Raw genomic sequence first — 54,978 nt, forward strand, 5'->3', positions numbered from 1 at the left:
CACTCCAACTTCAGACGGTCGCAAGAAAATTCTCCAACTCGCCACTACTCCAAGAGCCCAGACCGCAAAGTGACAGAATCTCCGCCAGCATCCCAACGAAGGAGTTCACACTCTAGGAGTCGTCCCATGTCTCAAGCCCCATCCCACGGTCCATCGCATGCTCCATCTCGGCATACATCGGGCAGGTCCAGTCCATCACACCGGAGGGGATCCATTCTGTCTCGGCCTGCCTCACCCTCTCGTGCCAGCCCGTATCACAAGCGTACAGACTCCTTGCACTTAGAGAACGGCACTTTGAATGGACGCAGCCGAGAGTCGAGGCGTCCATCCCAAGCTTCAAACGGTCACAGCTTAGACTCTGAGAAGCTATACAAGAATCTAGAATCAATTTCTCGCCGTGGATCCTCCTCAGCCATTCAACTCAACTCATATCAGGGATCGCAAGCATCTCCTCGAACACGCAATAGCCATCATGTTTCCCCGTCCAGGAGTGGACACGGCACACACAACCACTCTCCACAGAGGGAGCCCCGTTCCAGGGACAGCAGGCCTGACACAACACAAACCTACTCAGATAGAAACAGTGAGAGGGAGCCCCGTTCCAGGGACAGCAGACCTGACACAACACAAACCTACTCAGATAGAAACAGTGAGAGGGAGCCCCGTTCCAGGGACAGCAGGCCTGACACAACACAAACCTACTCAGATAGAAACAGTGAGAGGGAGCCCCGTTCCAGGGACAGCAGACCTGACACAACACAAACCTACTCAGATAGAAACAGTGAGAGGGAGCCCCGTTCCAGGGACAGCAGGCCTGACACAACACAAACCTACTCAGATAGAAACAGTGAGAGGGAGCCCCGTTCCAGGGACAGCAGGCCTGACACAACACAAACCTACTCAGATAGAAACAGTGAGAGGGAGCCCCGTTCCAGGGACAGCAGACCTGACACAACACAAACCTACTCAGATAGAAACAGTGAGAGGGAGCCCCGTTCCAGGGACAGCAGGCCTGACACAACACGAACCTACTCTCGGGAGGAGAGAATCAGCCCAGCTCAAGGTTCTTGGCATGGCTCCTCACATTCCTTACTCAGCCCCACCCACTCTCATCATGGCTCCTCTCCAGAACGTCTCGCCCACTCGCTGCACTCCCATGCAGCACCGGGAGCAACGGATCAGCTTAATAACAGCAATAATAAAGCTAGCAGTGACAGGAGTAGGAGCAACATGGCGCGCGGCTTGGGCGCCTTGCTGACCTCAGAACCTGAGGTAGCAGTTGAAGAGGTATATATATACCTGCTGTTATTTGTTTGCTTTGCATTTTGTTTTGTTCAAAGGCATACAGTATTCTGTATTTTATACAACATACATTATTATTAACATGATATTATAATGGCCATGATAACAACAACAAAATTCTGAATGTAAATCTGACCTAAATCTGAGGTGGGAATGACCATTGATGACTATATCGAGATTGCTGACATTCCAAAAGTCAACATGGATGAGGAGGAGTTACAAGGGATGAGGAGGAGGACCCAGAGTCCTAGCCCACGAAGGGCCCAGGGGCCAAGAACACCTAGGTGGGCAGTACGCTCTTTCACAGTATGAAGTTATTTAATATTAGCTTATAAGCTTTTATTTTTTATTTCGTTTTGACTTTTTGTTTTCAATGTCAGTTTGCTTTCAAATTAGTTTCAAAGCAGGTTTGCTAGTTTAGCTAAAAATGAAATAAATTGCCCTCTGGTCACATAAAAAGAGTATAAAAAGTATAATGAAGTATATCCTTGAGTTATAGAGTTTCTACAGAGGAATGTGAAGGTTCATTTTAGCAGGAAAGATGCATAGAACAATGCTGCTGCCATTTTTGTCTGCATTTTAAGCTTATATGCTCCTACATTCATTCTTTCTCTTTCTTTTAAGATGTCAAGATGAAACATATATTTCCAGTTCAAGAGTTGAGCCAGACGAGCGAGGGAGAGGCAGAGAGAGAGGGAGAGACAGGCGGGAGAAATATCGTGACTCAGATGATGGAATGTCTCGAAGGCAGTCAACAACATCTCTTCACTCACAGGTACTGTAAAAAGAAAGGATATATGAAACATATGGCTACAATTTGGCAAAGTAAAAATAAACACAATCTGCCTCATATTCCATACTAGGGTTCAGATAAAAGTGGAAAGCACAGATCAACAAGAGGAAAGGAGCGGGGTCTACCAGAAGATAGCCAAACGGTGAGAGTTCTCCCCTTCATAAAACAATTAAGAAAGAAATGACTTATTCATATATGAATACTTTATAAGCTCCCTGACATTTAGTTCAGTTCTCTCACCTCAGGCGGGGCCCACCTGTATAGAAGCACCTTGAAGGAAAAGCTATTAGTTAGCACTATAGTTTTCAGGGCAGAATGTTCACGTTGATGCATCATGCTTATTAATAGATTCTAGGAATCTAGGATGTATCACACACACTATAATCAACGCTGCAAGCTCAGCATTTTAATGTCAAGAAGAGAACTTGTGGGATGGTCTAAAAAGTTCACCGGATGATGATGTAATCTAATGATCACATAACAAACATAAACCCACTTTTTAGTAAATAGAAACTTCACATGATGGAACACAGCCACCAGATGCTTGAGACGTATTAGGTTATAGGGTAGGTCACTGTCTCAAATGTAGACCTACTTCTGTGTGAGATAAATAGTAATATTTTTTATGGGCTTGCTACAGCATCAGCAAACGCACTCAAGATATCCTACACTATTTCTATACTATATTCTCCTCAAAGGTTTGGCGTCTAACTACTCCTACATATGTTCAATTAGAAAATCCATTCAAATTGTAAAACAAAATCCAGCTTACTGTGGACACGTATGTTTGTACTTTTCACTTATAGTTTTTTTAATATTTTAACTTTGAAAACTTAAGTGATACAACTTTGGAACCTCCCTATTTTCTTCTGTTATTTACATACAATGTCATACTGGGCAGTGGGCACCACATTTTCCGTTATCTTTTGTTCATATATTCCGACTTGTCTTGCATGCTTTGAGATGCATAAGTCCAACCATATTTACTACAAAATGAGGGGGTGGTGTAGGACAAAAATATGCCTATTTCTATTTCACTTCTCTTCTTCTTTTGAGTGATGTCTCAGTTCCTCTTTATTATGCTTCCTGTTGTGGGGTCAGTGCTAGTTTTAAGAATGAGAATGCGTTTTCATGTTTAATTACGCATTACATTTGTATTGCTTATGGTCAGAAACCTGGTATCTACATAATTCAATTATTTATGTTTTATATGCCCCATACACTTCTACCATCTACAAGCTTACAATGCATCGCAGTGTGACATTGTGAGCTTGTAGATGACATAAACAGTTAACAAATGAAAAGTCTTAAAAAAGACTAAGAGCTTGTAATAAATAATAACTACATTGGATCGATTGGAACATAGACTCTATTTCCTGGTTTCCCATCACTCATTGCGACCGTATAGTCGCAGATTACAATGGAAACCTGCAAAACCTGTCAGTCTCCATCACGCCATCATATATGGTCGTCAGACTGTCACGCCTCGTGATACGTCACACCACCATATATGGTCGTTGGTCTGTCACACCTCGTGACACGTTCCATATATGGCCGTCTCCATATATGAAGATCACGACACTGACTTCATCAAACCCTGGATAGCCATACATGGAGAAGACTGGATCATCACCCAGATCTGCATTAATCTGCATCTGCCCGAAAATTAAGGCCTCTGCCCTACCTGGACCCTCATCAAACCCTATACTCAAGACACTTCCCCTTATACCCTTAGATCTCCTTATAAGGAGCTGACCTGTTCTGACATTCCATATGTTGATCTGACCTCATCAAACCCTGTACAAAGTCCGGAATTCAAAATCTACTTTAGTAAAAGTATTGGCATAACAATGTACATAAAGTTACAAAAGTAAAAGTACTCACTATGCAGAATGTTCCATTTCAAGTTTTCAAATGTATGAAAATCTCTTGAAAATAGCAGATCTACAAGCTCACAGTGAGTCACGATGCAACACAGTGTGAGTTTTTAGATCTGCTATTTTCAAATGGCCGAAATAGTGCTGAAGTGGATATTATAATGTATGTTTTGTAAAAAAATATATACAAAGTAACTAGTAACTAATGTTTTCAAATAATTGTAGTGGAGTACCATAAGTACCATATTTGCCTCTGAGATGTAGTGGAGTAAAAGTAAAAGTAATGAAATTTGGAAATACTCCAGTAAAGTAAAAGTACCTGAAAATTGTTCTTAAGTACAGTACTTGAGTACATGTTACTTTCCACCACTGGTGGTTATTGAGTGCATGTATGATGCCTCTGTCTCAGAAGAAGGACATTCAACATCAGTTAGGACACTTGTAACGGAAACAGTTCGGTTCAGTTTTCTGTACAGTTCACAGCTGTGACTACTGTTTTGTTCTGTCTCGCTTGAATCTGGATCTTTTTCATCTTAAGGGATGGATGTCCAGACTCGATGGAAATGGCAAGGTAAGAAGATGTTTGTGTTTACAACAAGTGAATAACTCTTAACGAATACTATTGAGCTTTAAATGAAAGTGGTCAAAATGGCTCCTCTGTGTGTTTAACAGTGGAGGAAACACTGGTTTGTCTTGGGTGATACTTCATTGAGGTTTTACAGAGACTCTGAGGCAGAGGTAAGATTCTAAAAACAAAGCAAGAAATGTTTGTGTTTGTTGTGTTTGTATGTATAACATTTAAACAATTTTGAGGCTCATTTTAATGTTCGGGTCATGACCTAAACCCCTTGAAATACACCACCCAATAAACTATTGCAGCATTATACACTATGGGAGATTCATGCCAAGTGTTCAATTTATTTGCAGTGCCTTTTCAAGGATGTTCATCTTAGTTGTGTAATCTTTTATTCCTTTCATTGTGTTGCAGTCAGATGACCTGGATGGAGAGATTGATCTAACATTCTGTGTTAATGTGTCCGAATGTGATATCGAGAAGAACTATGGCTTGCAAATACATGTATTTATGCAAATTTACACACACACACACACACACACACACACACACACACACACACACACACACACACACACACACACACACACACACACACACACACACACACAGAGTAGATCACACAGGCTGCAGGTAGACCACAGTGACATGACATGCCCCCTAAACATATATCATTTATATGAATCAAAAACTATTTTTGGCATCTCCCACTTGAATTAAGGTGACTTCACTTGATTGACATAAGAAAGGCCTGCCAGCTTAAAACCAAAATGCAATACTTTGTTTTCAAGAGTGTTTTGCACCATCGTCATTATTACAAAGTTTTATATAAAAGAAAACCCTACCAATTCCATTTCTTCCCTCTATTTTCCATTCCAAGTGCGTTTGTCTAATATGTATTTTCAGCAATGGGATAATATATATATTATTATTTTTAGATCTGGTTGAGCTGGTCATTTTGAAAGTAGCTCTAAAGTCTAAAAAGTGTGCAGGGCACCCCTGCTCTACACACAATACACAGCAGACTGTAACAGACAGTAAGCAGCCAAACACAGCAGTCACATGCTTTGCCTATTCACTTCCTTCCTTAATTATGGTCACATTTCTGCTCTGGCAAATAAGTGTTGTGTCTCGACAAAAATACCCCACATTTGTTCAGTTGAACGCTCTGAAGACAGACACTGATCACAGTAAAAAAACAATATATATATATATCTCTCAATTGACATTTTTCACCGAAGCCCATAAATTCGACTTAATTGTGCACATTCTTTTCTTTCCTCTTATCGTTTCATCTCCTCCAGACAAAGAGAACAGTGTTCAGTCTCTCTGCCACTACCTCTAAACTGCGACGGAACTGGGTGAAGCTACTGAAGCAGGTCATTCAGACGAACACACAGTGAGTCTGAAGACAGTGTGCTGTGCTTGCCGCGTGTACTTTGTTTGCACTACTGTTACAGTACATGCTCATGTGTTTAAACCAGTGATTCTCAAACTTTTGAATTTCAAGGACCCCCGGCTTGATATAGTCTTTTTCTGAGAGGCGCTAGGCTCTCCACCGTATGCCGTTTGAAATTACATCATATGGCAGCCAAAGTCTATGGACTTTTAATGTTAAAGCAGTGAAAGTAATGTGACGCCATGTGCGGCGACATAAATATTGTGATTGGTTTTGTTTTACACACTGCAGCATTCATGTCTTGTAATGTATATTGTTGTGGCAGTAAATCTGCAATGAATGAAAGTGACCCTGCCATATAATATATGTGCAGGCTTCTATAAGTCAGGCGCCCCTCACTTCACACAAGTGTGATTTATTTTTATCTCTGGGACACCAATCTACACTGTAAAATCATCAGCGTTAATTTAACTATCTGATTGAACCAAATGGACCCGTAGCGGTCCACTTGGAGGTGGTCCTCTGAACCGATGTTGAGAACAGTGGTTTAAATGACAGCAATTCAATACAGCAACAAAACTGTGAGTCTGCCTTTACTTCCAAGGAGCACATCCTGCTGGAAAAGGGTGCCGAGTTTCACTCTTCCAAGAAGCACTTTGGAGAAAATGAGATTGTTGAAGTAGAGGTCTTACTAATATAGCCTACAGAGTAAAGTCCTCAGTGTTGTTTTAACTTTGAAAGTGAAAAGGAAAAAATGGCTTTGTAAATGAGCCTATACAAAGCAAATTATATCAAATGCTGTCAGTATTGCCAACACTTACAGAATATATCATGTGTGATGTATATATAATATCATATGCTTGCTATAATTTCATAGACATGTGAGGGAATGTTAGATGTAGCATCAGTAATTGACGCTTTTGTATGTCTTTTTGGATAATGGAATGTACTCAAAATCCACTGGCCAAATGTGGAGAACAGATGTTGCAAAGATCTTTTTCTGAATTCCAGAACATAGTGAAGAAATGCAGACAATATGATCTGTGGTCCACTGTGTACTGGACACAGTCTATTATTACGGCTACGATGGGTAACATTATCCTCTTGTCTCTCCCCTGATTCCAACCCCAGCCAATCAGATACCGGCCGTGAGAAAGAGAACCCCGTGTCGCCATGCCAACCTCCCTCTCGGCTCACCCGCAAAGACTCCAGCTATAAACCTACTCGTTCTGCTAACTCTCGTGATCATGCTGACCACTACCAAGATGGCTCTGTAGACCTCGACCTGGACAGAACACCATCTGGCTTATATCCAGCCAGTCAGAGAGAAGCTGGGGAGGGCTGGGACAGAGAGCAAGTAAAGCGATTGGAACAGAGGAATAAGTGGTTTGAAGAGGGCGTCCCATACAGTGAGATGGGCAGCAGGTGGGACTCGGTTGAGCTGAAGAAGGGAAGTGTCCCTGTGCCTGTAATTGACACCATAGACTCAGAGGTCAACGAGAAGTGGGCAGAACTGGAGAGGATATCTCATGATAGGGACATCCCTGTGCCGTCTCTCATTGGAGCTCAGACGCATCAATCAAGCAATCAAGACGCATTCCAGCCTCCCATTGGCTGCCAATCTGCTATTCAATCAAGAGCAAGCCCAGAGCTGGACATCTCTTGTGTGATTGGTTTCCAAGCTAATGAATCTATCTCCAAAGAGGCTCTTCCATTTGTAAATGGTGCCCAAACCAATAAATCAAGCACAGCCGAAGCCCTTCAAAGGGAGGTAGGAAACGCCGAAATGGAGAACATTTACATCAACAATGTACTCCATCTAAATGTATAAGACCACAAAAATTGTTTGTATATTGTATATATATTAGGGATGCACCGAAATTCTTGGCAGATACCGATGTGTGAAATATGAATTTAGCCGATACGGATACCGATATTTGTTTATTTAGTTTTTGGTGTTATTGTTTCAGGCTTTTGTGCCTGAAATAAGAAATAACTGTTCAGAATCTACAGCTTGGTATGCTGCACATACATAACCAACACACCAACATAGCCAGAGCAAAATGTATGCTTAACAACAGATAAATATCGGCTACTGCCGATTGGAACAGGTGTGTTAATGTTTATGTTAATGTTTTTTTCCGCAGATACCGATATTGACCGATAATGGCAAAAAACTGCCGATACCAATATGTGGCGATACATCAGTGCATATACATACACATCTGGAGCAATAACAAATCTCTAGACAGCCTCCTTTCCCTTTCTTCTTACTCCTCTTCCTCACTCTTCATCTATACTCTTTCTCTTCTTCCCCCATCAGATGCTTTCCCTCCTTATTGTTTTCTGTGTGTCCGGCTGCAGGCCCTGTCCCTGAGACTGCAGGTGGAGAGCATCAAAAAGGACCGGGTTGCCATGGGGATTGAGGTGGACAGTCCATGCGGCCCTGGGGCTCCTTGTAGGGCCAAACTGGAAGCCATGGTGTCGGCTCATCACAAAACACTGGAGGAGCTGCAGGAGAAACACGGCAGGGAGATCCGGGAGCTGGAGAGAGAGAAGGACCGGCTGCTACAGGAGGAGAGCGAGGCTGCTTCCAAAGGTAATATGCCTGGCGCGTGATTTGGAATCCCACCCTCGCTCCAGAAAACCCTGCTGTGATTGGCCAGTAGTTGCTGCAGTTCTCGTTTTTTGCAACTATGCTTAAACCTAACCCTAACCTCAGTAAAACTATGCCTAAACCTAACCCTAAACCTAACCTCAGTAAATCTATGCCTAAACCTAACCTCAGTAAAACTATGCCTGCCCGGGAGCCAATCAGACACACACGGTAAGGCGGGTCCTGGATCCTGGAACGGCGGTGGGATCCTGGAGTGTTGGTGGGATTCCAAATCACGCATACCTGACAGTAATAACAGAGTGCAGTGAGGTTCTGAAAATGCAGCTCCATGGGTCAGAACATGCAGTACCTAGACTAGAAGGCTGTCATGACATACACACTAAAGGCATCATTTAGTGTACTGTGTATGTGTGTTGTGTCTAAAGCTGACCTTTGGACCTGAATTAATTTTAGTGATGTGGTACTAATTTAAATATATATACTGAGTACAGCTAAATTAATGTAGCCACAAATAATTTACATAGAAAAACTGACCTTATACATGTAACTTTGACAAAAGTGGCAATGGTTCTGGTTTAGGTGGTGTAAATGTATACTACACACATACACCTACAGAACCAGAAGATTTTCTACAACAACCCTATTAGCTGGCAATGGCTAGCATGAAGGTCCCTTTACCATTAACATGCTGTACAGCTTCACTTTCTATACAATACCCATATGCCACCTTGTTTTTGTTTTTCTTCATACCATTTTAATTCACTGCACTATAGCTATGGAGGCACTAAAACAGCTTCACAGAGAAGAGATGACCAGTAAGACGGCAGTAGGGGGTTCACACATGGACAAAACATACAGAGGACAACGGTAAGATTATTCAAAGAGTTTGTAACTCTGAATGTAGAAATCTAACAATGAGGGTCCATTTAGGATTGTACTGTGTATTCTCCATCTTGCCGAAGGCTTTAGATGTTCCATGACCTCTTGACTTGTGTGACATCACATGATAAGACAGCCCATAATGTCTGTGTGTCAGGCCCCTGCAGGCTGACTCCTTACACAGTGAGCTGGATGTTCTGTCTGAACACTACTCTCAGAAGTGCCTGGAGCTGAATGTGAGAGACCAGAGTGGCAGACGCAAAGAGATAGAACTGGGTTCCAAGCAGAGGGAGATGGACCAGCTCCACAAAGAGAACCAGGTTGGAGAGAGAGAGAGAGAGAGAGCATCAGCATCAGTAAACTCCAATGTTTCTATATAATATTATATAATTTTCATCTTCTTTTAGGATCTCAGGGCCAAACTCGCTGAGGAAATCAGTCGAATGCGTCTCCTGGTCACAGGACAGAAGTCAGATTTACCTGCCCTCGGAAGCACCGAGCGTAGTGCACCAGACACCGAGGTATTTTAAAAACAAATGAGTGACCTGAAATAGTTGTGTGGTACATTGTCAACTTCATGTCAGGATCTGTGATTCTCATAAATACCAAATTGATGCAGAAGAGCTTTAAAACAATTTGGGAGGAAATTTACAAGATCCGGAATATTCCACTAATATTCAGAATGACAGCTCAATCAGAATACAAATGCCTCGTGTAAACGTGTCATTAAGAGAACATTATGATCCGCTCTAATATTCTCTTACAATTAACTCCAACTCATCGAGGAATACTTTTATTTAGCGTCCAAGTAAACAGTTCTCTAATAATTGCATGGTCGGAGCCTCATGCACCCTAACACAAATAAATTAACCAGGTCATTCATATTGCAGGTCATGCCCACATTACACTCCCTATGGCAATAACGGTTATTTTTTATTTTATCTTTTGGCAATGTCTCCTTCTTCATTCCCAGGGACCACATTTGCGTCATCAACCAACCTCTGATTGGACACATTCTGGGGCAGAACATACTGCCATCTACTGCCGGAAATACATTTACGAATTTAAGCTTTTGTGACAGGATATGATCCCTGTGCAATGTGACTTAATCCTCTTTACCCCGTTGAGTGGCAGGCAGTCACCAGAGCTCTCCATCTCACACTCTTCTGTTCTGGGCCTGGGCTTTTGCTTCCTGCCAGCTCACTCCAATGTTCTTTGGGTCTTGCTTGTGCAATCATGCAATGGTAGCAGAAACCATCAATTTAACTACATGAATGATGAAACCTATTCAGGGGCGAAGTCAGCAAAAATAGCATATCTAAAAGCTCACACGTCACCTTGCTCTGACACGTTGCAAGAGTGTTTATCGGCTATTTGCGGCAAAGAGGTTTGGCATAGAGAGGGGGGAAAAAAGGAGGGCACAGAGTCCTGGGGGACCCCCGTCAACTAAATAAATAGCATTTCATGTACCCTGTTGTACTCCCCATAGACAAAAACCCTCCATCTCTGCAAGTGCATGTGTGAAATAATAGTAAGAAGGTATATTTCTGTTTCAGGTTCAGTTAAGAGCAAAAGAAAAGGAGGTGGAATATCTTCAAAAGGAAATTAGCTGTCTACGGTCTGAGGTTCAATCCCTCATTAAGGTACTTACTGTCTGATGCTTCGGTCTTTTTCTATTTGGGCCATTTGTAAGGACAATAATGTAAAACATACAAACAATGATCACAAATGTGTATAACTACTGTATTATACAACAGTCTAGTTAGCATGTCTCCCGTACTTTTGACGTTTGCCATGTGCTATTAATCTCTACTAGGAGAAGGAAGCAGCGTATGAGCGCTATAAAACAGCATATGTGGAACTAAACGAGGTGAAGGGCCGCAGCCAATTGGAAACAAGCTCCCTCAAAGAACATCTGAGACTGGCCAATGCTGCACTGCAGGAAGGGACAAGAGACACCTGATTGGTGGGGACACCTGCTATGACTGTTAGCCTGTTACAATAACAATAACTTACATGACTTGTCATGGCTCTGGCAGAATATGACTGGCACTACATTTACTCTTGGACATTTGCTTCAGCACACCACTGCAATTGCTGCCTCAATGAAGATTCAACACGAGAACAGGACTACCAAAGAATGAAAATGCTTACGATTTTCTTTAATATTTATAGACTTTATTAACCTTGACAGGCACATGCAAACAAGAGTGAAGGCCTGACTGATAGCCATGATAGCCTCACATAAACATGATATGGAATCTATTTAAAAAAGGTGTGAATGAGGGACGGACGAGCTGGATGGACACAGTGGTCACAGTGATGTTGCATTCAATCATCATTCGATCTCCTTCACTCCTTCCTGGCACTACCATCCATGCCCCAAGTCATGATTGAACAGACCCTACATAGGCAAATAGATTTCAGTTAACATCTGTCGAATTGTCATCATTGCAATTTTCATTTTTATCCATTTCTATAATGAAGTTCACAGTCACACACGCTTTACAAATAGGTTAAAATTACAAATAAAAAAATGTTGTATAAGAGCTTATGTTTGAATGTTAGAATTGTGCATCTGTAATGACATTCACGCTGTCCTTTCTCCTCATTTACTAACGTTAATTCAGTCGTCGTCGTCATCATCCTCTGGAACAAAGATGTCGTGCTCTTCCAGTAGGGCAGCAAAGTTCTTGCTGATAAGTGTTCCAACGTAAAGGAAAGGCACGACCACTGCTGTCATTCGGATGAGGCCAAAGGATATCTGAAAAACAAGGGGGGAAATGGCTATATTAAGATGGAATGGGATATAAACTGGGGGAGACAAGGAGCTGTTTAGTTACAATCTATACAATACATTTTCATAGGAAAATCCACTGATCGATCATTCAGCAAACTAGAATCATTTGTACTTGTACAAAGATTTACATGTGTGTGAACATCGACTTTGCCTCTGAACCAGACAGTGGACTTAGTGTCCGCCTTGAAACTGGGAGGTCGGGGTTTGATCACTGGCCGGGTCATCCCAAACCAAAGACTGTACAAATGGGAAAAATGCCTGCCTGCCTGGCACTCAGCATCAAGGGTTGGATTGGGAGGGTCAGACTCAGATCAACTACAAATTATTTCTGAACGCGGCATGGCTGCGGCTCACCGCTCCAAGAGATGGGTAAATGCGGAGAACAAATTTCACTGTGGTAACATAACATGTGTGACAAATAGTAGGACTGACTTTTGACGTCTTGCGTTTCCCAAATAAAACATTGAATAGCTCTCTTCATATAGAGGGGACAACTCACAACTCCATATAAAACTGTAAATAATTAGCATTATCAGGGGAGTTTTAACTTAACATTGATATAATTAATTGGAAATGCATGAGCTATTCATACATTTGATGTAATGTAACTCAAGTTTTAATAGTCGGTGTTCCTCTTAAGAATTAAGAACCATCGACTGGTATGATACTGTATTACCACCACACGGGCTCACAGAAACGCAGTCAAATCTCGATAGATAGGCCTACAACGTCCTCTTCTCTTGTCATTATAAAATAATTACTTGGCTTTGAGGGGGACATACTGGTGTTGGCTTTAATGAATTGTCTAAGACGTAGATTCTAATTTAAGGACAGGGTTTCACATTACAACATCAGAGCGATTTCAAGTCTCAGTACAGTTTGTTGCCAATCGTTATCTTTGCTAATAGTAAATAGTTTATGGCTATAGTATCTAGATTAGATTGTTTACTAAATTACTGGCATCACGGGCAGACAATGAATGCCGTGTACATTTGATTTAGTACATGAAATTTCAACATTTTTCTCGAACACGTACAGTAGCCTACTACTTCCTTGAGGTTGCCTTTGCGTAAAAACAAACACACGTTGATTGGCTACCGAATCATTTTCTAGAACGTATCATCAACCCCGATTGGTTACTGCTCGTGTCAATCATAAAACAGAAATGAACAGCTTTAAACTGGGTCCGATCGTCAACAGAACGAAAAACACTTACTTTATCCGGTTTCGGTAGGATTGCGCCCGAGGTCGTTGACACCGCAGTCCGACATGGAACTCCACTGCTTAAATTCGACGTTTTGGAGCCACCGCTACGGCTCAATCCCACGTTTTTCGTGGCAAGTCGGCGTGAGAGCCGCAATATCGCTGTCGCCATTTTTCCAGTAGGGGCGGGACACAGAGTGTGTTTGGGTTGGGTTGGGGGCATAGGTTGGGGGTGGCTCTACTTTGTGGATGACTGTCTGACTGTATGGGCGTGCCCTAAACAACAAAACAAAATAATAAAATATATGGCTGAATGGTCGTATTAGCATGACTCATCTATACTACCGATGAAATGTATAATTCATCAAAACAGCAGTTCAGTCAGTCAATACCACCAGCGAAATAAATAACCGGGTTATTACTTTCAAACAAAATAATAATAATTGGGATTGATGATGGCTACACTTCCTCGCCTGCCAATCATGCGAAGAACATGCGGTAATTTTTTGCCCTGAAGCATATAGTCATAGTTATGATGCTACTTCGTCCTGTTTTGCGCACCTTGCTACGTTACACGTTAATGTCAACATAAACGTTCATATTTCTGATATAAAGTACTCACCCCCGGAGCCACGCATGTTAGAATTTTGCTCGGGCAGATATTATGAGCCGTTAAATTCCGTATTGTTCAATAAAAAGCATTTGTGTCCGACCGCCGGCCAATTTCTCAGTTATTTTCGCCATATGCGTCCACTGCGCACCCCTCGCGGTTGGGACGTGTATTGCACTCTGATACGTAGGCCTATGTCTGATTCATTACAACGGTTTTAGAAAATGGCCATCGATAGGATTAAATTTGTTTTATTGAAGAATACGGAATGCACGGGTGCTAATACCAGCCCGTGCAAAATTGGCTCCTGGCCGTCCTGGGTGAGCACTTTATATTTCAGATTTGAACATTTATTATGGAGACATTAACGTTGCAATTGTATCAAGTTGCCCAAAACAGGGACGTTCCGCCATGACGAGCGTACATGTGAACCATATGGCTGGCTAGTAATATGATATGATTAATATGATAATACCTTTTATATATGATATAATCACCAACATGAATTATGTTTGTTATTTACAGCTAGATAGAGTAGTGGGGCGAGATGGAAAAGGGGCGACCGTACCTTTATGGAGGCTTTGTTGTTTATGGACTGGTCTGGTGACATCACAATTTACAGCCACACATTTTTTCAATGTAAAATGTATTATAGATAGTGGGTCAGGGTAGGGCATTCGAGTTAAGTATATCTCGATGAGCAAAGATGTAAGATGTTAACGTGTTAACCTTACACCAGTGGTTTTCAACCAGTGGTCCGGGGACCACCAGTTTGTCCTTGAGAGGATTCCAGGGGGTCCCCAGCTAAATGATGGAGAGTTGGTAACCAAATGGACCCTTATAGATCTTTATTGTTAAACATCTGAATTACTTAATTTGCAAGAAGTCTACACAATTAGAAAATGTAGAATTGTTATTTTTGCTCACGGTTATCTCTTCTAAATTATAACAATATCAAAGCATGGAATTGTGGACAAAAACAAATAATTATTTCGTTTTTGGTCTGCAGAGACTAAACCTCATCAAATGGTCCGTGGCTCAAATGCAGAATAAATAATGGACCCTCAGTGGTATCAAAATGGTTGATGAAAACCATTGCCTTAAACAAATATAAGCAGGCAAAAAAAGGTACCCCGTGCGCGAGAAAAACTGCCGCACTTCCTCCAGGCGCAGAAGCGCGGCTAGCTTTACGACGCGTACCAAAAAGATAGGAAGTCGAGAGAGAAGAAAGAAAGGGAATATTAAAACTTGCCAACTTCTAGGTCAAACCGCCAGAAGTATAGAATATGCTGTGCTCAACATTTTCACCCACAGTACAACCGACTTATTTATTTTAATACAAAAACTATTTTCCAACCAATGTCTGTCTCTGTGTGTCTCAACTCGCAGTCTCGCCACACGAGCAGTTTGTAACTGAGACCGAAGACGAGGTGGATCCACATCATCCAGCCACACTTTTGGAAAACAACGTTAGACCCGTTTAGATACTAAACGTGCCTCTATTCATCACATACATCTACACATAAAACACTTAGAGGGATAATAAACCAAGCAGAACATTTTCTCGAGTGGATACTGGCTGGTGTTTTCGAGGGAACTTAATTGGGGGCTCCTCTCGGTTAAAAGTTGTCCGCGGTGGAGGAGGAGGACCAGAGAGGCCTGCGTGTGTTGCCGAGGAGCATCGTGGATAAACACCGGGGAGAACATGTCGGCCCAGGCCCAGATGAGAGCGATGCTGGACCAGCTCATGGGGACGGGGAGAGACGGTAAGCCCCGGGGCTGGCTGGCTGGCGCTGTTGATGACAACCGCGATTATGATCCTTCTCCAACCGCCGCGTTGGTATTTGAAGGCTAGCCTTATTAGCAGCTAGCGTTAGCTTGCCAGACCGACTAATGATGAGGCATGCTTTGCTAACCTAGCCTCTGTGTGAACCTAGCCCCATGGCTAACTTAGCCACTCGGCTAGCTACCTGTTGTCTGTTATGATGAGCGACGTCAACTAACTAAACTCATTTACCAGACAGTAAACATTGTCTGTCTGCATGGCTGGAATGCCCGAGAAGAACATTAAGATGTTTTGCATATTTTACTCTCATGACTTACCTGCGGCCCCTTGTTTGTTTCCAGCTGCTGTCGTTTTGTGTTGATATGTCAGGACAGGAACATCACTTTGCACTTTTATCTGTTACAGAATGTGTTATTTGTTGGTGGTAACTTTAAGTCTGCATCGAAATCGCGTGCACCTCCTTTTATATTTGGTTTGTCATGGATAGTACATTTTTTCCTGTGTTATTTTTTTATAGGAGACACCATGCGACAGAGAATCAAATTCTCAGATGAGCGGGTCTGCAAGAGTCACCTTTTGGATTCATGTCCTCATGACATTCTGTCAGGCACTGTGAGTATCACTTCGAGACCCACAGCTTGTACCCACTTCTCCCAGCTTATATGACAGCAACTCTGTTTTGAGTTTGACTCACAACTTTTTGAGTAATGGACCACAAACGGTTAAAGTAGGTTCATCATTCTATAGGGTGGCCACCTGCAAGACCTCAGAAAAGAGGACACTTTTGCGGGGCTCGCTCCCCAGCCCTCGCCCCCCCCCCCCAAACAGACAGACACAGTGTTTAGAAAAGCGCTATAAAAATCCCAGATATTATTATTATTATTATTACTACTACTACTATTGCACACACCTGATTTTCACCACCATCTCCAGCATTATGTCCACAGAGAACATATATTTGCTAATTAAATTAACCCTTTTAAATAGGGTACCACAAAGGTCATTCCTTTTATAATCAATTTATTTTATTTCATGTTTAGATATGTTTTATGTTTAATCTCTTTCTTGTGGGTTTTTTATACAGTCTTATGGTCATCAGTGTGGGACATAGAATGAAGCCAGTAGCCTATATGTTCACAGTGCTTTAGCCTCCCTTTCTTTATGATGTCGAGTTCCTTGCTCAATTGGTCATTGAATGTAGTTTTTCATTTCGGCATATTTGGTTTATTTATCTCTACATTAACTATACTAAAGTGATTGTGAGAGCACACATTCCACAACAAACAAACCGACCATCCCACTGGCAGTGTTGCCAGGTTTTGGAAGAGAAACAAGCAACCATGTCTATGAAAACAAGCCCAAAAGAAGCCTGACTAGGCTTAGTAGGCTATTTTATAAAACAAGGCCAAAGTCGCTTATTATTAAGCAGACATAGCAACACTCCGAACGTCTCCTCTCTCTCTTTTTAAGACAGTGGGAGTGTGGCTGACTCGCTGCGGAGCTGAGCAGCGCTGCAGAGATTTTAATACAGAGACGACGTAAATGACAGTTATGACACAAGCACTGTATATCTAAAAAAACTGACAATTATGTGTCTGGCCAGAGGTTGAGGTGGGAGGAGGACAGGTGGGTCTAAAACCGGACTGTCCGGCGTGAAACCGGACGTCTGGCCACCCTATTATCATCAACCGTTATGACCAACACAGGGGTGTTGTTCAAGGTTGTGTCTCAGTCCTTTCCTCTACACACTATACACAAATGACAGTATTAGCCCCTCACCCCACTAACATCACATACTTTAAATACTAAAATAACTATTACGGACTATCCAAACACCATTTCTCATTTTACACAGTGGTGCACTGACAACTATCTAGAGTTGAATGTGGACAAAACAAAATAACTGGTCATTGAAACAACCCGCACTGGACACTCCTCAGTAAAACAGTAGAAAAGGTTGTCACTTTCACACATCTTGGACTCACTTTTAACATAGTTATTAAAGTTAAAATCATTATCTGTTGCCGGGGCCCTCATCTTCTGTTATTATTGTACAAAAGCATTATTCAACCTGTAGCTGTTGTGCTGTTCCACATGTTTCTACACCATACTGTCAGTGTCCATGCCCAAGTTCCCAACAGAAACAAACTTTTCAGTATTGCTTAAGATCATCAGACTCCCTAACGCCACACTTTCTGATATGAACATTAAGGTCATCCCACGGTTAGCATAGCACTTTATATATTAAATTACACTGATCATCCCCTGTATCGCTTTTTTAATGCATTACATTTTGACAAAGATACAGAATCTTTCTATGGAAAAAAGGTCTGTTTTAGTAAGAGTTTTGTCCCCTCAGCCATCACGGCATTAAACAAACTGCCCCACCGATAGGATGGTTCTGTATACAGTGGGGGGGGACCTCATGTTTTTGTATTGTCTTGGTGTTATGTGCTATGTGTTTTGATGTGGGTGTTTGAACATTTGACATGTGAAGATGAATATCCTTTGGGACAATAAAGATTATTATTATTATTACAAACACATAGAAACTGCAATCACTTGACACCTATCTTTAATGGATATTTCAGTTTCACCCCATATTGATGTATTGATCTTTGTTGTTTTGTTTCCTACAGAGAATGGACTTGGGGGAATGTGTGAAAGTACATGACCTGGCCCTTAGAGCTGACTTTGAGATTGCCTCCAAGCAACAAGAGTACTTCTTTGAGCTGGATGTGAGTTATGTTTCTGTCATTCTCACACAGAATCTGTGTATTGGTGCACTGTTTTTTTTTCTTTTTCTTGTTTGACAGGTATGACACTAGGTATGACATAATGTTGACTCTTTCGTAATGGAAACACGAGTGTGTACAATTTCACGTGTACAGTTTGAACATTTCCTGGCTTTGATGTTTTTGCACAGGCTGCAGAGCATCTTCAGTCTTTCATTGCTGACTGTGACCGTAGGACTGAGTTGGCCAAGAAGAGACTTGCTGAAACACAGGATGAGATCAGTGCTGAAGTCGCAGCAAAGGTGAGCTATGGGGTGTTAAAAGGTCTTTATGTATCTTTTTAGTTTTTAGTTTTTCAGTAGTAATAAAGTACATTTTCAAATCAAGTCGACTTGTCACATCACAGGTGTGCATGTGTAAAGAAATGGGTGCCAAAGAGAAACGTGTCGAGGATAGGCAACGGTATCTATATCACAATCAAAGCCTTTTAGATTTCTAGAAAAGTAAATGACCAAGCCAGTGATGCTAAAAAATAACATTAGCAACACATTAGCAACACATTTCCAAACTAATTTAGCCACCTCCATTTTACCAAATCACACAGACCTGAGACCAGATTCTACAAAGGTCTTCTAAATCATAAGTTTTTTTTTAAAAAACTATGTTTTTGTCACTGTCAGTGGTGCTCAAGGACCCCAAAAACTATATGTAATTGGCCACCGACCCCCATCTGAAAATATGTTGTTCAAAGGGGTACAGGCTTTAGTGCCGATACTATTTTTGTTCCGACAGTCATTAGACCGACAACCTACCTCAAACCCTAACCATCACCACAAGCACGGGAGCAGCGCATGTTCGAGCGCTAGTCCGACCGTTGTTCCCCCATGTCAGACTAATGCTCTGTCGAAAGTTAAAAAAAAAAAAAGTTTGCTGTGAAAGAATATATATATATATTCAAAGATTTGCACACGTTTTCACAATCTTTCATAGCAGCAGATCTACAAGCTTGTAGACAACTCTGTGTAGATGTGTTCCAAGTATTAATGGCTTAACTTAATCTTAATCTAAGTAAGACAAATGAGAAAATATCAATCAGACTGATATTTTCTCATTTGTTTTAGACTGACCATATACGCTTACGGTATATAGGAATGTCCTAAAATACAATGGTGACCATGTTCAGGTGACAGGCCTATTTGTTGAACACCTGCCCCATAGTGGAAAACTCGCCTGGAACCGAGGCATTTGCAGCTGTGGCCAGTTACTGCTTGGCAAGAACACTGAGCCTCTTGTATGCGTTTTACTTTTCATCAGGTGAAATGAATTGCTTTTAAGAAAAGGTTATTTCTCTTTGCTTTCTCTTGTTGCGCTGTAATCCTCCAAAGGTGGAATGCTGATTGCCAAAGGGCTAGCAGACTCATGATCAGAATTTCTAACACCAATAAGACCATTTATTGTAAACTGGTAGTCGACACCTGTTCCACACCGGCTGTTCAGCTAGTCGAACCTTTCATGCCCATCCCTAGACAGTAACCAATACAGGAGGATACAGCTACCGGTAAATCAAATTGGCATAATAACACACAGAAAAGCGAACATTTAAAATTACTACCTCTGTTGCTTTATTTTCTTTAACCTTTTTGTCTTTCTTTTCTTTTTTGCTCCATATCACAATCAGGCTGAGCGTGTCCACGAGTTGAACGAGGAGATTGGTAAGCTGTTGGCGCGGGCAGAACAGCTTGGTGGTGAGGGTAATGTGGATGAGGCCCAGCTAGTTCTGGAGCAGGTCGAGAAGACCCGTGCCATGAAGAAAGAGGCAGAGGTGAGAGACCCATGTTCTAAAGAAAAGTCTTAATAAAAATCTGTCAACCAAATCTCTGGAAATGTTTATGTATGTACTGTGGTCTGGTTTGATTTCAGCTAGAGATGTCTCTCTGTCGCTGTCTCCTCTGAGAATAAAGCAAAAAGGTTTTACAAAACAGAAACAAGGAAATTATGTTAAGTTTAGTAATGATGAATTTAATTCACAATAATACATCATTTTCACGTGCCATTGGTAAAAGGTTCGGTACGATGCTCTTACCTTCAGCAGGGAACCAAGGACAGTTCAAAATGCAAATGTGTAAAATAAAATAGAAAACAAATGTTTTCCATTACTATAGGATGTGTACAGGAATTCCATGCCAGCCTCCAGCTTCCAGCAACAGAAGCTGAGGGTGTGTGAGGTATGCTCAGCCTACCTGGGTCTCCACGACAACGACCGCCGTCTGGCCGACCACTTTGGAGGCAAACTGCACCTGGGCTTCATCGAAATCCGTGAAAAGCTTGACAGGCTACGGGTAAACCATATGTTTATACCTACACGTGACTGTCCGTATGCAAAATAACGTGCCTGAGAGGCTAAATGTGTTTCTAAATATTGTCTACTTAACCCATTCTGGGCGGGAACCCCTTTGGTTTTCTAACCCTTCTGGATGGGAACCCCTCTTGTATAGTATTAAAAAAAAAGATTTCAGAAGGCATAATTTAATTTAGCTCAACTAAAGCTACATGTCACAATGTTTAATTAGGTTTGTTATTTTCATTTAACAGAAAGCAGTTGTTGAGAAACAAGAAAGAATGCGAATGAGAAGAAGGGAGGAACGTGACAAGGAAGAAGAGCGAGAAAAGGAATGGGAGTTGGAGCGTGAACGAGAGAGGGAGAGCGAGAGGGAACGAGAGCGTGAAAGAGAGCGAGAGTGGGAGAGGGAGAGAGAAACAAGGGAGAGTCAGAGAGAACGAAGGAGGTGAGTAACTGTTATGACGACAACCATATTCACACCAAAAAGTATCTTGTGTCATCAAAATGCTGTAAATGAAACTTACTCTATCTGTCTGTTTGCTTCTCAGGTCAAGATCAAGAAGTGGAGAGCGATATAGGTATGCCTACTTCCTTTGAATGTTTTGATCTTTACGTAACAGTAATAAAACAAAGAATCTCATGGCTATAGCCTACATATTAAGACTGAACAATATGCAAAGACCCAACATGAAACCTAAAAAAGCAGATCACTTGCCTGTCCCGACTACTTTGTTATTTTTGGCATGTGATAGCCTTTCATGATGATGTAGATATGCTTTAGGAAACTAAACGCAAGAACAGCACAGCATCTTTGGTAAGTGGAAAGAAACACTGTTTACGTTACTGCACAGTAACGAGGTGTAACATGTCTGCTGGATGATTCACTGCACAGGCACTTGATGTTTATTACATTATGGCAGTATAATGTATCATTTGGCCGTAGAAATACAATCTTACTGGTCAGGTTGGCTGGCCCAGAAAATGCCTAGCAGAAACCCTGATTACAATTACCTTGATTCTACGATTTTTTTCAATTATTTTTTATATTACTGCCCATGGCTATACTTGTATCAGTTAATACAAGAAGTCAGATACATATTATGAACTCATTTTTAATTTTTTGAAGTGCTTTAATGTTACATCAAATATTATATAAATTGTATATTATAAATAATCACTCAAATATTAAAGTCTTAACATTTTAATAAATTGTAAACTAACATGAATTAATTATATTGGCCTTGCATTAATATTCTTCAGTTCATTCCAATGTTATAAGTGTTATAAGCCTTTACATAGCAGCTCTAAGACAAACTGTGACTGGCCAGGAAAAACAATGTAACCAAATTAACTGTGAAGACTTGTACAACAGTGTAGATTCGTATTGTACAATGTCGTTAAAATTTGACCATTTAGTGAAACTGAGATGCATCATCGTGCCAAAACAAATCACGGATGACAGTTGACTGGCCCTTAACACAATCAGCGCCGGGATTTCTTTAAAAATAGGAACTCGGTGTGCCGGGCAGATATGCAATGTTTGAGGCATGCAAGTCTGCCTCTGAGCCTCTTGAGTTTGGATGTACGTTCACCTAAATCTATGCACAAAAAAATACATAAATACAAATTATGTGGGAACCAAAGTTTAGTCAATGGGGACCATACTCCTTGTCATCTAATGTGTTCCTGTCATTCCATGTACCTATCCCAGGGATGGAGGCAGCTCGTCTTCCCATCATTCAAGGCGCCACCACTCCTCTCGCTCCAGAGAAGAGGGGGGTGAGCGTGACCGGGACAGGGAGAGGAAGCACCGACACAAAGACAGTCATCGCTCACGCTCTCACTCTCACAGGAATAGTAGTAAGAGGACTAAGAGGTGAGGCTGTCTCACTGGTGGCTGTTGTGTCTGAAAATCCCCTGGCTGTTATGTAGAATTCATCTTGACTTAGATTATGAATTGATCTGAGATCAATTCTTCTCCTTTATGTTGCTGAAGTTCATGCTTTACCAGTCGCCTGTACAGAGATCAGTGCCACATTCTAATTATAGTGCCACATTCTAGTTATATTCGGTATATAAGGTTTGGGTATCTCTATTGTTTTGGAAGGGTGTATTTTCCATTATGCATAATCAGGCAATCAAACCCTAAGATTTCTCAATTGATTATCTGTGGTGTTGGCTAATTTTCTGCGTAATGACTACTGTTAAAAGAATAGTATTGCGAGTGCTTGGGGCTGTCTTTACTAGGAACGCATCATTGTCAATATGCTGGAGTGATTGTCTCCCATGTATATGTGATCTTCTTTTGTGTGTGTGTGTGTGTGTGTGTTCATTCTTTTGCACAGGTCCTCCAGAGACAGATCATCTAACACCCGTGACGGAGAACGCTCCCTTTCCCAGGAGAGATGGAGAGAGAGCGGAGGGAGGGAGAGCGGAGGAGAAGGACGGCGAGAGGAGACAGGGAGAGTGGAGTTTGGAGACAGGGAGAGGTCCACCTCCCCGGACATGGCCAAGGGCAGGGAACGAGAGAGATCCCTCTCACTCGAGAGAGATAGACACTCCAGCTCTGAAGAGAGAGAGTCTGGGGAGATATGAGCGAGAGAAACGATCGAAAGATTGGATTTGGATATATTGTTTAGTTGAAGGAGCAGGATGTGTGTGTGTGTGTGTGTGTGGGCGTGCATGCGTGCGTGTCAGTACTGTATGTGGTCGCGTTCAAAATGGGGCATATACGTATGTATACATATACATTATGGGGATAGGGTAGGATCTGGAACCGGGGACTGATGAGCTCATTGTCGGAAAAAGGTCACATGCAAAGAAAAGATTTATGTATGGCAATGAATATGAACCGAGGTGACTTAAGATCTTGTAATGCTGTTATGACCAGGAAGCAGTTCTTTTATTCTCTAAACCATCTTGTGTACACTTCATTGAATTATGGCAGTGGTTCTCAGACTTTTTCCCCCCCTTTATTTCTCGAGTATAACTCGTACAAATGGAGCCAAATGGGTCCATTTGGTTCAATTAGTACGCGAGTTGTGGCCCTGTAAGGGTCCATTTGGAACCCCCTCAAGGAATCCTGAGTGTCCCTGGACCCCACTTTGAGAACCACTGGGTTATTGGTAAGGATGGGGTGTGAAGAAACACAAGACCTACTTTTAAGTTTGTGTTTTATTTTACTTATGAATTTTCTTTTTTTATCATTAGTGAGACCTTCATTGTTAATACTGTTTTTCCTCTGTGTTCCATTTGGGAATATGATGTCAGTTTCTAATAAAGGGTTGACTAGCTGTGGATAATAATTTACATACATTATTAGACTCATTGATGTGAAAACACCCTGAACAAGGCATTTGTACTTAGAAATCTGCCTTCAGGCCTTACCATTCTCATCTTCTAGGGGAAGTCTGCCCTCCTTATTGAAAATATGGCACCCAGCATTGATTATGTCTATAAATTATGATTAAGAGTGATGCGACATACTTGACCTGGGCTGAAATCCAAGTTTCTCCAATACTCTACTTGTTAAAGTATTTGACGTGCACATGCATTTTATGTACCGGTATTTTTTTAGTTAAAGCCCAATAAACTGACTTGTTTTCCTCTTTTGCTGTGATACATGTTGGATGTTTTGGGGGGATCTGTATTTTGCTGTGCCATCTAATATGAAGTGAATAAAAGCTTCTGCTTCCATTTATATGAATGGGTGTCTTTATTGGGATCTATATAGATCTGGACCCGGATCCATAATGCTTTGCTTTTAGTTGACTTTCTACACAAACCGTTGAAAACATTTTTAGAAATCCAATGTTCTAGTGCAGTGGTTTTCCACCAGCTAAATGACATGGACCCTTATAGATTTTTAACTATTGAGAGAGTAAGATGAAACCAAATGGGTCCATTTGGTTTTATGCATTTTTCACAAGAGTTATTAGAAAAATGCAAATCAAAAGTTTGGTGCTGGCCAAAAGGGTGTCTTTGAAAAGATACCCTTTTATAGTATTATTTAAATTATTGTTAAACATCTGCATTACTTGATTTGGAAGAATTGTTATTTTGATCAAAACATTTGCCCGTTATATCTCCTATGGTACATCAATACAGCATGGAATTGAGGACAAAATCCTATCCAACGATAACAAAATATACATTTTGGTCTCAAAATGTGGGTTGGTGGTGGCTTAAATGCCGAGTCTTTGATATGAAAGAGGTTGAAAACCACTGTCCTAGTGTTCTGCAGTACATCGCTCAGGCCAGCCACTAGATGGCAGTAGCTTACCACTTGTAGATGCTTGCAAAGTGGCAAATGTAGAGAAAAAACTGTCACGTCTTGACCAGTGTTGCCATGTCCGCTCATTATAAGCGACTTTGGGCTCGTTTTTCTGCTTGTTCATGGACTTGCTGGTTGCGTATTTCGCTCACACAATCTGGCAACACTGGTAGTACTGGTCTTGACGTCAGAGGTACGTTTGAAAATGAGCGCAGGAATAGTGTAGCTTCTCATGCTAACGTTTAACTTTTCTTTGGCTGTTTTTAATAAGACAAAAATCATTAGTTTACATTTTATTTTCATCTTATTATCTACGTCTGACAACATGTCAGTTCTGACACCATTCAGGACATTACCCGGACTAAATGAGGCCACCGCTATGGTTTGTATTTTTCTGGTTTGGTTTTGCATTTTGCATTGGCACCTAGCCTAAGATTTAGACACTCGTAGACGTATTTATCGATTCTGACGTAGAGATATGACGTCAGAATCGATAAATACGTCTACCAGGCTCTGACGTCTACGAGAGTCTAAATCTTGGGCTAATATAAACCAGTGGTTTTTCAACCCTTTTCATATCAAGGTCCATTATTCAGCATTTGAGCCACGGACCACCATGAGATTTAGCCTCTCTGTATCTATTAATTTACTAAGCCACCTGGCTGTTAGGAGATACATTGTAACATGTAATTCTGTATACTTCAAATTAAGTAATGCAGATGTTTTAACAATAATTTATTTTTAACTCTTGATCACAAATGATTTTTTTTTACACTCTCAACTAGACTTAAAGATCTTTAAGGGTCCATTTGGTTGCCAACTCTCCATTTAGCTGGGGACCACCTGGAACCCCCTCCAGGGCCAGATTAACCCCCATGAGTGCCCCTGTGCAGATCATTTTTAATGCCCCCCCCCCCCATAGCGCGGGCACGACCAACCCCGAACACAATAAGGTATAGGCAAATAGTACAACTTCACTGGAATACAACTGGCAACCATTGCAATAAATTACATTGGTTTTCTTTTTTTTTACCAGTAAAATGCATTTCAGAAATGCGACTCTCGCGCCAGAGCAAAGCGAGGGCGCAGATTTTTTTTTTTTTAATGGCATTTTCTGGCCATTTCTTCGGCATTTTCCGGGCACCAAAACCATCTGGGCACTAGGGACATGTGGGCACCAGGACAACTGGGCACTAGGGACATATGGGCACTAGGGACCTGTGGGCACCGGGACATGTGGGCACCAGGACAACTGGGCACTAGGGACATGTTGGCACCTGGACAATTGGGCAGTTGTCCATGTGCCCACATGTCCCTAGTGCCCGTTTCCAGTTTGGGAAACACTGACTGTTCTATCTGCAAAAGTTTTTCAGAGGCAGATCTCACCAAGTCGCGCGCCAAAATTTTGGGGGCCCTTGGGGGACATTTTGGGGGCCTTTACAGCAATTTCACATGAGAAATGTACCATCTGATGTTATTTATATTATGAACTTCTTCCCTCCATTAACAGTGTTTATAAACTTTTTATAAAGGGCAGTTTAGTGCGCTGCACTGTGCTGCAGCAACACTGCCTGAATTGAATTGAAATTGACTGTGGCTGGCCTGGCCTGAGCTTAGGAGAGATTGTTTTTGCTGCGCTGGTTGTGGCTGGCTGGCCTGACCTGATAAAAAAATATTTTTTTAAATATGCCCCCCTTGCCACATGCCCCTGTTCAGCTGCACATAGCGGCGGATGGTTAATCCGGCCCTGACCCCCTCAAGGACCACTGGTGGTCCCCAGACTACTGGTTGAAAACCACTGCCAGCCACTGCTGAATGAATGAATGCATGCTAATATTTATTTTATTGATGTGTTTTAGTTTTTATATCTTCATATTAATAATTAATTGGTCCTAACTAATGTTCAAGATAAAATGCCACCATTTTTTCCTATTCTGTGTCTCAGGAGGGTTGTGGGCAGTTCAGAAACCCATCCACCAGTGACATCATCGCTAGAGTTTTTATTGTATTGTGAGAAGATGGCTTCCATTTTCGCATTGCATCTTTTCAGGAATAGAAAGCCTGCAGTTTCTATAGCTTGCATTCCCCATCGATGATGTCACTGGTGGTGGAAGGGTTTCTGAACTGCCCACAGCCCTCCTATGAGACACAGAGTAGAAAAACATTGTGTCATTTTATCATGATCATTAATGACTGACGACCAATTATATGAAGATAGGTTGAAAAGTGGTGAATTACGGTCCTTTAAATGCACTCATAGACAGTATCAGATCTACAAGCTCATTTAGAAAGAAATTCAAAAAGAATGTTCATTTAATATTTTGACATTATTGCTTATAATTTTGATGTATTTTTATTTTACTGGAGCATTTCCATTTTCTGTATTTTTACTCTACTATAACTGTAATTAGTTACTTTGTAGATTTTGATTATTATTACAAAACATTAACCACTTCAAGTTCACCCCTATATACCGTATACAAGCTCACATTGAATGCGTCACATGATCGACGCATTGTGAGCTTGTAGAGCTTCAAAAGATGTTTAGTTTACAGGTATACTTTTTATACATTTGAAAACTTGTGAAATGGGACATTCTGCACAATTAGTACTTTTGTACTATTACTAAGTAAATTGTGAATTCTGGCCTTTTAGCTGGTAGAGTGTGAAGAGGAGTTTCAGCAGGACCTGGCTGTCATCATGGTGGAGAGGGCGCCGCATCTCTGCGTCAACGTGTGGGTATTGGTAATATGTAACTAAGTACATTTACTTAAATACTGTACTTAACCCATTTAGACCTGATTCTACAAATGCCTTCTAAATCCTGACAGTTTTCTCAAACCCCATGTTTCTGTCAGTCGATCTCAAACATTTTCATGTCAAGGACCCCCAAAAATATATTGGTCACGACCACCATTTGAAAATATGCTGTTCCAGGGACCCCCCAGAAGCAAAGATTTGAGTTAAAAACGTTTTCAATATTTTTCAAAAATAGCAGAAGTTCATAGTGCTATGGTTCATACTAGTGCTATGAGCTTGTAGATCTGCTATTTTTCAATAGCTAAAGTGTAACATATTAAATGCTTGAAACACCAAAAAGGGTTCCCGCCCAAAATGGGTTAAGTACAGTTTTTAGGTATTTGTACTTTACTTGAGTATTTCCAATTTCCAATACTTTTACTTCTACTGTCGTCTTCTGTCTACATCTCAGATCCAAATATTGTACTTTTACTCCATTATAATTATTTGAAAACATTTCTACTTTGTAGATTTTGATTATAATTACAAAACATACATTAAGCACTTCAGCACTATATTTCATCCGTTTGAAAAGAGAAGATCTACACGCTCACAATGCAATTTGGACTTTTTCTTGTAATAGAGTACATTGTTTACGTAAGTAAAACATTTGAGCACTTTTTCCACCACTGAGTAATAATAGAGCGATGATGCATCTGTTATTTTCAGGTCAGGATAACAATGTTATCCAATCAGGAGACAGAATGCGCATCAGATAATATTAAACAAGTGAAAGTTGTAGTGGTGACACAGAGAAATGAGCAGACAATTTGGAAGTGGAACATTACGAAATCGAAGCGGATAAATGTCTGATAATCTTTCTCCTGATTGGCTAAAGATTGGCTACCTGCCTGAAAATGTACCTCTGTTTATTAAAGAGCTGGAGAGATGCAGAGATGACTCCTACTGTACTGAAGAAACACTCTATAGCAATGACCACTGTTACAATATAGTGCTTTAACCTTTTGACCAATAACTTTGTTTTAACCCTAAAATATAATATTAATCATGATGACGGTATGTCAATTAACCAGGGTTGACACTACTAAGGTCTCGGAGGCACTTGCCCATAACGTTTCTTGTTTGTTGTGAGTCACAAACCCGATATAAGTTATGACCTGATGAAGATGTTCTAGATAAATTAGAAATGTCTCTTTTCTTTTACTTGCACCATTTAGACCTCAGGTCTAAATGGGATGATTACAGGCTGCTGCTGCTAATAATCCTCATGTCTGTTATGCCAACCAGGAGACTGGTAAAGAAGCTGCCATTAAACATTAAGCACGAATCTGACAGCACACCAAGGATTGACCTGGTGGTCTTCATCATCAACCTGACCTCGGAGCTCAGGTAAGAGCTGTTGTCAGGGTATTGTCCCCATCAAAAAGTTTGATCTGTCCTCCACATGCTATTCATACCTGTGTTGTCTGTTGCCAATCAGCATCTGTCATTTTAGATCTATTAGCGTTGGCTATTCAAAAATGGCAAATATTATAAGGTCACTATGAGCTTGTACATCTGCTATATATATGGCGAGTGACACGCAGCAAAGGCCTTCGGGATTAAGAACCTGCAACACACTGTCAGGCTACGAGCCTACATCTGCTATTTTTGAACATTTCTGAAAAATCTTTGAAAGTGTGAGAAGAACTACCCATTTAGAAGACATTTGTAGAGAATTGGCCTCAGGTCTTAATGGGTTCAGGCAGGTCTAAATGTCTCAATAATATACATAATACATTGAAACAACGTTTTATCAATTAAACTTTGATTGTATGGTAGCCTTTAAAGTTTATTTTGTAATATGTTGATTGAACTTGAGAAGCTCTCCCTCAGTGTGATCCTGAGGTTTAAACAAATTGAGTCCAGTGTGGGTTGACAAAAGTGGTGGTGCATGGGTGCTGGGTGTTTTCAGGCTATTCCACTATGACTCACGTCCGGTTTTGGCTTCCATCTTGAATACTAGTACTAGCGTTAATGCTACCAAGCTAAACTAAGGCCAATCCTCGCTCATCAGAAAAGACCTCGAACATCGCCGTTTTGGTCAACACCACGGACAGCGCATTAGTTCCAGAGAAAAAAGCCTGCAAAGGCGCGGCCTAAAACAAAGGCTAATGGCTATTGAGAAAAAACACCAGTGCGGGCGGGGCCCTGGCAACCGTGCATAGCAACCGGAGCGGTTAAAAAAATGAAACACGGCGAGGCAACGCTATAGTGATATCAAACGCCTTAAGACGAGCCTGCTCGTCATCTGTACCCAGCGTCAGGTACGTCTTGGACAGGTATACTCGTCATACGGATTCAACGTGTTAATAAATCTTATTTCACTCTCTTACGGAAAAGGGACGTGTTTGTCCATGTTCAAATATCTGTCTTTCCTGCACATATTTATACTCAGTAATTTTACAGATCAGGGTACTCTTGGTGTTTGATGCTTATGCCGTACAGTTTTTGTTTTTTTACATAGTTGCCTGTCAGCAGAAGGTTCCCTTAAGTACTTGGATCCTGGATATTTCCTTGGGAAAGTCTGTTTCATGGTTACTAACGGTAAGTAATGTATTTACTTGCTGACTTTCTCTCCTAGTTTTGCTGGTGGGCAGCAAAAGTAGTTGGTGATTGATTGGGATAAAATGGCAAGCAATTGATTTAATCCTTGCCTGATAATGTGCCTTCCACTCACTTTCCACTAGCTCGAAATGGTTCAGTCCCTCCAGAGCGCCTGGAGAAGGTCAGAAACATGGCTGCTTCACACCATTGTCCCCTACTGTATGCAGAGGTACTAGATGTGATCAAAACACAAGCAATGTAGTCAACACTGTCCAAAAGCACGAGTGCAGTCCACACATTATTTTTATATGGACAGTGTTGTTTTATGTTTTATCCACTGAATGACAGAGCAGAGCAGATAACTCAAATTAGTTTTCCTTTCCAGACGACACCAGGCGGTATCAGCAATGCAGCGGATAGGCTGCTCACTATTCTGAAAGTGGCAGCCGGTCTGGTTCCAATGACAACTGCACTCTACCTCTCTCACTTGTCCTGCTGCAAAGTGCCCTCAGACATCGACCCAGAAGAATTGGTTTCACATACATGTATATAGATGTGGTTTCTTGTCAAAGTAGACCATACATTTTTAATATGTGCATCTCGGACCAGTCCAACATTGCCCTTTCCAGTCACCAGTCCAAATAACAACCAGTGGAAAATGCTTTTTGACAGGTCTGAACTTGGGTATTGTTTAATTGGTTTTTGTGTCAATCTTTGACAGCATGGAGGTTTGTTTGCTGCCATCATGATCCCTAATCATGATGGTTATTGTCCACAGGATCATTGAGAAGGTTTTCTTGAGCTTAGTTTTCAGCTGAGTGCACAAATCTGTTAAATATTAAATACAATATGTTTGCCTATATGTCCTCCTCTGTTATACTTGAACAATGCCTACAGTAATATATATGTTATCAGTTAGCATTCACTGCCAGTGCTTTGCTTGAGGGAGAAGGAAAATGAAGCTAGAGGGTTATAAATGCTGTCATGCTCTGCCCAGAGGGTGACTAATCCTAGAACGGCTGGCATCATTTCAGGCACAGCGAGGGACACAGCAACACCCTAATAATAGTTCTGTTATCGTCGGAACAATCACTGGTATCGACCCTTTTCAAGTACCACTTTTTATTTGGATGTTCCAACTTTTGATATGAGCTCAAGGAGCTTGTGTAAGTTGTAACGGGTGGGAATTCCCCAGCAAGGACTGTTCTGGCTAAGGAATATGGAAAATGTATTATCCAAAGGGCCTTATTGACCAAATAGGCTCTTGTTATACTGTTGTCTTATAGTGATTCAATAAGCGAAATAAAGTAATAATCCAACTCTGAGAACACCATGGAGGCTATTTACTGTACACAGTGATTTATCAAGACTTAAATTAACATGCATTTAACTGTGATTTGAATGTGGGAAGGACCAGTGACTGCCCTGCCAAAAGATGCTTAGTGCAGCTGCAGAGGGTCACGTCCACAGTCAAATTTAGAATGGAGGAAAGAAGGGACAGCGCCAGAGAATTGTCCCATATGAAAATGTCATAGCTAGTTATGAGAATACGCCTGGCTTCATCACAGAGTCAGATAACGGACATGGCAAGGAACTTTTTTTTTTAATGAAGACAGGGTTGTAAAAGTGGGTGTATCATATGTACTGTATGTATTTGAGAGTTTGAGAATGCTTGGACTTATAGCTGGAGATGTACTATACTATATAATGATCCAAGCCTACACACATTTTTCTGCAAGATTCCTTTGTTTTGTCTTTTATTAATTTCCAATTATCATCAGTCTGCCCAGCAGCACTGATTTATAACCCTATAAGACCAATTAGAAAAATACCAAAACAGACTTTCTTTGTGTGTTTATGAATGTGCTTGTGTGCATAATATAAACAAAGACGCACAAGCACTGACTCAATGACGCAATCATATTGAGTCAAACATGACTAAATAATATAATTAAATTAAATAATAATTAAATCATGTGGGCAAATTATTATGGATCATATAGTGCTTTTAAGTTATGCAAACTCAACTTGGATAGATCATGATTTAAAATTGAATGAATACTCGGCAGAGCACTGCGACAGATGGAAATGTTAATTGGTTATATAACTTGTACACATTGATTACATCATATGCCCTTTTGATTAGACTGAAGAACAAGGCAAGGTATGGCGTTTATTGTAATAATTACTTTAAATTCAACACTACCAAGACAATGTGTTAGATCTCCCCTTTATAACCTTTACAATTCTCATATAGCAGCACTTGTGGATGATATCTCTTCCAGCTTTTGTCTTTCCTCATCAACCTCTTTGGCTATCAAGGCCAGAGGTTTAGCCGGCAAAGCCCAGCTCTTTGTAGGTAACGTCCATGTCAGCAATGACTATACCCATCACATTTCTGAGGGCCGTCTGCCCAGCTGCATCCAGTCCTGCCTTCTCACCCATCACCTTAGCAATGATCTCAGTGATCAACTGAAAAGAGAAAGCAGGGAATCAGTTTAACTTAAACTGATGTTACACCATGTTGAATAATATACTATATATTTACATACATACTACATACATACATGTATATACTATAATTATGTGTATATGCCTACTGTGTGTGTGTGTGTGTGTGTGTGTGTGTGTGTGTGTATAGGTAATTATATATGGTCTGATTCGTCTCTGTTGGGTGTCCAAAACTGTTACTTTTCAGGATTCAAATTCAAAAGCGGCAAAAGAGCTCAAAACGTGTTGCTTCGTGACGCGTTGGTTAATTATTAATCACTGAGGCAACATCTACTCAGGTTCATTAAGCAAGAAGTAAACTCACCTTGAAGTTATCTAGCGGAATCTTGTGGGTATTGGCATGGGTGGTGGCAAGGGGTTTGAGGATATCAGCATGGCTGCCTTTGGCCTTGAGCAGATCCCCAAGCTTCTTCAGCACAGTGGCACCATGGGCAGAAACAGCTGCATTGCCTGCTAGGTCAGCCTGGGCGATGCCTGCGAACTTGTGGAAATATTTCAGGGTGTCTGGGTGCTCTGCGAACAGACTAAGGAACGGAGAAAACATTAATGAGAGACAAAGATTAGGTCTGTTTAGATTTGGCCAACATCTATCCATGGGTAGACCTCATTCAACAAATGTGTTTCATAGTAAGGTTGGCCCATTTCACTGTGTCTATATTGTTTTCCAGATTTGTTAATTAGTGTCATCATCTCATATTTACTAACCCTGTCAGCACTAGGCCTCCATATGTGTTGTAGTCTGCCTCCACAGCGCCCCAGCACTTCAGAACCGCATCAAAGTCAGCCATATATGAGCTGAGGAGAGGATAAATAGTGATACATATAGATTCACACACACACACACACACACACACAGATTGTGAGAAAAATAAACAACCAGGTCTATGAAAGAAGAAGCCCAAAGCTGTGTATAATAAGCAGACATGGCAACACTGCATTTATAACCCCTAACTGCTCCCTGGGTGCTCCTAATATTTAGGCTGGGTAAATGCAGAGGACAAAATGTCACATTATATGCAAATGTACAGTGACAAAAATAATGAGCACATTGAGCAGGGACTAAACTAATTACCTTTACCATTTGAATGACTGAAATAATAATAATTTTGCTTTTGCGAGGGTGGGATTTAAGTCTAACACTTCCTACAATTGAAAGGAAAAAGAAAATATGCAAAGAGTGTACAGTTATATCAATTATGTCATTACATACTTTTTTTACACATTGTATAAACGCATATCCCATAATGAGCATTGAAAGTGACTGCATGTCACGTCAGGGTGGAGATAATGGCTTGGAGGGGAGTAGAGGGCAGGGCATTTGAGGACAGTAATATAACAGCAGTTTAGGACCAGGTGTCTGGTCAGAAATATTCATTGCTAGAAAGAGGATACGTTAGATTACATTAGCTGTCGTCGTCATTCTTACATCATTCATAATATGAAGACGGATTTCAAGGTATAGCATTGCATAATTAACTACTTAATCTCACAAGCCATTCATAAACTCAGGCTATTGTCACAGAATATGTGTGCCATATTGGTAAATGCTATTAATAGATGAAAGATTTAAAAGCAGTCCAAATAAATGGATATCATATCTGTCTAATGACCTCGACACTGAAAATGCATATGTTTTGCATATTATTGTTTGTCTTTAAATGTCTCAATGAATTGAATGCACAGGACCTCAATGGAAATAAGCACTGGGCTTTTTTGTCTTATTCTTTAATAGCATCCGTTCAATCTGTACAATTTAACCTTTTTTGCAAACTGTTAATAAAGTAATCAATCAAAAACCTTTACCATTGATTCTAACCTTTTCAACTATAGCAATTAAAACACAATCCATGCCAGTACATTACAATAGAAACGCAGACCAGGTGCCAGCGTTTCTATTGTAAAAAATATATATAAATATATATATATATATATATATATACAGTATATATTTATTTATTTTCTTTTTTAGACGCAAAATTACGTCCTGGCACAGGGGGGTTATAGTGCTTAAAACGTAACCTGTCGTTACTTGGATTGGATTGGGTTAATAGAGTATTTTTTGTTTTATGAATAAAATCTAATTATGTCCAATCTGTATATGGTAGAGTATGTTAATACAATATAATACATTTGGGGTTGTTGTTGTTATTGTTATTATTATTGTTTATTAGTATTATTATTATTGCTTGTGTACCCCCTGTCCATTAGGATAGAATGATTATTATTATTATTATAGAATTCCTAAATAGCAAATTATACATGTGTTTCAGTACGCTATTTTCAAGTTCAGTCAGTGATGATTGAAACTATGTGCTGCACAAGACAACATTTCTAAAACTATAACTATATACTGTTAATCGGTACGTACCAGTGGATGGGTAAAATATCCTGTGTGAAAAATATCAAAGTCCAAACTACTCCATTAATGACCTCAACCTCCCCAACCTGCCCTTTTATACCTTTATCTCTCCACTTTCACTCCAACCCGTCAATCACGTTCACGTGACACATTAAATTTTCAATCACACGTACCACACATCTTAACTCGTCCATCCCCTTTGATAAGGGATTGGACTTACATTACGTCACAGTTATATCATTTTATCATGTAATTTTTTCCAACCAAATACATACTAATAAGACACTGTTGTTTTGCTGTACGTCTAAAATGTTTATTGATCATTACTTACCAGGGTGTGTGTGTGTGTGTGTGAGAGAGAGAGAGAGAGATAGTGTGAGAGAGAGAGAGAATGTGTGTGTGTGTGTGTGTGTGTGTGTGTGTGTGTGTGTGTGTGTGTGTGTGTGTGTGTGTGTGTGTGTGTGTGTGTGTGTGCGCGCATGAATGAGAGAACGCACGTCTACAATGGCCAGTCCAGTTCTGACCTCAGCAGCTCTTGATTTTTTGTTTCATTTGAAATTTTATACCAGACTATTAACAATTAACTTTCTTCCTTATCCTACTGACATTACCTTCTAATACAAAACTTATGAATGGAAAGTTCTGAGATTTTAATTTGTGTGCAGGTCTGTGTATGTGACTGTTCTAATCTCACAAACCATTGAACTTATCAGCACCAAATGTCTTGTGCATGCCAGCACATACAATATATGTTTTTTTAAACTTTAGTTTTATAATGGAAGTCAATGCAGGTCAGACTGGGCTGAAACGTTTCCCCAATCTGGTCACGACTGATGTCCTCCAAGTGCACTGCTTTGGATCTCAAAGTGGGGTCTGGGGACCTCCTGGGGTCCTTCAGGGGGTCCCCAGCTAAATAGTTGATAGTTATATGGGAACCTTAACAGATCTGGAACTCTCAGAGTGAAATGGAAGGGTCCATTTGGTGCCATTATGAGTTCCAGAGTTATGGGGGTCCATGGTCTAAATTCTAAACCAATCTACTGTATATCAAATTGGAGGAGGTCCTTGAAATGTAAAGGTTAGTGAAGAACCACTTGCACCAAAAATGCAAAGAGCAACCAACTCCCTATCAGTGTCAAAGAGGTTGCTGAGTTTGCATTGCTCGGGACCATTTAGGCCTGGTGGCAGGTGAAGGGTTATTAACAGGCCTCTCCATGAGAAAGGGGGAAATAGAGAGACATGCTGTAAAGACAGTCTGCAGAGTTGCGCAACATGCAGCTACTTGGAAAAGAGGGAACTGTATGAGTAATGAAAGGTGAATAATTAATTAATAATTAGGGTAGCGGTCATTGAAATAAGGTGTTAATATAAGTCAAAGGGTTGTTCTTATATTGTGCTTATTAATGAGAACGGGTGTGGCCTTATGATTAAAGATCGTCAGCGAGCTGGAGCTAAATATCCTGTACCTAAGCCATAGTCTTGAGTGCATTCCTATGTGCGAATTAGCTTAAATTGAGGCTCAATTCATTGAGAGTAGGAATAAGACCTTTTAAACAGAGAGACTACAGGACGGGCGTATCCCTGTTCTGCCTGGCGACAATCTACTGTATATCAAATTGGAGGAGATCCTTTGATATGTAAAGGTTAGTGAAGAACCACTTGCACTGATAGGTGACTGACATCATAATATGAAGTCCAAAAATTGCCATAATCTCTCTCCACAGAGCAACCAACTCACAATGAATAAACAGGATATAAACAACAACCAGGAGAGGGGCTGAAGAGCCATACGCACCTCCTCCTCCTCATGCTAGTCACATGCCAGACCACATGCACAGTAACCTTGGTAGACCTGCACGTACAGCACGACTGAGTTCTGGTTCCAATCAGGTGCCAATCAAGTCGATATAAACTCAACACACTCTTTACCCTCCCCAACACATCAGCTGCCCTGCACATGCCACGAATGATCATTCATTGGGATATCTTTGTAAAAAGAGACGGAAGGCTTTTCAATGATAAAATATACAATGCCCATTATTATATATGATCAAACAAACACATTTACAAACTTTACTCTACTGCGACAGTTTTGGAGTTCATTTTGCCAGTGTCTCATGGCACAATGAACCCTGTTGAACTCTGTGAGGTCATGCATGTCTGTAATGCGAGGAGGACGTACGTGCACTTGTGCGGTTACTGTATAATCACAAGTGTGTCATTGCAGTGTTGCGTTGGACATTAGCCTACTGAAGTACATTTACTAGAGTACTGTACATTTCTTGAGTATATGTAGCCTACTTTACTTGTGCAATTGTGTTTTCTATATACTTGACTTTCACCACACTACCTTTCAATGTACTTTTATGTTATGTTTATTTTATTTGACATGGGCGTCACAAAATAAGACCCAACACTTTGACTGTGAAACAAAAGCAGCATAATCAAATCCAATAATCCAGTCAGCATCTGAGTCCTCTGTTAAACACATCTACTGTATGTGCAGATTGAGAGTTCCATGCAGAGTTTTGTCCCCTTCACTGAGAAGACAGACCAAATGAGTTATTGGCTTGCACATGGGAATTATATACAATCAAGCTTGTGTAGTTGCTCTAGACCAGTGGTTTCCAAAGTGGGAAGGGAGTTCCAGGGGCTCCCCAGCTAAATGATAGTTTGGAAACAAATGGACGTACCTTATGGGTCTGTAACTCTGAGAGTGTACAAATGAAACCAAATGGACCCTAACAGGTCTATTTGGTTCCATTTGTACACTCTCAGAGTTACATTAACATTGATTTTACAAATCCGGTCCGAGAGATAGAAATGCCATTAAACGGGGGTCCGTAGACTAATGCATGTGATTCATTTGACCATGACTCCAGGAGTAGGCCTACTGCACTGGGGTTGAGCAGCCTACTTTGTCCACCACCACAACCACTAGCTCTGCTCCAGAGCAGTGTGTGTGTGTGTGTGTGTGTGTGTGTGTGTGTGTGTGTGTGTGTGTGTGTGTGTGTGTGTGTGTGTGTGTGTGTGTGTGTGTGTGTGTGTGTGTGTGTGTGTGTGTGTGTGTGTGTGTGTGTGTGTGTGTGTGTGTGTGTGTGTGTGTGTGTGTGTGTGTGTGTGTGTTGGGAGATAGGCAGCAGTGGAATCTTGCAATGTTGCCTGGTAGTCTGACCTCTGTCTGTGTGGACTGAGGAGTGGCTTGGCGACCCCCAGTGTCCAAACTAGTTCCTTGCCTTGAGGCTTCTAAGTTCGACATACCAGTGGAGGAAAGTACCAGTAAGTAAGTACATTTACTCAAGTATACTGTACTTAAGTACAATTTTGAGGTATTTGTACTTCACTTCAGTATTTCCAATTTTCAATACGTTTACTTTTACTCCAGTACATTTATTTGAAAACCTTTGTTACTTGACTTTACTTTGTAGGCCTACTTGTAGATTTTGATTATTATAAAAAGATATAGGCTATACACTAAACACTTCAGCCCTATATAGCTCTACATTTGGGCCATTTAAAAATATCACATTCTACAATAAAGAGTAGGCTACTTTCTACTTCTCGTAATTAGTTTAAAGTAGATTTTTGATACCAATACTTTTGTACTTTTACAAGTAGGCCTACATTTTGAATTCCGGTTGTTACTTTTACTTGTAACAGAGTATTTCTATATTGCAGTACTGTATTGATACTTTTACTCAAGTACAAAAATATGACTATGAGTACTCTTTCCACCACTGCCTTATTAGTGCCTCATTTTTGTTTCTCATTGCATTGATCCGGTCTAGAGCCCGCCTACTGTACCGTATCCGTATCCGTTGTAAACCAATACCGGATCAGGCCAGCAACCGGCAAATGACAGTCCAAAGGTTGAAACACGTGGTTTTGTGACACCCGGAAAACGAAAAGTTGTCAATCTTCATCTCAAAACAAAGGTTAGCCGAGTTCGAACCTCGCTTTTATATGTCAACATATATGTCAACATAGGTCGTCCGGTTTTCATTGTCCTTTGTTCGGATTTGTTTTGATTTGTTCACACAATATCGACATTGATTGTAGGCTATTTGCCTATTTTATGAAATAGTGCAGCTTTTAAGGAGCTGAAATATCTTCCAGAAGAATGATGCACACGTTGAAAGGCGTACGAAACCTCGTAACATCAACTTGTATGAAACAAGCAGGTATTTCCCCCCCAGAGTCCCATCCTCTCTCTTCCTCTCACATTGATTGTTATTACTATGCATTTATTACTACTGTTATGACCATGAAGGCTGCAGAAAAGAAGTGGCCAAGTGGGAATGAAAGGGGACTGCATTTGTTGTGACAGGTGACGGCTATAGATACAACTTCAATATTTGTTTTATTTAATACATCTCGTACCATTATGATATAGTAACAATGCTTTTGGTTTCGGTTTCCTCTATAGAGATTGTTATTGTTATTGTTTTTTCTGCTATATAGCAGTGGTTCCCAAAGTGGGGTCCGGGGAGCCCCAGGGGTCCTTGAGGCAGTTCCAGGGCCCCCCCAGCTAAATGATAGTTTGGAACCAAATGGATCCTTATGGGTCTGTAACTCTGAGAACCAAATGGAACCAAAGTACACTCAGAGTTAAATTAACATTGATTTTACAATATAAATTGGGGGTCCCTGAGATAGGAATGCCATTAAATGGGTGTCCGAAGCCTGTTGCATGTCCTTGAAATTAAACGGGTTGAGAATCACTGCTAGAGCCGTAAGAATCTTCTCTTATGGGGGTCCCTGGCATATCTTTTCAAATGAGGATCTGACTCTGGGCTAATTAGTGTCAATTTGGGGGTCCTTGACATGAAAACGTTTGGGAACCACTGCTATATACAGTCTATATAGCAGCAATAACAATACATAATTATTAATTAACAACAGTTAGGTCTACTATGGTGGTAAGAAATAGCATACTGTACTTTAATCACTGAGGTACCTATCATATGTCAACTTTTTTATTTTTGTAAGTTAACGACCTACTTCATTGCAGTGTCACACAAAATTAGTGAAAATAGCATAACATCTAGCCTACAACCTGCCAACTCGCATCTACAGTACAAGCTCACAATGCCTCGCGATGCAAGGGGTTGTGAGCTTGTAGATCGGCTATTTTAAAATGTTTTTTAAAATAATTGTTATGAATCGTTTTAAACCAGTGGTTCCCAAAGTGGGGCCCAGGGACCCCTAGGGGTCCTTGAGGGAGTTCCAGGGGGTCCCTAGCTAAATTATACGTTTGGAACCAAATAGACCCTTATGCGTCTGTAACTCTGAGAGAGTACAAATGGAACTAAATTGACCTTGGGTCTGTAACTCTGAGAATGTACAAATGGAACCATATGGACCCGTTAGAGTTAAATTAACTGTGATTTTACAATATACATGTGGGGTCTGTATGCTTTTCCGACCAGTCATTGGTCCGGCATGCGGAAAACGACCGGATTAAGGTTGGCAAACATGCGTTAACTCCGTTAAGGTCAAGCCCCCAGTGAGGCTCTCCAGCGTTGAAGCACTCGGTCCTAGTGGTTGGAGCATGAACTGCAGGCGGACCCGTGGATTCGTGACAATGAAATCCCATGCAGCTGGGCTTTAACATTGAGCGCTCGGTTGCACTTCCGCATTTGACCACCAAAATTTGGTGGTCAAATGCGGAAGTAGAGTGTTCTTCTGGGTGCTTCAAAACGCCACTGAGCAACTTCCACTGAAATGAATAGCGGGGGGGCGGGGCTATCGCTCCGGTTCAGTCTCTATCTTTTCTTTACTCTACTCTATGGTTAAGGTTGGCGACCGGATTAAGGATGGCGAACATGCGTTAACTTGCTCGCCAACCTTAATCCTGCGCTGCTCTGTGCTTGCGGTTAATGTGGTTGGGGTCCCTGGCATATATTTTCAAATGGGTCCGTGGGCTAATGAGTGTCATTTTGGGAGTCCTTGACATGAAAAGGTTTGGGAAACACTGTTTTAACCTGTACTTTTAAGGATGCGTGTATCTGTCCAGTTTCAGATTTCATTATGCCAGTGCCTTGGGGAGAGATGAAAGGCAAGGTTTGGGGTCCTGAACACGGTCGTCCTGTGCTGTGCCTGCATGGTTGGGCTGACAACTGTGGCACATTCAACACCCTTATTCCCCTTCTGCCTAAAGGTAATTTAAAACGGGATATTTTATCTATTTAATGAATGTACTAGTAATTCATAATTTCAATTAATAATAGTTGTGATTTATTTAATTTATTTAAGGGATAAAACAAAGTATACTGCATTTTATTTTACGTGTCTAAACCCTGTGCAAGCGGATCATTGCCATGCTGGCTTGTGAAAATTGTGAAAATTCCATTTTTTGTTTTGGTCTGTAACTCTGAGAGTGTACAAATGGAACCAAATGGACCAGTAAGGAGGTCATTGCAAATAAAACATTTGAGAAACAGTATTACTAGTTGGACTCTTAATGTGCCATAGTGTAAGTGTCATACATATTCTGAACTATATGTAATTGACCAAAGAAGAACATTACAATGGTGTGTAAAAAAAAAAGGCCAAGTTTTGCCAGCCACGGACACATTTGATCATTGTTACCATTAGGAGAGATAACAGGCAAATGTTAATCAAAATAACAATTCTTCTACATTCTCCAATTGTGTGTAGACGTCTTGTAAATTAAGTAATGCAGATTAGTAGCGTAAAATGAAAACAAATTGGTCCAGTTAAAGATCTATAAGGGTCCATTTGGCTCCATCAATTATCTGGGGACCACCTGGAAGTTGAACCCCGTCAAGGACCACTGGTGGTCCCCGGACCACTGGTTGAAAACTACTGGTGTACGGAGATATTGATGACCCCCTGACCCTGTGTCTCTCTTTATCTTTCTGTGCGTACAGAGTATAGATATGTAGCAGTGGACCTGCCAGGTCATGGGCAGTCGTCCCATCGCCCTCCAGGGGTCTTCTATTCCTTTCCTGCATATTTAGCTGATGTGCGACGAGTCATTGAAGGTGTGTGATGAATTCAAGAACTACATGATGTTTTTGGCCCTGACGTTCAGTTCAAGGTGGAGCAGTACACTGTACGGTTCCCCCAATACCAACACTGGGTCGGTCTGGACAATAGCCGGTCTACAAGCTACAAAACCGCTACATTGTGAGCTTGTAGATCTACTATTTTCACTAGTTTGGGTCCCGGCTGGGCGATCTCTCTTTTGGGTCAGTGGTTTGGAACCACTGACGTAGAGCATCTCACTCAGACTGTAACGTGAAACAATATGATTTTTTTGTAGCACTGCAGTGGACAAGATTCACCATTATAGGACACAGCATGGGTGAGTGTCATATTTATGTATTTTAACCCATTTAGGCCTGACGTTGAAATTTAGAAAATGTCTCCTAAATCTTGACAGTTTTCTGAAATACCTATGTTTCTATATCACTGGTGCTCAATATTTCATGTAAAAGACCCCAGAAATTATATGTATTTGGCCACTGACCCCCATCTGAAAATATGTTGTTCCAGGGACCTCCCAGAAGCAAAACGCTCACTCTGAAAGAATATTTATTCAAAACATTGCGCCATATTTTCACAATTAAAAAGAAATAGCAGATCTACAAGCTTGTGCTATGAGCTTGTATGGTGCATTTTCGATTGGGCCTTTTGACTCAAAGGCTTTCAGGAAGAAACCAAAAATACACAGGGAAGACATATTTGAATAATCTAACCACACCTTGGGGTCTTATTCTATTAGAGCAAATTAATTAGAGTTATTAGAGCTAATATCTATTAGACACAAAACAGAAAAAATACAAATACAAAAATCACGGCACTCCATCTTTAACCATTTGTATACATCTATTATTTGAATGTATTCTCTGAATGTTCGTCTATTATGACATGCCCGCAGAATTGGGGGATGCTATAGGGTTGATGTGGTTAACTGCAACATCAGAAAGATCAATGACCGTATTAGCATTTTGTTAATTAATTATATCATTTATCTTTATAGGTGGTAACATCGCTGGAATGGTAATTAGCATTGTTACATCAGCCTTGCTTGCTTAATCTAATTATCACACTAAAACAATGTACAAAGCGTATAATTACCTGTGTTTTCTATGACGTTATGGTCCATTTTGTGTTACACAGATCAGTGCATTATATCCTGAGATGGTGGATGCAGTTGTACTTTTGGACTCATATGGATTCTTACCAACAGAAACAGTACTGCAGCATTTAATTTACTTTCACAGTGATATTGTAATACATTGTATATGAAGTCAAATATTAAATTCTGATATGATATATCTAGATTCTGGCATCTTTGCAAAGTCAATGTCATGGTAAATAATTGTCAAGAAGTGGTTTTGAAAGAATGCTTGATGTTCTGTATTTTACTACATGTAAAATACACATTGCTTCAGTGGCACATATAATATTATGTTATTTTTTGAGGTTGTATAGGGGCATCTCTGCCTCTTCGAGCCACAGCACTTTGATTATTTCTCTTTACTTCTAGAAAGAATTGACCAAAGTAATGAAACAAGGAATGGACCAAATGATCACATTTGAAAAACAGCAAGAGAAGAAAGAGAAGGTCTACACTTATGAGAAGGCGGTTGAGAGGTATAGTACCATTTTGTTCATTGACAATTGGTCTGTCTGGCATTAATGAATCATCTTGTGTTTCATAGCATTGGTTAAGTGCAAAATGCATTTGTGTATTGGATTTATTTCAGGTTATTTGCTGCACAACCAGCTCTCTCTGAACAGTCGGTGCACATCCTTCTAGAACGAGGCATCTCTCAAGTTGAAGGAGGTGTGGTGTTTTTACGCCAGTTTATTTGCCTTTAGTGTTTTTTTACTTTTTTATTTTTACAGCCCAGAGAGCATACGCTACTAAGTACAGTGATCTCAGTTTCGTAGTTTTTCCCCTGTTCTGTTGTGTTGTTGGATTTAACATGATTTTCATTTGTAGGAGTTGTATTCACACGAGATTTTCGAATCAATCTAGTAAGTAACTATTAAACCACTACTGGTCTTCCTTGTTAATGTATAATGTTGTTCATGCTATGTTTTCAGTTCATGCTATGCAAGTGACACACACATACATATTACATGTATTCCGTATATTTCATGTTTCTTAATGTTTTCAGAAAAACGTTGTACGTGTTAGCCTGGAACAGAGTCTGGAGATGCAATCACAGCTACAAGCACCATTTTTAGTCATTCTGTAAGACACTCCTCCCCTTTTACTATGACATACTACATCATTTATCATACGCAGAATCATATCATTATACCATGCTAGGTGTATTCACAATCTCTTAATGTGTTTTTAGAGCTGATGACGGCTTTGAGAAACTATTTGCTGAAGGGGAGCAAAAGAAATACCTCTCAACACTGCTCCAGCGTTATAGGGAACGGAATGTGAGTACGATCCTGGAGTCATTATGTCAGAATGAGAACTTGTGAGAATCTGTATGTGTCTTTATTATGTACGTACGCCAACACATTATGCCTCATTCCTCCTCTGAGATATTTCAAATACTGTACACCTTTACTAGTTTTAGTTTAGTTCTGTACTGTATGGTATTTTTGAATCACGGTAAGGTGTTTGGTTTTGCATTGTAGACAGACTATGACATACAGTAGATAAGCAACCTCGACATCACAATGGCAGTACTAAATATTGGGACTTAACCCCACGTCACCAGACTTTCCATGTCGGAGGAAAGCCTGGTCTGTGTTTCTAAATCACTTTTATTGGGACTAATTGGCACTTAGATAGATAGATAGATAGATAGTCCAAATCGGTGGCTCGAAGGAATATACTTAACCTCTCAACGACTATTGAGAGGTTCTATATGTTGCTCTTCTACCCCATTAGTTAATGGAAAAACTTTTGTGTGATTTACTTTTAGTTTTCTCAAGGAAAATGGCAGTTATGGTATTTATCACCTCTCTCTCTCTCTCTCTCTCTCTCTCTCTCTCTCTCTCTCAGGATACTGTGATAACAGTGCAAGGCGATCATCACATCCACCTAAATAGACCTGAATGTGTCGCCCCCTTCGTCTCCGAGTTCCTCTTGTTACAGTCACACAGTTCTGCAAGAGACACCACTTTAGCCAAGTTATAACACACACACACACACACACACACACACACACACACACACACACACACACACAAACAAACAAACAAACACTTCAACATGTATTTTACCAACTACCTCTCTAACACATACATCCATTTGACAGTGTCTCCTTGCCTCCTTTTGTGGAATCTTTGCTTTCATTCAGATAACATGAAGAGCTACTGGGTGGGGACAGAGGAGATACCATATACATCACAGGTCGAGCCAATAGTCGAACCCAGGATGTTGTGGTTGTGTGGTCAGCCAGCACAGCCACCAGGGTGCTGTGCTCCTACAAATCTACTACTTAATTAAAATTACATTTTAAGCACTGATTTTAGCTCATGTGAGATCATTACATTAGTTCTCTGAAGAGAAGGTAATGGTAAAGGTAATTAATTTTAATAACAAAATGTGAAAAATCTTGAACCTTTGTATTTATGCTAGACTTCATACATGCTCAAGTGAGATCTAACTGTAATAAACCAGCTGTTTTTTTGGCATTCGCAAGAAGTGTTGTTATTGTTTGTGAACCTGTTCATTAATGTAACTTAAGTATTTACTGTAACACAATGCCAGGTAAACCAGAGAGATACCTTCAGACTTGGGGAACAATCTCTGGGTGCATTATGTGGGTGCTCTCTGCTCTGTGAAGTGTGAACAGAGATGGATAAGGTCAAGTAAGAGAGAGAGAGAGATTGGAGAAGGGCAATCACAGGAGGAGCTGGGAGTGGGCAGACAAATGATCTGAGGCTGCAATGTGAAATGGAATGAAATAGTGAGACGCACGTTTTTATAAATGAGATGGACTCATTCCCCATAAGCCTTACTCGGCTGAGTGGATCAGTGTGAAATGTGTTTTGATCGGTGGTGTAAAACCTACTCACATTTTTTACTTAAGTAAAAGTATCAATACTGCAATTTAGAAATACTCTGTTAAAAATCATGGAATTCAAAATGTACTTGAGTAAAAGAAAGTACAAAAGTATTGGTAAAATGTACTTAAAGTACCAAAAGTAGAAAGTAGTCATGCAGAATGTCCCATTTCACAAGTTTTCAAATAATCATTTGAAAATAGCAGATCACAATGTGTGTTGCATCTATTCTCGACACATTGTGATAGGGCTGTGTAATAATAATCTACAAAGTAAAGTTTTCAAATGTAGTGGAGTAAAAGTAAAATATTTTGATCTGAGATGTGGTCAGTGGAGTAGAAGTAAAAGTATTGGAAATTGGAAATAATAATTTAAAGTACAAATACCTCAAAATGTATCCTATGGTTACTTTACACCACTTCAAATTGTTTTGGTAAAAAATAGGCTTTATCTTTAACTTGTTCAAAGTAGAGTAAAACATCTGAGCATCTATACAGACGCATAAATGTAGTAGATGTGCCAATCAGGTCGCGGTGGTTTATGGCAAGGAGGAGCAATGGAGGTCACAGTCCACAGGGACTTCCAGTGAGTGACGTATATGAACATTCCTTCTTTAATCTTTACATTATTTTTGCTTCTGCTGGCAGTAGTTCCTTCGGGAATCGGGTCCATCGCATTTCTTTCTTGCACTGACTCAGGATAATGCAAACAACTCTGAAAGCTGCCAGACACATGGCGACATCAACAACTGTGAAACAAGCAGGTATTTATTTCTCCACCGATCCACGACCCGGAGCTTATTGTGAGCGCCCTGTTGAATGAATCCCGCCGTCGTTGAGTTGAGTTCACTTCTGTGTCTGTCAGTGAACAATGTTAATGTGGTCGTCATCACTCATCATTACTATAGTGTCTGTCAAGTCAAGAAGCGATGGCTACCATATGTTCAATTGTTCATGGAATGTATTAGCCATGGTCCAGTGCTTACAGCGAGTCTCTCTCTGAGACTACTACTCCTAAACATTTTGCCAAACATCACGCACACACACACACACACACACACACACACACACACACACTCCTATCCTCCTGCCTCCTGGTGGAGAGACCCGTGCCCAGAAGGGCACTTTTTCTAGTTTATTATAATTCTGGCTGTATTGGCATGCTTAGGATGAGCTCATATACATATATGTCATAATAAACTAATAAGACATTATGGTTATGTGCCAACCAGTTTCCATTTACACCCCCTGTATCCATAATGTAGTGAATCTTCGAAGACATGCAGGAATTTAATTAATGTAGTGTGATGTCATGCACAGTTGAGATCTCCATCTCTAGTCCAGGTGCCTGGCAAACGGCAGATCAACATACAACTTTGATATTTTACCACCACCTACTACTAAGTTCATCCTTGAGTCCAAGTGGACTGGACATTTGTGCCAAATGTCATGGATGTCCCTCAATGCATTCCTGACATATAATGGCATCCATGATGTTGGGGCAGATGAGGTCACACACAGGCCCCTTTTCCACCGTTGGGAACCGGTTCAGTTCTTTTTGGTTCTTAGTCCATGAGCCAGAGCTCCAAAATTGGAACGTTAATTATGAATTGAGTGTGCAAAACCATACCTACTGTATATTAAATTTTTATCTCTTTCAATGATTTTTATTTGGTTTTCATTTGACATAGGTAGATCACATTGACGTACATAAAACAAAAACAGAACAAAACAAAACAAAATCAACAACAACATGCCAGCAAATAGTACAGAAAAGTAGTCAGGTATACTATATCATACAGTTGGTACTTCATATATACACATATACATACACATTCACATAAGTATATATATATACATACATATCTTTGCATACCTATACATACACATACTCATATATACAAACACATACTCATAACTTATTCCCATACTGTTACACCCATGCATATTACTCTTTTCCATTCCTCTTTTAAAAATCTTGCAATGGGTGACCAATCTCTGACGAAGTCAGTAAGATTGCCTCTTAATACATATGATAATCTCTCCATTGGCAATATCGACATGAGTTTTTCATACCATAATTGTATGTCAGGGGGATCCAGCTCATCTAACCATTTTTGTAGAATTGTGAGCCGTGCGTCTAATCCCAGTACCAAGTTCACTGGGTTTAACTGTATCCTGATCTCAAAGATCTTCAATATCTCCCTTTGAACACTTTGCCAAAATGTTTTGATTTTATGGCATGACCACATTAAATGGCTATATGTACCAGCATTATTTTTACATTTAAAGCACTGCCCAGAACATGTTGGATCATATTTACTGCGTATAGCTGGAGTTACATGTAACCTGTGAATGATCTTGTACTGTGTCTCATGAGTTCTGTTAGAACATGTAATTTGTTTTGCATTTAGCAAGATTCTTTTCCACTTTTTAGAATCAATTTGGTACCCAAAATCCTCTGCCCAAAATGTTTTACTACTTATATTTGGGATTTTAATGAACATTTGAGAGTATATATAGCTTATCACCGTCTTCTTTAAGGAAGAGGCTTTCATTAATATTTGTTCCAGGTTGTTTTCCCTCGCCTCTCTTTTGTAAAATGGTACAGATTGGATATAACTCCTAACTTGTACATACCTGAAGAATTGTACTTGAGGCAAATTAAATTCATTCCTAATTTGGACAAAGGATTTTAAGGTTCCACCCAGAAAGAGATCTTGTATTTTTAAAATACCAGCCTCTTTCCAGGCTCTGAACCCAACATCTGAACATGATTGAAGAAAGTCAGGATTACAAAAAACAGGAGCAAGAACAGAGTATGTATTAGCAATACTAAAATGTTTACGTATTTGATTCCAAGATTTCAAGGTATTTCTCACGATAAAGTTTTCTCTTATCCCATGGAGTGAAATAGCTCCGTTTATAAATGGCAACTCAGAAAGAGCGGACAAACATCCAACACCCTCTCCAAGTCAAGAAAAGATTAATTTGTATCATTTTTTACCCACTCTGCTATATATCTAATTTGTGATGCCCAGTGGTAATACATTATGTTTGGGAGCGCTAATCCCCCTTCTATCTCTGGTACCTGTAATTTCTCTAGTTTAAGCCTGGGACGTTTGCCTTTCCATACAAATTTGCGAATCATACTGTGTATTAGTTTAAAATACTTATTTGGAAAATAATTAGGCAACATCATTAAATTGTTATCACCATGAAACTGTGATTACAAAGACAATGATGTATTGTATTACAAATATTAAAAAATAAAATATGCAAATTAGGCATTATATAGGAAAATATGCAAAAGAAAAAAGAAAAGGCTACTACTGTGGAAGGGTTATCATATATATTAATTTACTTATCTTCATCCTATGAACAATTTAATATAGACGGTTTTGCACACTCAATTCATATTAACGTTCCCATTTTGGAGGTCTCATGGACTAAAAACGGGTTCTGAACTGAACCGGTTCCCAACCGGTGGAAAAGGGGTCACGGTGACCATGACCACCTACTTGTAATCAGTTCATCCTTGTGCCCAAGTGGACAAGGTGTCATAAAGTGTCATAAATTTCCCTCAAGGTGTTCCTGAGATAGCGCATTCACAAGGCACAGACAACCTGGGGAAATAATGCCTCTGGCCATCGAGGATTATTAATATTATTATTATTATTGGCCTATTACTACTGTGTTTTGTGTGTCAGTTGTTGATGACCTGTAAACTTATGATAGATTGTATAATTTGGTCAGTTTCAGAGTTCATTACGCCAGTGCCATGGGGAGAGATAAGAGGCAAGGTCTGGGGTCCTGACAGTGGCCGTCCTGTGCTATGCCTGCATGGCTGGGCTGACAACTGTGGCTCATTCAACACTCTCATTCCCCTCCTGCCGGAAGGTAATTTAGCATTTTAGCAAGTCCTCTGAATAATTATGTTTTCTCTGTCCCTTTTGCTGTTATTTTACATTCAAGAAGTGGAATTGAATAAAGAGGTAAAAAAGTAAACTATTGTCTAACTATTATTTGTTTACTTATACTATATAATCTAATGTTTTCTCCTGTGTGTGTATACAGAGCATAGATACGTAGCAGTGGACTTGTCAGGTCATGGTAAATCATCCCATCGTCCTCCTGGAGCTCTGTACTCCCTTCCTGCATATGTGGCTGATGTACGGCGAGTCGTTGATGGTGTGTCAATTATGCATGTTTTTAATAAATGATTATCCTTCATATATCATCTCTCAGCTCTCTGTGAAGTTTTGCCAAGCTGAACCCATAGCCATAGTTCTGTGTGTGTGTGACTGTGTGTGTGTGTGTGTGTGTGTGTGTGTGTGTGTGTGTGTGTGTGTGTGTGTGTGTGTGTGTGTGTGTGTGTGTGTGTGTGTGTGTGTGTGTGTGTGTGTGTGTGTGTGTGTGTGCGGGCGTGCGTGTGCGCGACATTCACAGGTCTCAATTGGACCAGGTTTTCCATGATAGGACATAGTATGGGTGAGTGACAACACTTGGTTTTTGAAGCGTCGATGAATCAAAAATGTTTAATGCTTTTTTCCCCATTTTTTGTGGGCACAAATATTAGCATTTTAATGTATTTATTTAAATGTTTTGTTACAGGTGGTGACATAGCTGGAATGGTAATGTATGCTGTTAATCTACATCAATGCATTGTACAGGGAGAACTTTCTTTGTATTATGTTTTCATTTTGCATTACCATACGGTCCATTTTGTGTCTTCCTCAGTTCAGTGCTCTGTATCCTGACATGGTGGATGAGCTCATACTACTGGACTGCTATGGATTCTTGCCTACAGATCCGGTACGGAACAGTTTCCACTTTCCACACCAGATTATATGGCATTTATTGTACCTTAATAATAAATAAACAATAAACCCTAACCCTAACCCAGATTGTGATATAGCACCTCAACTATCCCAAAGAACCAATGAAGAACCAGATTGTTTTGTGTGTATCTTACCCTTGGAAACAATTAATTTGACCATTCAGGTTTGAATGAGATATGTAATTAAAGTTACAGCTCTGGACAAATTGATCTGAATGCTTGTATTTTATGTATGTTAATGTATGACGGTCAAAGTTGTTTGACTGTTCAATGTTATTCCAGAAGATTTCAAAGTGTGACAATAGGGATGGCCAGGGCTACATATGCCTCATTCTGTACTTTCACAAAATGAGTCATTTGTTGTACATTTTTGCATAGTTGCAAAATCTTAATAGAACATGTTAAGACATGTTTCCCCTAACATGTATAGGAGATTGTCTGGTAATTCCTTATTCCCTCCACTACTATGATATGATACAATTGTTTGTCTTGTAACCTGTAGAAAGAATTTCCCCAAGTGATGAGAAAAGGAATAGAAGAGATGATGCAGCTTGAAAAAAAGAAAGAAGAGATGAAGGGAAGGGTTTACACTTATGAGAAGGCATTAGAGAGGTAAAGTACCATCGTGATTGACTATTTCAAACAGTGTTAAATGATAGCAACTTGTTGAAGAAAGTATTTAATTTCTTTCAGGATAATGGCAGCAACCCCAGCTCTCTCAGAACTGTCTGCACGCATCCTGTTAGAACGAGGCCTCTGTCAAGTTGAAGGAGGTAATTTTTCCCCCTGTTTTTCTTTCTTGTCTGTTGTTGCTGATCTCAGTGCTCCAGCCTTAAAGAACAAACGAACAATATATAAAAAAGTACATACTTAAAGTATACTCATTAAAGGTGGTTTATTTCACAGGTGTCGTATTCTCCCGAGACTTACTTGTCAATTCTGTAAGTCATTGTTGAAAGAATCTCTGTTGTCCTCCAATTACTTACTCCAAAAGTACTTCATATTCTGTCAGCAGGTTATGTAACGGATGCATGTTTTACTTTCTTGTTTTCTTTCTTTTCTTTCAGAAAAATATTGTACGCATCAGTATGGAACAAAGTCTGGAGATGCAGTCAAAGATAAAAGCCAGAATTCTAGTCATTCTGTAAGATATTCCATGCCTTGGATGATCATTTAGATTCTGTACACATTTACAGTAGCCTACTTACAGGGTAGAGCCACGTGGCTAGCATTACTACTAGTCTCTTGTCATAACTGTTTGCAATTTGCAATGCCTTTTATTACAATTTAAAATCTCAAACAATACAGACAAATAAAACATGAATAATGTGGCTAATAAAAATACAAAGTACTCATCAACAATTTAAGACACTGCAGAAAATTTTTCTGCAGTTTTGTTTTTCCTGTTATTAGCACCGCCTCTGCTAACCAATACTGTTTTGTAGCATAATATGCTTATTATGCTACAATATCATCGTTGTACCGATCGTCATATTTAGAGTTGTTCCAATTCTCTTTGACTTTCCAGTGCAGACAAAGGCTTCAACAGAATATTCAGTGAGCCAGATCAAAGGAAATTTTCCTCAGAACTACTCCAGTGCTTTAGGAATCGGAATGTGAGTATGCAATTTGTCTAAACTACATGGCACTCGCAGTGCAAGTAAGATGAAAGTGTATGTGTGTGTGTGCACGTGTGTGTTTGTGCGCGTGCGTTCGTTTGCTTCCTTAAAAAATGTTTGCTTACTTATACATTGTAAACAGATTACTTCATAGATGCTAGCTAAGCTAAATTAGTCCCATAAGGCTCAACAGCACAGGCAGCAAAAATATCTACAGCTCTAAACTGCGTCAGTGACCTACCTACAGTAGGCTATATGGCACTGGTTGAATGCAGCTGTACTGTAGTAAATGCTTCTATTTATACTGTTTCTCACACCAGCTATTTGCTGAAATACATTCAAACTGAAACTCCTATCACAGGTTCAGTCTACCGACCCCCTTCTCTCTTTCTTTCTCCCCCTCTCTCAGGACTCTGTAATGACGGTACATGGCGATCATCACATCCACCTGAACAGGCCTGAATGTGTTGCCCCCTTCATTTCTGAATTCCTTCAGAAAGTCCCTTCACAGGCACCCCTTTGAGAGGACACACAGACAGACTATACCAACACACTTGTTCACATTACAAGCATACAAGGCCCAAATACATTTTCTATTTTGTTCACGTTCTAGATCTGATAATACATATCTGATCTGTGGCCATATGACTGTTGAGAGAACTGCCATGAGGGACACACTCCGGGGGTGCGAGGGACAGCAACAACAATGGAAGTCAATGAACAGTGACAGTAGAGACTGACTCATACAGTAAATACTGTATGAGGTTTTAAATCTCCACAAGGAGATTCATACATTCACGCCCTCTTCGTTTGTCTGTAGTTGATTTCCCCGCTGACACGGAATCTTGTTTGTGTAAAACCAGAAATTGTTAACTCATGTCTTATTCAACATGTCTTGTGAAGTAGGTTTATTCTTATTTGCTTTCTACTGAGAAGAGATAAAATAATTTTCATTTTGAATTTTCGCTCCATTTAAAAATAAATGCCTTATGGGCCAGTTTGATAGGAGAGTTTATGTCAACATCCTGTCAGATTAGAGGCTGATGCTCGATAGACCACTTGTGTGCCAAACTGTCTGTTTTTTTAATTGACAGGTGCTATAAAGGGATGTGGCTGAAACTAGGAAGGAACTTGTGGTGTTCTCACTGACCTAAAAGAAAGGGTTGTTTCACGGGTCTAGTCATTCTGGTCACTGGTGTTGTATATGAGTTAGTATTACAGTATTACAAAAAATACCAATTCACTAAAGTTGATAATGTGTAAGTGGCCTCTTGGAAAATAACAAGGAGAACATCTTGGAATTGTAGTTTTTAATCGGGATGAGATTATCCACAGGGATACGATTGGCTCTTCACTCCTGTGAGCTTGTAGACTGGCTATTTTTAAGTGGTGCAAACCACTTCCTTAAGTGAGTATGTGTGTGGGTGCCTGCCTGCCTGCCTGGCTGGGTAGGTAGGTATGAGCACGAAAACAGCATGGTTGTTTTTCACCACCTGTGCGCAAACACACATATTAACTGTATATATGGTGATTTCAGGTGTGCCAGTACAGTGACAGTACAGTAGAGGGTACAGTAGAGGGACCCCCACACGGTAACTGTCATTTCTCAACCGTTTCGGACGTGGGGCGGCTCGCCGGAATCGGCCGGCACCCTGAGTGCGTTCCTGTGGGTCTGGAACCCCTCCCCCCCCGGGGACCCCCACACGGAGTTGCACCACTTACTTCACACGGGTGTTTTTTGTTATTTCTAGAATATAGGGATGCTAGGGTTGAACGAAGTGGTTTAGTCTTCAGTCTAGTCCGTGGAATGGCCAGTCAAGCACCTCACAGAGTATCGGTGTTCAACTTCAGAAGGTACTGCCCTGAATACACTTTAAAAGCTAAGTGACGAGAACATTGCAGTAATGTGTTCCACTTGAAGTCTGCAAAGTAAATGCGAGCACTCCTCAAAAACCTTTACCGGCTTCACGGCTTCCAGATTGCTGCCCAGAAATATATAATTTTGGAAAGTTGAAGACTGGAGAACAAACCTAGCCTGACACTCAGTCTGAATTATTCAGGGCTGGAGCCAGGCTAGAACAGAACATCATTTGTCTAAACTAAAG

At 40.4% G+C, this 54,978-nt stretch overlaps 6 protein-coding genes across 6 annotated transcripts; 4 read left to right on the plus strand and 2 right to left on the minus strand.

Annotated features, from left to right (window-relative positions):
* Positions 1 to 2,047: 2,047 nt before the first annotated feature.
* LOC308310834 (TRIO and F-actin-binding protein-like) lies at positions 2,048 to 11,453 on the plus strand. The gene is made up of 13 exons (XM_080757279.1): positions 2,048 to 2,077; positions 2,166 to 2,237; positions 4,511 to 4,543; positions 4,645 to 4,710; positions 4,961 to 5,050; positions 5,851 to 5,945; positions 7,077 to 7,716; positions 8,310 to 8,544; positions 9,336 to 9,429; positions 9,599 to 9,761; positions 9,849 to 9,962; positions 10,998 to 11,084; positions 11,258 to 11,453. Exons 3-13 carry the CDS (start codon positions 4,517 to 4,519, stop codon positions 11,402 to 11,404), a joined length of 1,758 nt encoding a protein of 585 aa, XP_080613405.1. The 5' UTR covers positions 2,048 to 2,077; positions 2,166 to 2,237; positions 4,511 to 4,516; the 3' UTR covers positions 11,405 to 11,453.
* A 144-nt stretch (positions 11,454 to 11,597) lies between these two features.
* LOC308310884 (essential MCU regulator, mitochondrial-like) lies at positions 11,598 to 13,647 on the minus strand. The gene is made up of 3 exons (XM_080757341.1): positions 13,458 to 13,647; positions 12,062 to 12,205; positions 11,598 to 11,845 (listed from the first exon to the last, which is right to left on the minus strand). Exons 1-2 carry the CDS (start codon positions 13,614 to 13,616, stop codon positions 12,068 to 12,070), a joined length of 297 nt encoding a protein of 98 aa, XP_080613467.1. The 5' UTR covers positions 13,617 to 13,647; the 3' UTR covers positions 11,598 to 11,845; positions 12,062 to 12,067.
* Positions 13,648 to 15,228: 1,581 nt separating this feature from the next.
* On the plus strand, positions 15,229 to 24,616 carry LOC308310858 (putative RNA-binding protein Luc7-like 1). The gene is made up of 10 exons (XM_080757311.1): positions 15,229 to 15,820; positions 16,358 to 16,452; positions 18,480 to 18,578; positions 18,767 to 18,877; positions 20,254 to 20,397; positions 20,738 to 20,914; positions 21,168 to 21,361; positions 21,465 to 21,494; positions 22,628 to 22,792; positions 23,262 to 24,616. Exons 1-10 carry the CDS (start codon positions 15,760 to 15,762, stop codon positions 23,509 to 23,511), a joined length of 1,326 nt encoding a protein of 441 aa, XP_080613437.1. The 5' UTR covers positions 15,229 to 15,759; the 3' UTR covers positions 23,512 to 24,616.
* Positions 24,617 to 25,392: 776 nt separating this feature from the next.
* On the plus strand, positions 25,393 to 32,255 carry pane1 (proliferation associated nuclear element). Its single transcript, XM_080757321.1, has 6 exons — positions 25,393 to 25,571; positions 27,845 to 27,924; positions 29,237 to 29,338; positions 30,456 to 30,535; positions 30,679 to 30,764; positions 30,921 to 32,255. Exons 1-6 carry the CDS (start codon positions 25,422 to 25,424, stop codon positions 31,086 to 31,088), a joined length of 666 nt encoding a protein of 221 aa, XP_080613447.1. The 5' UTR covers positions 25,393 to 25,421; the 3' UTR covers positions 31,089 to 32,255.
* A 494-nt stretch (positions 32,256 to 32,749) lies between these two features.
* mb (myoglobin) lies at positions 32,750 to 35,455 on the minus strand. The gene is made up of 4 exons (XM_080757331.1): positions 35,415 to 35,455; positions 33,752 to 33,841; positions 33,351 to 33,570; positions 32,750 to 33,007 (listed from the first exon to the last, which is right to left on the minus strand). The coding sequence occupies exons 2-4, from the start codon at positions 33,832 to 33,834 to the stop codon at positions 32,867 to 32,869; spliced, it is 444 nt and encodes a 147-aa protein (XP_080613457.1). The 5' UTR covers positions 33,835 to 33,841; positions 35,415 to 35,455; the 3' UTR covers positions 32,750 to 32,866.
* Positions 35,456 to 39,334: 3,879 nt separating this feature from the next.
* On the plus strand, positions 39,335 to 53,833 carry serhl (serine hydrolase like). Its single transcript, XM_080758934.1, has 24 exons — positions 39,335 to 39,586; positions 41,422 to 41,565; positions 42,299 to 42,412; positions 42,694 to 42,735; positions 43,414 to 43,433; positions 43,554 to 43,628; positions 43,924 to 44,030; positions 44,144 to 44,223; positions 44,383 to 44,417; positions 44,561 to 44,637; positions 44,747 to 44,834; positions 45,409 to 45,536; positions 49,521 to 49,534; positions 50,171 to 50,314; positions 50,492 to 50,605; positions 50,864 to 50,905; positions 51,029 to 51,048; positions 51,155 to 51,229; positions 51,757 to 51,866; positions 51,948 to 52,027; positions 52,161 to 52,195; positions 52,322 to 52,398; positions 52,783 to 52,870; positions 53,283 to 53,833. Exons 1-24 carry the CDS (start codon positions 39,526 to 39,528, stop codon positions 53,394 to 53,396), a joined length of 1,884 nt encoding a protein of 627 aa, XP_080615060.1. The 5' UTR covers positions 39,335 to 39,525; the 3' UTR covers positions 53,397 to 53,833.
* The last annotated feature ends 1,145 nt before the right edge of the window (positions 53,834 to 54,978 follow it).

This window comes from Protomyctophum bolini, assembly GCF_963924005.1.
Source record: "Protomyctophum bolini genome assembly, chromosome: 3".
NCBI lineage: Eukaryota > Metazoa > Chordata > Actinopteri > Myctophiformes > Myctophidae > Protomyctophum > Protomyctophum bolini.

Coding starts and splice junctions, on each gene's coding strand:
- LOC308310834 (XM_080757279.1), top strand. CDS start 4,517: ATGTCCAGACTCGATGGAAATGGCAAG. Junction 4,544..4,644: donor GACTCGATGGAAATGGCAAG/GTAAGAAGATGT, acceptor TGTGTTTAACAG/TGGAGGAAACACTGGTTTGT. Junction 9,430..9,598: donor AAAACATACAGAGGACAACG/GTAAGATTATTC, acceptor TCTGTGTGTCAG/GCCCCTGCAGGCTGACTCCT.
- LOC308310884 (XM_080757341.1), bottom strand. CDS start 13,616: ATGGCGACAGCGATATTGCGGCTCTCACGCCGACTTGCCACGAAAAAC. Junction 12,206..13,457: donor TCCTACCGAAACCGGATAAA/GTAAGTGTTTTT, acceptor CTTGTTTTTCAG/ATATCCTTTGGCCTCATCCG.
- LOC308310858 (XM_080757311.1), top strand. CDS start 15,760: ATGTCGGCCCAGGCCCAGATGAGAGCGATGCTGGACCAGCTCATGGGG. Junction 18,579..18,766: donor AGTACTTCTTTGAGCTGGAT/GTGAGTTATGTT, acceptor GTTTTTGCACAG/GCTGCAGAGCATCTTCAGTC. Junction 18,878..20,253: donor GTGCTGAAGTCGCAGCAAAG/GTGAGCTATGGG, acceptor TATCACAATCAG/GCTGAGCGTGTCCACGAGTT.
- pane1 (XM_080757321.1), top strand. CDS start 25,422: ATGCTAACGTTTAACTTTTCTTTGGCTGTTTTTAATAAGACAAAAATC. Junction 25,572..27,844: donor TAAATGAGGCCACCGCTATG/GTTTGTATTTTT, acceptor CTGGCCTTTTAG/CTGGTAGAGTGTGAAGAGGA. Junction 27,925..29,236: donor CCGCATCTCTGCGTCAACGT/GTGGGTATTGGT, acceptor TATGCCAACCAG/GAGACTGGTAAAGAAGCTGC.
- mb (XM_080757331.1), bottom strand. CDS start 33,834: ATGGCTGACTTTGATGCGGTTCTGAAGTGCTGGGGCGCTGTGGAGGCA. Junction 33,571..33,751: donor GGAGGCCTAGTGCTGACAGG/GTTAGTAAATAT, acceptor TCCGTTCCTTAG/TCTGTTCGCAGAGCACCCAG. Junction 33,008..33,350: donor TTCCGCTAGATAACTTCAAG/GTGAGTTTACTT, acceptor TTCTCTTTTCAG/TTGATCACTGAGATCATTGC.
- serhl (XM_080758934.1), top strand. CDS start 39,526: ATGATGCACACGTTGAAAGGCGTACGAAACCTCGTAACATCAACTTGT. Junction 43,434..43,553: donor GTGGTAACATCGCTGGAATG/GTAATTAGCATT, acceptor TGTGTTACACAG/ATCAGTGCATTATATCCTGA. Junction 50,315..50,491: donor CATTCCCCTCCTGCCGGAAG/GTAATTTAGCAT, acceptor GTGTGTATACAG/AGCATAGATACGTAGCAGTG.